This window comes from Terrapene carolina, unplaced genomic scaffold (assembly GCF_002925995.2).
Source record: "Terrapene carolina triunguis isolate 2854851 unplaced genomic scaffold, T_m_triunguis-2.0 Scaffold714, whole genome shotgun sequence".
NCBI lineage: Eukaryota > Metazoa > Chordata > Testudines > Emydidae > Terrapene > Terrapene triunguis.
Genome location: NW_020665065.1, coordinates 10,621,406 through 10,692,116, shown reverse-complemented (window position 1 = coordinate 10,692,116; position 70,711 = coordinate 10,621,406). Strand labels below are relative to the sequence as shown.

General features: G+C 41.4%; 4 protein-coding genes across 8 annotated transcripts in view; 2 read left to right on the top strand and 2 right to left on the bottom strand.

Moving 5' to 3' along the window:
* Positions 1-9,268: 9,268 nt before the first annotated feature.
* RBP7 (retinol binding protein 7) lies at positions 9,269-14,093 on the bottom strand. The gene is made up of 4 exons (XM_024210606.2): positions 13,890-14,093; positions 12,812-12,990; positions 12,380-12,481; positions 9,269-9,537 (listed from the first exon to the last, which is right to left on the bottom strand). The coding sequence occupies exons 1-4, from the start codon at positions 13,960-13,962 to the stop codon at positions 9,487-9,489; spliced, it is 405 nt and encodes a 134-aa protein (XP_024066374.1). The 5' UTR covers positions 13,963-14,093; the 3' UTR covers positions 9,269-9,486.
* A 6,708-nt stretch (positions 14,094-20,801) lies between these two features.
* Positions 20,802-41,748, bottom strand: NMNAT1 (nicotinamide nucleotide adenylyltransferase 1). 2 transcript variants are annotated; one of them, XM_024210589.2, is made up of 5 exons: positions 41,668-41,748; positions 25,962-26,135; positions 23,987-24,170; positions 23,107-23,252; positions 20,802-21,916 (listed from the first exon to the last, which is right to left on the bottom strand). In XM_024210589.2, exons 2-5 carry the CDS (start codon positions 26,077-26,079, stop codon positions 21,504-21,506), a joined length of 861 nt encoding a protein of 286 aa, XP_024066357.1. In that variant the 5' UTR covers positions 26,080-26,135; positions 41,668-41,748; the 3' UTR covers positions 20,802-21,503. The 2 variants fall into 2 exon arrangements, with proteins under 2 accessions (XP_024066357.1, XP_024066358.1); XM_024210590.2 differs by lacking the exon at positions 41,668-41,748 and adding an exon at positions 32,085-32,147.
* Positions 41,749-41,853: 105 nt separating this feature from the next.
* Positions 41,854-54,544, top strand: LZIC (leucine zipper and CTNNBIP1 domain containing). Of its 3 annotated transcripts, none has more exons than XM_024210591.2 (7): positions 41,854-41,937; positions 43,186-43,314; positions 46,242-46,377; positions 47,618-47,716; positions 48,446-48,541; positions 52,956-53,037; positions 54,148-54,544. In XM_024210591.2, exons 2-7 carry the CDS (start codon positions 43,214-43,216, stop codon positions 54,204-54,206), a joined length of 573 nt encoding a protein of 190 aa, XP_024066359.1. In that variant the 5' UTR covers positions 41,854-41,937; positions 43,186-43,213; the 3' UTR covers positions 54,207-54,544. The 3 variants fall into 3 exon arrangements, with proteins under 3 accessions (XP_024066359.1, XP_024066361.1, XP_024066360.1); XM_024210593.3 differs by lacking the exon at positions 41,854-41,937 and adding an exon at positions 42,001-42,063; XM_024210592.2 differs by lacking the exon at positions 41,854-41,937 and adding an exon at positions 42,032-42,097.
* Positions 54,545-67,217: 12,673 nt separating this feature from the next.
* Positions 67,218-70,711, top strand: part of CTNNBIP1 (catenin beta interacting protein 1) — a 55,002-nt gene continuing 51,508 nt past the window's right edge. Inside the window, exon 1 of one of the 2 annotated variants that reach the window (XM_024210611.3) lies at positions 67,218-67,391. The gene's annotated coding sequence lies outside the window, so the exon portion shown is untranslated. Of the gene's footprint in view, positions 67,392-70,560; positions 70,648-70,711 lie in introns of those variants that run through there. The other variant, XM_024210613.2, reaches the window with a different exon arrangement.

The window sequence follows — 70,711 nt, the reverse complement described above, 5'->3', positions numbered from 1 at the left end:
TTTTCCTTCTTAAATATGGGCTAGTCTACACTACAAGTGCTACATCAGTGCAGCTGCACCACTGTAGCACATCTGGTGAAGACGCTCTTTGCCAATGGGAGAGAGCTCTCCCATGAGCATAATAAATCCACCTCTGTGAAAGGCAGTAGCTATATGGGCGAGAGAAGCTGTGTCATAGCGCTGTCCACACCGGCGCTTATGTCGGTGTAACTTACGTCACTCAGGGGGATGGCTTATTCACATCCCTGAGCGACCTAAGTTAAACCAAAGTAAGTTGTAATGTAGACCTGGCCTGAATAGACCTTTCAGTGGCTGTCCCTGATCTTTTTCCCTTGTGTAAGAATAAAAATTTACATATTCTCATCTACTTGTAGCTAGTCTCTCCATTCAGTCCTTTAATGGGGCTTTTAGTATCACCATAGAAGACATCCCCATTTTCCCCAATCTTTTTTATTTTTCCTGGCTTTGTATTTGAATAATCATGCATTATAATGAGAACAAATCACTCAAGGTCTGTCTCTACACTGGGAGACTGTGTGTTCATTTTCAGCTCTCTAGCTAAGATCAGTCATTACTTTCCTAATCTATTTGGGTGGAAAAGAGGATTTAAAAAAGAAAAAAAGAAACCCAGCTCTTTTTGAAGAGGACAGAAGACAGGGAGTTTGTATCTTTGCGCTGACATTGTCTGCAGGTTGCACAGTCACTGTTACCAAGGCTCTTAATAGAAAGCTGCTTGTAGCAGCCTAGCCTGAGTCAACTGATGACAGAAGCTTATAAAAGGAGGACAACAGGAACCTCCTGAGACAAAAGCAAGTTGGGCTACATGGACATAAAATAGAATTTAGCAAGAGTGCATATTACATGAGCACTATAAATAAATTTCAAAACAATAAAAAGTTGCTGAAAATTGAAAGAAATCCTAGAATTTTTTTCAGATATCATGCCATCCCAATGCTGCACCTGCAGTCCAATTCCATCATTCCCTAACTTGACTTATTTTAAGAATGTTTAAGAAAGGTGTTTCTCCATGGAAACTGCTTTCTTTAGGAAATGCCTAGATCATCTTTTAAGAGCCACCACTGACAACCTGAAGACTAAACTCAGGAAGTCAGTCAAGGACTGCGTTACGGCAAAGCTACAGCTGGATCTCAGTCTCTAGTCTTTATGTATATAATCTGATTAGCTACTACATCATCATAATATCTAAGTGACATTTATTATCTTAATAACTTTATTATATAGATTGACATACCTTCTAGAGTTGGAACTTGCTTTTGCTATCCAGGGCTCTTAGTGGTTATGTTCAAGAGTGTATTACTAACTATGGTAGGAAAAGGGATGATGTATGCCAGTGGAAGTCAAGTGCTAATGCCCAATAGTGTAATACCAGGGGTTACCTTGAAATAGAGAACCTTACAGTTGTAAGGTTGGGTCTATAACTCAATGAGTATGTTGTATTATATCTCATTCAGAATTGGTTTATTGGTCTTCATTCAGCATTTTTTTTTTTTTAGAAAGGAATATCTATTGATTGCAGTGGGTCTCCAACTTTTTTACTGGCGACCCCTTTCACACAGCAAGCCTCTGCATACGACCCCCCCCCCCCCAATAAATTAAACACACTTTTTTATATATGTAACACCATTATACATGCTGAAGGCAAGCAGGGCTTGGGGTGGAGGTTGACAGCTCACGACTCCCCATGTAATAACCTTGGGATCCCCTGAGGGGTCCTGACCCCCAGTTTGAGAATCCCTGATTTACTGTATTTTCTGCTGCCCTTTTTGTGGGATCTTTGTGCCAATCATTATCTTCATGTAGTTATTGGTCATGGATGCTGCTTAATCCTATATCCCCTTTTCTCCTTTGGATTATGTTTTTCATGATGCCTTTTGTATTTTTCCTCCAGGAAAAATCTTAATCTTTCAAATTTTCCTTTTAGGGATGTTTTCTTGAAGAACTGCAGTCAGACCTCTAGTTGTTTTACCTGATTTCACTTGACAGTTTGTTCGTATGCTGGTCTGTAAAGCCACCTCAATGTTAGCAACATTTTACATAATAGTATGTAAAGCATGTTGGAAAATAAGTAAGGGGCAATGGATTATCCCATCTCTGCACAAATTTAACATTGCTGGTTGTACTTGTGATAGCTGTTTTTGAAGACACAGTAAGAATTAACCCAAAGGACACTCCTAAAAATGGCAGGGAAAAAAGTTACCTGTTCTTCTTTGGTTTGCTTGTATTAATATCACTTGAAGCAAACTGAGTCCAGTGAAGAAGACTTTCTACAGTTCTGTATGCCATGCTCAACATTGCTTCCTTTCTGCACCTCCTCATCCTAGGAAGGGTTTACAAAGTGTATGAACCCTAGCCCTCTGCACAGTGAAGTGTTAAATTACTGTCCCTTTGTTTTTAGATGGTCTGTTTTCATTGCAAGCTCTGATGGGCGGGGACCTTATCTTCACATATCCGTATGTGATTGGTGTATGTGGAAATCATACAGTGGTCAGATACGGCACTGGCTTAGAAGCTGTCTCTGTCTTGGGGCTGTTGTGAAAATTTTGTATCCGCTTTGCAATTATTTTTGAACGACTGCTGCAAAAAGAGAAAAATTTCATCACCAAAATGGCAGTCAGAAAATCTAAATGATCTACTGTGCCTACAAAAGAGACTTTTCTAATATTTTCACAATGGAGAGAAGGTAAATAGATTGTGTACTGCGACCTGTGCTGTTCAACATATTCATAAATGATCTGGAACAGAGGGTGAACAGTGAAGTGGCAAAATTTGCAGACTCTACAAAATTACTCAAAATAGTTAAATCCAAAGCTGACTGCAAAGAGTTACAAAGGGATCTCACAAAACTGGGTGACAAAATGGCAGATGAAATTCAGTGCTGAGTAATACACATTGGAAAAAATAATCTCAACTATACATACAAAATGATGGGTTCCAAATTAGCTGTTACAACTCAAGAAAGAGATGCTGGATAGTTCTCTGAAAATATTTGCTCAATGTCTAGCGGCAGTCAAAAAAGCTAACAGAATGTTAGGAACCATTAGGAAACGAATACATAAAACAGAAAATATCATTGTGCCATTATATAAACCCATACTACCCCCACAGCTTGAATAGTGCGTGCAGTTCTGGTTGCCCCATCTTAAAAAAGTATATTAGAATCAGAAAAGACACAGAGAGGGCAACAAAAATTAACGGCATGGAACAAATTCAGTATGAGGAGAGATGAAAAAGGTTGGGACTGTTCAGCTTAAAAAAGAGATGACTAAAGGGGGATATGATAGAGGTCTATAAAATAATTAATTGTGTGGAGAAAGTGAATAAGTAAGTGTTATTTACCCCTTCCCATAACATAAGAACAGGAATCACCCAATGATATCAATAGGCAGCAGATTTAAAACAAACATAAGAAAGTACTTCTTCACACAACGCACCGTCAACCTGTGGAACTCATTTACAGGGGATGTTGTGAAGGCCAAAAATATAACTAGGTTCAAAAGAAAATTAGAGAAGTTCATGGAGGATAGGTCCATCAATGGTTGTTAGCCAAGATAGTCAGGGATGCAAACCCATGCTCTGGGTGGCCCTTGAATTGTCAGAAACATCTGGCACTGTCCTTTGTCAGAGACAGGATATTGGGCTAGATGGACCATTGATCTGACCCAGTATGGTCGTTCTTATGTTCCCTTGGGATTTTTCTCCTGCCCTTGGCTCCTAGAGCTCAACAACACACCTCTCCCATTGCAAAGAAAACATGCAGGAACAGTGTAGACTAGTTTATAGTGTCCTAATTTATTTACAGTTTATCTCTTTCCTAGTCTGTTTGAGAGTAAAACTATTTCCTTTCTCTTTTCACATAGTGACTCAAGCTGCTGAATTTTGTATCTAAAGGCTCTTCAGTCAGCTGGCATGTTGCTGAAAAAGTACAATCTGGTTAGGCAGTTCTGTTTTTGTTGCTAACCAATAATTTCCTAATGTCTAGAATGTGCACGAGAGCTCTCAATCCTCTCATGAGTATCCCAGTTTGAGCTTCTGCACAGCAGCATATATCTGATTGCAACACTGGCTAAATAACATTTCTAAGAGAGCCTGTAGTAATGGGAGCGCCCCTAGCTGTCTTGGATGAGGGCTCTTTGGTATATTCAATAGTAACAGCTTCCCAACAATGGTGCTTCACCGCACAAGGCCTGATTCTGCCAATACGAACTTTCTGATAGTAGTACTTTGCCACCTGGGAATCTTACGGGGGTGAGGAGGTCTGTGCACCAAAAATATTCTCAAGAATGCAATATCAGAATCCTCTTACATAATGACTTTGAAGCTGACAGTCTGTGCGGTTTATTATTAGTATTGTGTTGCTTTAAAAAAAAAATCCTAATGCAAACCAAAGCCTTTTGAGGAAGATTCCGCATGTTGCAAAGATGCCACCTAGTGGAGTAGGGAATCCAGGGTGACTTGCAACCTCTTATTTCCATTCATATGAGTTGCTTACTGGATGTGACAGAGCTAGTTCACTGCTTTGAAGTTTAACCCACACTGAATTAGCGTAATGGTGACTTATCTTGACTTTGAATCAGTGTCTTTTTTAAATCAAATGAAAGCAATTGTAGCTCAGCAATAGGAAGATGTATCAGGTTTTGTCAGCTACATGGCAGGATTTTTATTATACTTGTTTTTCCGCTTGAGAGAGAGGTTTAGGCAGATCCTTTAGGGAAAACAAATGTACACTAAAGCTAATCACATCAACCTAACTAAAATGGGAAGGAGAGTTTTGTCTCATGTATCCAACACTATCAATAAAATCTCAGACTTCCTCCTACTCTATGCTGCATCAGTTGACTAATTTTGCTGTCTTTACCACATATTGAATAGTAGTGCACTTTTCCTTGTTTTGATTGCCAGTTGAAAAGGACCATCCTCAATGGGAAACAATTCCATGTAATTGTTTCTGTTTCAAACTACATCATATACACTGTAACAAACTTTTATTGTGTCTGTCACTGTAAAAAGGAAAGTCTCAAGGTCTTCAAGAAAAGTTTTGCCCACCACTCTTTGGCACACTCAGAGTGTAGATATTTGAAAAAGGTGACCAAGAAAATGGTTTTGTACCATGTATGTTCTCTCTCAAGGATGCCAGATCCTAAATTTGCTGATGTTATATGTAAACAATGTTTTTTTCTATCTACCCTACTCAACTTAGAGTGATAGTTCTTTTCTGCTTATGTGACAGCATAAGTAATAACTCTACCAACTAAATTATGTCTTAAGTGATGCCTCTGCAACCCATTTTTCCTGGTCCATCTGTAACCTAGGAAACAAGTTAGCCCTCCACTTATGATTTAGTTAACAATTCTGTTGATACATAAGCCAGAACACAATCAAGCTTACTCTGCAGTAGCTGTTCTGTCTCTGTGCCACTAAAAAGAAAGTCTTTTGTTAATATAGTGAGCTAAGAGACACGATGTGTCTGAAAACACATCAGGAGCAGAGCTGTTGAGTAAGAAAATGTCAAGTACAGTTCTAGCCTGAAAACTCTCTTTCAATTACTTTGCAAGCTGAAAACAGTTCGGATGTTCGTTGGACCCCTCTTCATAATAGCCATCAAAGTGGCTCACCTATTGTAAAAATCCTTTTCCAGTACCACCATTTGGAGAATGGAGAAACTATATTGCAAATATAGAATTTAATTCCCTGGACTGTAGGTTGGTTTAGTCTAAAGCTCCTTGTTCAGAGTTCTTAGTCATGCTGATCAAATAATCAGCTCCCTTGTAGAAAGATTGGGGTCTTTGGATAGGTCTGGATTCAGACAGGATGTCTTAACTATTTGAGTCACTAAAGTAATATAAGCAGAAATCCAGTGCAATATATGCTGTTGCTTTGTCACTTGTAATTATGTACACCCACCATTAGCTAGTTATAAATATTTACTAGGGCTGTCAAGCAATTAAAACAATGATGATTAATCATGCAATTAAATAGAATACCATTTCTTTAAACATTTTTAGATGTTTTCTACATTTTCAAATATATTGATTTTGATTACAACACAGAATACAAAGTGTACAGTGCTCACTTTATATTTATTTTTGATTACAAGTATTTGCACTGTAAAAAACCCCAAAAGAAAGTATTTTTCACTTCACCTAATACAAGTATTGTAGTGCAATCTCTTTATCATGAAAGTTGAACTTACAAATGTAGAATTATTTAAAAAAAAAAAAACTTCATTCAAAAATAAAGCAGTGTAAAATTTTAGAGCCTACAAGTCCACTCAGTCCTACTTCTTATTCAGCGAATCCCTCAGACAAACAAGTTTGTTTACATTTGCAGGAGATAACGCTGCCTGCTTCTTGTTTAAAATGTTACCTGAAAGTGAGAACAGGCATTCTCATGGCACTAACGTCACAAGATATTTACGTGCCAGATGCGCTAAAGATTCAGACGTCCCTTCATGCTTCAACCACCCTTCCAGGGGACATGCATCCAGGCTGATGACGGGTTCTGCTCGATAACAATCCATAACAGCGTGGACTGATGCATGTTCATTTTCATTATCTGAGTCAGATACCACCAGAAGAAGGTTGATTTTCTTTTTTGGTGGTTCAGGTTCTGTAATTTCCACATTGGAGCATTGCTCTTTTAAGATTTCTGAAAGCATGTTTCACACTTCATCCCTGTCAGATTTTGGAAGGCACTTCAGATTCTTAAACCCTGGATTGAGCGCTGTTGCGATCTTTACAAATCTCACATTAGTACCTTCTTTGCATTTTGTCAAATCTGCAGCGAATGTGTTCTTAAAATGAACAACATGTGTTGGTCATCATCTGAGACTGCTATAACATAATATATGGAAGAATGTGGATAAAACAGCAGGGAACATTGAACTTCTTGGGGGAGAATTGCATTTTTTTTTGGTTTTTGTTTTTTAAAAACAAGCATCATCAACATGGAAGCATGAAGGGGCATACAAATGTTTAGTATATCTGGCATGTAAATACGTTGCAATGCCAGCTACAAAAGTGCCACCATGCAAATGCCTGTTCTCACTGTTTGGTGACATTGTAAATAAGTAGAGGATAACATTATCTCCTGTAAATTTAAACAAACTTGTTTCTCTTAGTGATTGGTTGTAAAAGAAGTAGGACTGAGTGGACTTGTAGGCTTTGAAGTTTCATTGTTTTGTTTTTGAGTGCAGTTATGTGACAAAAAAAAAAATCTATATTTGTAAGTTGCACTTTCACAACAAAGATTGCACTACAGTATTGTATGAGGTGAATTCAAAAATATTTCTTTTGTTTCATTGTTACAGTGCAAATATTTGTAATAAACACACTGATTTCAATTAGAATACAATATATATGAAAAAGTAGAAAAACCACCAAAATATTCAATAGGTGTTCTACTGTTTAACAGTGTGATTAATTTTTAAATTAATTGTATAAGTTAACTGCAATTCATCACAGCCCAAATATTTACTTTAATCTTAGATCTTCTACATTAGTCAACTAGAACTAATACTCTTAAAATACTTATTCCTAATTAAGTCTCCATGTAGTCTGCAGCTATAAAATCCATCCCATCCCAGGGCAGCAGAATTTATGTTCTTGAAAATTATGTCTAACTTTAGTGGTTGTAAGGGCAACCCTTCAGGAACTGACTAATCTGTGCTGTATTTTCAGTCTCAGTCTGCCACTCATGTCTCCCCAGGTGGCAAATACCCCCACTGGTCTTCCTAATTGCCAAAACCTGCAGCTTTCCATTGCCAACAATATTTTTTTTTTTTAAACCACACAATGCAATGGTGTTTTCAGTATAAACAATTCAATATGGTAATTCTACTCCTGCAGTAGAATACCACCAATCTGATGATATAAATTTTTACTGGACTGATTGCATTGATTTGAACATGAAAGTGTTGTGATCCTCCTTTTAAAAATTTGCATTTAGGGATGCTGCAGAAACCCTGCAGTTCAAGGTTAACTAAAGCTTTGATCTTTACCACAGCTATTTTTGTTTCTAGTATTCAAATGAGATTTCAGAGTCCTGAATAGCTGTTAACACTACCTGCAATAAGTCCTGCCCTAGACTTATTAGCTGAATAAGTTATTTGACATCACAATTGTTGAGTGTGTCAGAAGAGGAAAGAGTTGGTTCTTAAGCCTATTTTTAATAGGCAAGTAAGAAACTAGAGTAAAGGAGCTTAAGTATTATAGCATCAATGTTGTAGGAGGTCCACGTGTTCCTGAAGAGTGCAAGTTGTAGTAGTAAGATAGCTTTGAGTTTTGGCTGTTAGTTTCTATATAATATTTAAACTATATTCATGTCTAAGAATACCTGAAAGGCAAATCACCTGCTGTCACTACCACATGATGCAAGCTCACTTATTTTTGTTGAGCAAGTCAAAGGGGAGGTTTGTCATCTCAGAGGGAAGGGGAAAAAAATCCTCATGTGCTAGTTTGTTTAAATAAAAGAGCTTCTGCTGCTTTTGATGAGAATGTAGATGAAGTAATTTATTGGACCAAATTCTATTGGCTAAAGAGATTCTGATATCTTGGGATCAACACAGCAAGTCAAAAGTAGTTAGTTCATTTGGATTCTGTTCCTCATTGTCTCAACTGGAAGGGTGCAATTGAAAACCTCCATGAATAGGCTATTATTGAGTCAAAACCTTGAGAATGAGATCCTATGTTACCTGTATGAAGGTATACTAATCCAGACATGGCTCTTCATCACTATAAGGACAGCTAGTAAGTAAAAGCGGAACCTAGTCCACTTCCTTTCATGTCAGTAGTTTAAGTCAAGACATTAGGTCTTTACTGATGTCTACAATATTCTATTCTGACTATTGTTTGATGTTTGAGTAGCCAAAATGAGGATTACTTTAGTCTACCACTCTTGCATACAATTAAGTAGTTTTGTTCCTTTCAGGTCATTGTTCAACCTCCTTTGAGGAGTGCAAGTACTTCTAGAGAAGTAACTGAAATGGCTGCCTCAATGACATGAGCTATTATCTGGACCCTCTGCACTGCCACAGGTGGTATAAGGCCATAGAAATTAGGCCTTCCTAATATAACTGGTGATTTGATATTATCTTGACCTTTTGAATTCATAGGAGACTCTTCTAGAGGGCTGTGGGGATGCTGGCATAGTTCTGAGGGTTAGATGGGGCTTGAGTTACCTGACAGTCTCCCTTTCTTACACCCCCAAATGACAGCAGTACAAGTCAGGATTGTTTTCAAGTGTTTATTAACAAGAGCAGAACTGCAACGCTAGTGCAAGCAGTTACATCTTCTCTTGATCAGAATACATACTGAGCAAGTACAAAAAGAGATAGACATGCCTGATCAAGAGATGCTTAGTGTTGACCTACAGATATCGTGTAGAAACCCATGTTCATGAAGAAATAAGTTCCATGAGGTCTGCTCTGTACAGATGTGTTTTTCAAGGGTCAGTCAAGGCTGGACTAAATCAAGCTCTCTTGTAAACCTGTTTGCATACTTGGTCCTCACAGCGGAGCTCCTAACAAGAAGGGAGAACAAATATGTTATTTAACTTGTGTAGCAACAGTCAACCTGACAGTTAGGTACTTGTGAAGTTGAATTGGCTTACAGCAAGTCCTTTACAATGGTGAGCGTCTTGTAGAGCTTGTGCCCTTGCTGCTAGTCTGCAACTAGTACCCACACAAGTTGTGGCTTACACTGTGCTCTACGGTGGGTTGTGGCAAGCGGGATTCCAGAACAAGAGTACACCAGCTACTTTTGAATTGCAGTGCAAGTGCAAGATGCCCCACATGCAGCTATTCATGCTCAGTGCTAGTCATCCCCACTTCATTCTGCCCCTTCACATGGAAGCCAGCGGGGGGCCATGCCATTGCTTCCGGGAGCTGTGTGGAGCGACCCCCATCCCTGCTCCCCAGCTGGAGCAGGATAAGCCCTAGACCCTGCTCACCAGTGGGAGCTTGAGGGCCAGATTAAAATGGCTGGCAGGCCAGATGTGGGCTGTAGTTTTCCCACCCCTGTACTAGGGCAAGTCCCCCAATGCATTTATGCTGCAGCTGCCTGGGGCTCTAGGGGTGTTACCTACTACAAATAAGACTAGAAATGGACTTTAAACAGGAGTGAAACTGACACGGTCTAGTCATTTTCATAGTATTGCCAACCAAGTTTAAAAAAAAAAAATGAATCAGCCTCACCAAAAATCATGATTGGCTTTAAGAAAAATGTAAAATAGATTTGGTGTTTTTATTTATATTCCGCTTTGAGCCTTTATAGTGCACTGGGGGTCACATTTTGAAGCTGTCTCCCACAGCCACAAGAGCTAGAAACTTAGCTTCTTTAAGAATGAAGGATGAAGTCATCACATAGCCACTTGACCCCAGGAGCTGGAGCTTTAAGGATAATAATCATGAGATTTGGCAACACTGCCTTCTGTTTAGAGGCTAGTTACTTTCCAGAAGGGTCTTAAACACTACAGTTCTTCAGTTGCAGTTTTCACAGGAGAATATTTAAAACCAAACACCAAGAAAACTCCACATTTTAAGTTGAGGGGGAAAAAAAATTGATACTTGAGGTCTCAGGGCCACTGCACACAGGAAAGGAAAACAGCACAGGAACGCTGGACAGCTCTTCCTCTTGAAAGAGTTGGAGGTCAAATCAAAAAACTATTGCCATCAGTGCCTCCACGCAGATATTAACATGACAGTGAACGTCAGGTCAACAACTGTACACTTCATACTTAAATATCTGAGCCGTCTTACCCAGAGTTACACATCATATATGTATTGGCTCAGGGATAATATTTTCCCTGCTAGGTGCCTTTGAAAATCTGGCCTTTAGTCTGTGTCCTAGGGTGACCAGACAGCAAGTCTGAAAAATTGGGACAGGGTGGAGGTTAATAGGCACCTATATAAGACAAAGCCCCAAATATCAGGATGGACCCTATAAAAATTGGGGCACCTGGACACTCTAGTGTGTTTCTCAGTGCCTCATCTGTACAATGGGAATAACAGCACTGCTTTACCTGACTGCAGGGCTGTGATGTGAGGCACTCCAATACCATGGTGATGGGGCCACATAAGTGCCACAGGTAGAGTAGGAATTTCTCACTATCACTGCTATCCCTTTCCTGGGTTTTGGCCCACTCTTTTCACCTACCCCCACAGCTCTTTTCTGAACGTAAACTTGGCTCAGAGGGCTTGGCTGTATTTCTTCTGAGTCCCCTGCATTCTCTTCAATGGCTGCCCCCCGCAGAGGGATTCCTGTTTTACAGGTTCATCTAATGCAGGGGTGGCCAACCTGTGGCTCTTCAGACATTAATACACGGCTCCTTATATAGGCACCCACTGAGGCTGGAGCTACAGGTGCCAGCTTTCCAATGTGCCAGGGGTGCTCACTGTTCAAGCCCTCCCCCCCCAAGCCTCCTGCATGCCACAAAACAGCTGATCAGGAGGTATGGGGAAGCACTGATTGGCAGGGCTGCTGTGGGTGGGAGGCACTAGGAATGGGGGGAAGCTGATTGGGGGCTACTGATTTATTACTCAAGTATCAGGGGGTAGCCGTGTTAGTCTGTATCTATGCATCCGAAGAAGTGAGGTTTTTACCCATGAAAGCTTATGCCCAAATAAATCTGTTAGTCTTTAAGGTGCCACCAGACTCCTTGTTGTTTTTGATTTATTACTGTGGCTCTTTGGCAATGTACATTGGTAAATTCTCAGGCTAAGGTTGGCCACCTCATGCCAGACAATTATCTTGCAGAGGTCACTCGGTCTTTTGGAGGAATGGGGGAGGGGGGGGAAGGGAGGGAAGGAGAAGAGAGAATACTACCCTGAGAACTAATGGAGCAAGTGAAGAGGGTGGAAGTTTACATACATTTCTCTTCCAAGGCTCATGTATCCTTCTTGCAATGCTTAAAGCAGGGAGTCTAGTAGCTTTTAATATTTAGTGTTATGTTCCAAGTAGTCTTTTGTCCCTGTTGCAATACCCAGAGAGAGACACTCAAACAATAGGGTGGAGAGACAAGAGTCCCAACTCTAGAGGAAGTTCAGGAATGCCAAGCCCAGGTACAAGATTGAGACAGAAAACAAGTCAGATATTTTGATACTGAAATGCTTCCAAGCCATTTCAGAAGTCTACTACAGGAGAAAAGTCTCTTCTCCCAAAGATAGAGTCCTTGCCCTCCGTACCAACCACACATATATAGATTCTTCCTTTCCTGGTCATGTTTATGTTAGTAGGCCCTAGCATCCACTGCACAGAGAATTGCATGGGAACATACCAGTTAACCCAAACCAAAGCAGTATAGAGCCCGATAACTTCATGACTCTGCATGATGGCTAATTCAAAATCGGAATACAACTGAATACCAGATATAGCTGATCTCCTTCAATCCAATGAGTCCAGCCCCTGTTGTTCTTGTCTCCAGTCTGGACACAAACAAGCTTGTCGTTGTCCCAGGTAACCACACTCTGCATGTGAGAGAGAGACACAGACACACACACTTAACTTTAGTCTTACATCACATTCTTGTAGCCCCTCTCCCTTACCAGGGTAAGTTGCTCCCCACAGTTAGTGCTTCTACATCATGCTCTGTAGAAAGTGGACTACCTTAAATCTCACATGTATGCCATGGAGTAAATAAGCAGTCCCTATCCCCACCTCCCAAGAAACTTGAGGGTTCCTTCTTTAAGAGTTTGAGGACAAAATTTAGGTCCTAACACTAACAATTCATCATTGATCAGTTGAAGCAGTTTGGTGGATTTTTGCCTGGTGATTTGAGCAGGTACAGCTTTTTTTACCTTGCATTTTCTATGATCTAGACCTTTATTGTCTTCCTCAAACTCCTCTCCAATTTTGAATTGGACAAAGTAACTTCTGAAAGTGCTGGTGGTTTGAATGGAGAATGAATCACCTTCCTGTTCAATCACCTTCTGTGGCTTCAGCATTTTTGCTATCTTGCGAGTTGCAAAGTCAATACCTTAGGAGAGAGATTAACATCATACATTTTTTTTGGTACTTGCCAGCCTACAAGACCCAGGCTACACTGTAATCAGTGCTGCCCACAAGAGTGCTTCCCAGAGCCAATCCAGGTTTGGGTGCTGCTAGTACCTCTGACATAGAGCCACACATGAAAGGCCCCCTTCTCTCAGGCAGTTTTCTTCAACAATGTTTCTACCTAGTATTTTACTCACAAGCATGGGACTGCAACTCCCAAGATAAGTTGCTGGGATTTGATTAGCCTGGTACAGGAGAGTCTCTCTCAACTAGATGGGTCACCTTACACTATTGGCCAGTCATAGTAGTGTGCCAGTGCTGGCACAGGTGTTTACTATATTGACTTCTGCTGTATTAGTACAACCTGATGGATGCTACTGCTGTGGTGGAAGTGAAGGTAAAGTTTGGCCTGTACTTAGTTATGCTGACCCAGATAAAGTTGACATCAGATGAGATATGCATGTGTAATAAAAAAAAAAAAAAAAAAATCAGAATTTGGTCTTAGAGCTTCCTAACTGTGGGGTACAGAGCTCTCCATGTTATTGGTGCACGCACACACACACACACACACACACACACCATGAGAAAGGCACCAACCAAGGACAGATATCAAACTTCACTACAGGGACCAAGGACTCCTGAAAGTAACAGCATACTAGTGATTAGTTACATTGTATCCCACACCATACACTGATCAGGCAGGCAAGTGAGGGAATAGTCCTTTTCTTGCCTATGGGGAGGAAAGAAGGGGGAAATCAGGTCCTCCTGTAAGGAGACAATAATTGCCCCCTCCCCCCCACCCCAAGAAGGAAAACTTCAACCACCCCTAGATTTTAGCAGAGTTCAAACCCCTAGGCATAGAATTCTATAATTTTCACCTACCCAAAGCCAGCATGTAACCTTCAAAGTTGTCACTGCTCATGAGGTTCCAGGTACCGCTGAAATCCACAGGCATGGCTAGGCTGCTACAGCAAAAACCCCAAAGGAAAGTGCACACTGACCAGACAGAAAGGACTGAGAGGGTATCTACCAGCTAGGCCCTATATGAGGGGAATTGTGGGAGGGGTTACAGCTGACAGCCTTGCTCGTGGGAATGTGCCACTGGCCAACCAAGAAGTGGAAGAGGGGGTGGAAGTACAATTAGCTTCAGCTGGGATTCACACTGTCTGAAATCTTTGTGTGGAGCAAATGTTACTGACCCATGAGTCACAGTGGGGAAACAAGTGAATAGTTTAACCTCTTCATGGTCACACAGTTAAAGAGGGGAATCAGGGACAGATTTCGTAGTTAGTAAGTGAGGGCCAGTGCAGGTGCATCAGACCCAGGCTCCTAGATTGGAAACCTGCATGAGTCTGGGGAAAGTTAATCTCCTTATTATAAATATGACGTGCTAACAGAGGCACAAAGGACTGATCCTAATGCTGTGCATGACCTTTTGTTGGGGAGGAAGGTGACCTCCATGCTACAGTATTAGAAACTACAGTGCACATTCATCTTGTTTCTGAATTATGACAGAAGAATTATATTAATTCCTTTCGTGGATGTCTGGATGGGAATAGAAGGCAGTATAGTGTAGTGGTTAGAGCAAAAAAACTGAAATCTGATTCTGATTCTTGGCTCTACAGTGAATGACCTTGATCATGTAACCTCTGTGTTTCTCAGTTTCCTCTTCTGTGTTCTGAGGTCTTTTTATGCTGTGAATTATGTCCAAGACAACCTGGAATCCAGCTGTGTTGCCAGAGTGCACAGTGATTGCAGTAGCTTTGATCGCCACTTTTCTTGCTCAAATCCTTCCCTGTCCTCAGTCTGGGAACATTGTCAGATGGGTAGTGGGTCTAGTAGTCAGAGCAAGAGACTGGGAGTTGAGAGACCTAGATTTAATTCACAACTCTGTCACTGAATTTCTTTGTAACCGTGCCTCAGTTTCCCCATATGTGAAATGTGAATAGTAATGTCCATATTTGAAAAACACTTTTAAACCCTCAGAAATAATAACAATAATTAATAATAAAAGTATAAAGTGCTGTCTTCTATATAGACAGAAGACATGACCTGCTAGTTCTTTAATACATACAAAGCCTGATCAAGTAAAGGGAATGCACATGGTAACATGGATATGTTGAACAATTCATCCCTGTGATGCTACATCAAATGCCACATATGGAGGCACAGAACATAAGGATCAGAGCAGAGGGTGATTTCAGTAGAGAATTTCCTGTCTTCAAGTGGAGGAAGAGGGGTAGAGTGCAAGGAATCCTTTATCCTTAGGTGGTGGGACTTTACCTTTTTCAGTAGCTAAAGTAATCAGTATTCTGCTAAGCAAGTCTTTCTGCATGGAAAGGGGAATGTGAGTCCAGGCATGTAGTAATTGACTGACCTTGGGAGAATGAAGATGACAGAAGCCCTTACCCCTTTTACATGTGGAATTGAGGTGATTCCAATATTTTGATTCCTTTATTTTTCTGTTGTGAAGTGACCTTTATCCATTGTGTATATAAATAAAAGCCAGGAGGCAGTATGGTCTAGCACAGTGTTTCTTTTCAGGTTATCAGCTTCTTATTCAAAGCAAAAAAATGTTCATGACCACCTTACATTTACTATGAGTATAAAACATATGAATTATAACAATAAGCCTATATTATTTGTGTGTGTTTGGAGACTGCTTGACCTTGAAGAATAGGGCTGTATAGGGAGCAAGATTTTCTTTACTTTAGATTTAAATTTTTATTACAACATCTTGCAACTCCTCCTACTTCCCCCTGAGGGTCGCAGCCTATTGGTTGAGAAACTCCAGTCTAGTAATCACTAGTGGATTAAGCATGAGGCTAGGAGCTCCAGAGTTCACCAAAGATGTGTGTATGGGAAAGTCAGATCATTTTAACTGTTCTGCCTCAGTTTCCTCATCTGTAAAATGGGGATAACAATATTTTCCCTATCTCAGAGATGTGTTCTGAGGATTAATTTAGTCACAGGTGTGAGGTATTCAGATGGTATAGTGATGAGCACCACAGAGGAACCTATAAATATCTGAAAGAAGAAAAATGATGTGGCTTTTAAACTTTAACCCAGACTGTGCTGCTGTTGTAGCAAAAAATAATGGTGAAATTGACATTTATATTAGTCAGAATCTTGAATGAGGAAACAGTCCCAACTACTATATTTATTTAGCTGCTGCTGAATCAATGAGTTCAGGTCAGGCTGAATTAAGAGCCAGGATTTCACAAACCTCGTTTCAAAACTCTGACCACATTTCTGGAGCTAACAATTGTGCCTACTTGACCCATGTGACCATGGAAGTAGAATACTGGGATGCCAAGCTATTCTTCCTCTTCTGAAAATGGTATTGTTCTCTAGCATATAGTGTAACAGGGAATGACCCAGACAAACAATTTGTAGTTTATAAAATAGCATTTCCCCCAGTCAAAGAGTTAAAATCTGCATATAATTTATTAAGTGGTCAATGTAGGAACCAAAAAGGGCTCTGTTCTTGCTTCTTAGAAAGATAAATGTTGCACAGATGAAAGGGTTATTTTGGCGTAATCCTTCCAGGCATCTCTCCCACAGTAAGGAGGGTTCAGCTGGGTCACTGCTTGGAAGGGCATAAGGCCCAGATCCGCGCTGGTATTTAGTCTCTTAGCCTCCATGGAAATCAATGGAAGTTAGGAGCCTAAATACCTTCAAGGATCTGGGCCTAAAATGTTATGCTGATGGGTGCTGCATAAGAACATAGACAGATAGGAAACTTCCAGAGAAAACTTACATAGTGTAGAAAGTTATGCTAATAGTTCAGTAGGTGGAGCTCTTCCCTTTAAATCAGTACCAAACTATAAGCCTAGGTATAGAGCAGGGGTAGGCAACCTATGGCACTTGTGCCAAAGGCGGCACGCGAGCTGATTTTCAGTGGCACTCACACTGCCCGGGTCCTGGCCTCCAGTCCGAAGGGGCTCTGCATTTTAATTTAATTTTAAATGAAGCTTCTTAAACATTTTAGAAACCTTATTTACTTTACATACAACAATAGTTTAGTTATATATTATAGACTTATAGAAAGAGACCTTCTAAAAATATTAAAATGTATTACTGGCACGCAAAACCTTAAATTAGAGTAAATAAATGAAGACTCGGCACACCACTTCTGAAAGGTTGCCGACCCCTGGTATAGAGGCTATACTGCTTGAATTGCCAGCTTTAAGATGAGACATAAAAAAGTATCCTTTACAATTGAGCTCATTTTGTAAGCATAGCCCAGAGTGCTTGCCAAATTCCAATATGAGTAATTTCATTCTGCCCCATAAATTCCCCTGTAGTTTCAAAGTTCTGTACTGTTGTGTAGTGTTGCTGTGCACAGCTAGGCAGCTGTTACATTCCACCATGGAGATGGTAGCATTTCAGTATTAGATAAAGTGATTCCAAGCAGACATATTGTTTGTAAAATATTTTAAGCTTCTTCTGGATGGATGAAATGTGTAGTATAAACATAATAGTCTCATAATACAGTACAGCTGAGCACAATGAATAATTCATCTGACAAATTTAGCCTTTTTATCCCACTTGCAGCACATCTGTGAACAGATTATAATTCCTGTAAATGTATTTGTTATTTGAATTTATTCAGTGAACTGGATTATTTGTGTGAATACTAGATTTTCAATATTTTTGGGGTCTTTTAGGGCTGGTCAGCATTTGAAAATTTTACTGATATAACTTTTTAGGTTGGGGTGTGATATTTTTATTAAAATTGTTATACTTGTATAACTCCATGTGGACACAGAATTATGTATAAAAGTGACTTATACTGGAGGAGTAGTTATTGCCCTGCCTGTACAGGAATAGCAAAATAGCTCTCAATTTGGCAACTCCTCGGAAAGATGACATCTTTAATAGTTCAACACAACAGTGTCACATTTTGTCTGATATCATGTTTTAATGTGGGATCATTTTGCCCAGAGGCAAGAACGCAACCCACTGACCCATACTCACTAGCTACATCTCTGTTATTGTGGGGAAGGTAGCTATTCCAAAAAGCCCTCATAGCTAGGAAATTAATTATAAAAATGCCGCATCCTAGTCTCATTGAAGTCAACAGGAGTTTTGCCATTGATTTTATTAGGACCAAGATTGGGTAATCAAAGTAGAAATTGATGCTGTGTTGGTTTGTGGGTTCTAGTGGTACAATAGAAAGGAATGATCAGTATTCACAATAGAACTATGACTCCAGTCCAGCAAGCTGCTCTGCATAGGCAGACTGTTTCACCCATGCAGAATCCCATTGCTATTGGTGATACTCTGTGCTGGGTTAAGGATTGTCCCTGTGGAAAAGCTTCTAAGATTTAGGCTATCAGACTTTGATTAATTTTATAAATGCTAAATAAATTAACACACTTGCTTATCACCAAAATTTTTATTGAAACACCTATTACACATAACTGCATGAAAGACCAGCAAAATATAACATGTGTAGACCAGGCCACTACAGAACATTCTGTTTAGTGCACAATGCTTCTCTTGAATTATATAAATAAAGTATAACAAAACACACCAGCATCATGATTTACAAAGTAAATCTCAGACTTAAAGTACAATTTTACTCTGAAAAGTAACTATATAAACAGCACTCTCACAGAAAAGATCTGTTCTGCTTGTGTATTCAGGGTCACATCAGATGACTTTAATGACTAAAATAAATCTTTATTGCTTTTTATTCCTGTCATCCCTGCAGAACCAACATAGCTAAAGGAGAGAGAGGTGAATTCTGTTCTTTCCTGGGCATTATCAGTAGAATTGTTTACTAAAGTTCCAATCTGTTAGCCCAGTTAAGGCAGTGGGACTGCCCAGATGTCACTGATTTGGACTACAGTATCTTTATTACCTATGATGATGCGTGATCTAGAAAGAACCTAGCTTGACTGTCAAAGTCCAAGGTGAGTTTGCATAGCTGCCAGTGAGAAAAAACATTTTTAATTATAAACAGATCACATTTGATCTGGAAATCACTGAGAAGAAATAAACATGGAACCTCTTAGTTCCAATTTCAGTCACTTTTCAAAGTCAGAAGTGCACTTTAAGGTAATGTGCTCACCTTATCACAAAGATTTTTTTTTAAATACAGTATAGATGCTCTGAAGAAACCAATGGTTGCAAACTGGAACTAGCAGCAGCATACAGAGGCTCTAAAGCATAAATTAATTCCAGCATTTTTGTGTACATGTGGAGATGCCATGCATTGCTCACCTTGTCCAGAGCACTGAGAATCTCATGTTCTGATAGCATATCTGATCTGGTCAGTATGACAGACCTCTGTTGTGGAGGATGCAGTTCAACAGTTTTCTCATACTATCTGAATAATAGCTCCTCAAGCCCTGGAACTTTTGATAAGGCACTTAATTCACACACAAAATGGAGAAAGAGGAGTGTAGAATTCACCAGCATGACATTTATAGTGTTGTTCTAACTTACACACCCAATTTGCTATGCTCACTTCAGAACCAGACTTCTAGGAAAGAAAAATGACGTGTAGATTACATTGGAGCCCTAGTCTCTCCTTACCCTTCCTCCCCTCCAGTTACAGAAATTCTGGCTCAGAAATCAAATGTCTTCCTCATTCCAAAGAAAGGGCCCAAACTCTTCTTAACGTTTAGCCATTAAACCATTCATTAAAATGAATCAGACTATTATATACTCCAGATTTTGGAGTATGCTATGCATCAGTGATAGGAGAAGAACTGTAACAATTGTGGTTTTTTTTCATTTTCATGAGCAGACATTCCCAGGCTTTCGGTTAAAACACGACAGTGGAAGAAAGTGTAACTTTGCCTTGAAATGACCTTGTCTTTTGTTATAACACAATGAAGTGTTCAAAACATTTGTGTTGTTTATCACTTTACAGGTCATTCAGTTTGAACAGCGAAACTAAACAGGTCAATTTTGCTTTCTGTTTCTAGTAAATTTCACTTTCTGGTTCTAATGCACTAGTGCCTGGCCTATAGGTACACTACAGCTTAAGCTGACATAAATTATGTCACTCGGGGGTCTGAATTAGCTACCCCTTGAGTGACATAACTTATGCCGACTTAAGCGCCGGTGTGGACAATGCTATGTCGATGGGAAAGCTACGGCTGCTCGTGGGGGCTAGAGTAATTAAGCCCGATGGAAGAACTCTCTCCCGTCAGCTTAGAGCAGCTACACTAGAGACCTTACAGCCGCACACCCCTGAACGACTAAAGTTTTAGTCAAGGATATCTGTAACATCAGAGTTTGTAAAACCCATTTTGTTTCATTTTATTATGCTCAGTTTTAGGTATCAAACTGTAGCACGTGATGCAGAATTGTAGGGCCTGCTTCTCCACTGTTTAGCATCTTTTGTTGCTGTTCATGTGCAAAGAGAGTGTAAAACAGCAGCACAGCTGAGTGGCAGCATTTTGCACCCACTTTACTCTCAATTTGCACAGCTGTAAATGACAAGGTAAAGGACAGTGGAGGAATCCAGTTCCTAAGGCCTTGTCTTCACTGCTAAAAAATGTCTATTCTTAAATTTCAGGATAATGAATGAGTGTCAGCTATCCTTGAGGTAAAAACACTGTGAAGACAAGTTACTTTAGGCCTTGTCTACACTGCCACTTACAGCGCTGAAACTTTCTTCGCTCGGGGGTGTGAAAAAACACACCCCTGAGCGATGCAAGTTTCAGCATTGTAAAGTGGCAGTGTACACAGTGCTAGAGTGCTGGGAGCTATTCCCCTTGCGGAGGTGGTTTTATTACAGCGCTGGGAAAACTCTCTCCCAGTGCTGCAGCCACAACTACACAGCCACATTAAAGCGCTGCCGCAGCAGCGCTTTAATGTCAGCTGTGTAGACATATTAGCTGTACTGTGAGGTAGACTTGGGCTGTGTCTACACTGCCACTTTCAGTGCTAAAACTTTAGTTGTTCAGGGGTGTGAAAAAACACCCTTCTGAGCAACAAAAGTTTTAGCGCTGAAAAGCGCCAGTATAGACAGCACTTTAATCGCCGGGAGATGTGCTTTGGGCGATAAAGCTACCACCGCTCATTCAGGGTGGGTTTTTTTATTTTTTTTAAATCGCCAGGAGAGCTCTCCCCCAGTGATAAAGTGTGACTACACTGGCCACGTCACAGCGCTGCCATGGCTGCGCTGTAACGTGGGCAGTGTAGACATACCCTTGGTGAGGTCAACAGAGCTGACCTTTCCTAGTTTATCTTATGGTAAAACTAAATGCCTTGTCCTCACTGTGTCTTTACCTCAGGATAGCTCATGCATGTTAGTTAACCTGAGGTAAAACATACTTTTTTTTTGTTTTTTGTTTTTTTAAAGACAAGGCCTGTGCTGTAAAAGCTCAATCCCCATACGCACAAAACTCCCATTGAATTCAATGGTACTTACATACATACAAGGGCTACAAAATCAGACCTGATTTACTGGAACAGATTAAACATCTTCCCACGTTAAAGCATAAGATTTTCACAGCATAACAATAGGCTAGATTACAGTGTCTGTTCCTGCTTACACCCCCTAGCATATTTCTGTAAAGGGGCCAGAATAACCTCAGCATTCCTGTCTTCACTTTCTGGACTATACAGGTTGTGTTTTTCAATGTAAGCCCGGACTGCATCAGGGACCAGGTAACGGACGCTCTGTCCTCTCCTCAGTGCTCTCCGGATCTTGGTGGAAGAGATGTCATTGGTGATCCACTCTTCTACCAGGTGAATGTTATTCTTGTGTTGCCAAAGCGTGTCAGATTCATAGATAAATTTCTGTGCATTGTTTCCAGCTCTGGTTATGCAGATAAGGCCATGGTTTGCCACAATTTCAGTGATGTCTTCCAGCTTCCACAAGTTGGGGATTCCAAAGGACTCCAGCATGTCAGCTCCACAGAGCAGCTTCAGCTGTGGGACACCTAAAAAAAGGGAATGGAAGAAGATTCAGTTTTAGCTACTGCTATTTGCTGACTCAGCAAGGATGTTACACTACCTCTCCATATCCTGGGTATACTGAGGTAATGGGATGAAATTGAGAAAAGCAACATTCGGACAGTGTATTAGAAAAAACATCCTAATAATAAGTTTTATTAGGCTATCCATAGAATAGTCTCCAAAGGGAGCAAAAAGCACTAGAAAATATATTCTAAGGAATGATCCTAACACTGGCCTTGTGACAAAGCAATCCACCATTGAAGATGAGAGAGCTCAAGGGGGGGAGCTACAAAAGGGTTAAATACAGAAGGACATCCTAATTTTATTAAAACCTTAGATGACATTCCAAAGGGATTCTCCTTAGAGAAAGAGAAACCAAATACAGAGCTGAAGAGGTCTGTGGACCTCAAAAGCTTGTCTCTTTCACCAACAGAAGTTTGTTTGGCTGGATAGTTTCTGCCCTTCATGCGTGGCTGGTGTTAGTAGGCTCTGGCCAGGGAAGACTAAGATGACAAATTATTTTTAAAGGATCAAAAAACCACATTGGAGAAAAAAAATCCATTGTGGAAAGTTGGAAGGGGCTTATTGGCTGAAACCAAAAGGGGTGGGTGGGCCCAAGATACTAAGAAACTGGCAAGTTTGTTAGATCTTAGTTCATGCAGGTGCTCAGGTTAAATAGAGATGAATAATAAAATTACATCTTTGTAAGAAGTAATAATCAATCTGGATGTTAGCTGGAATTTGTAAATCATGCTACTCCACTTTCATGGGGTTTTAAATTACACCTCTACCCCCATTTCTGGATATACAAGGGACTTCTGACTTATTGTCCTTCCTTTCCTCATTGAATAAAAAGAGCCTATGACTCACAATTCCTTAACTTCAGCTGTAGTGTGATAAATCTCAGTAAACTAAATGTTTTTTTTCCAGTTCAGATTTCTGTTATCCTAAGGATTATTGTAAAACCCGATTACTTCATCCTGATAGTCTACTATTATGAAGGAGACTACTGATTCACGCCATAAAATCTAGATGTTTTATTTTCTTTACATTGTTCAGTAGGGAGGTCAGAACTGAGATCTAATATCAGAAAAATGCTTCCCAATGGCAGATCACCATGGCCTGGAAATAAGTGTGTGTTGCTATGGGGATTTCTTTCGTAAACATACTAAACCTTTTGTTTCTGGACTCAGTTGATTCTTTTTAACAGGAATGTATCTATTTGCTTCCTGTTTTCTTTTTCGGCCTGGCTTTATTAGAGGTACAGCATTCTGCAGACTGTTAGCAGGATTAGAAGATGCAAGTTTCTGATGATGGTATCTACAAAATAAATAATTTTTTAAAGAGTATTAAAGTTGTGCAATAACATAGGGAAGAGAACCACCTACTGAATCATATTTCATCACTTCCTCCTGCAGCAGCACCCTGAGTTTTTCATAGAGGTCTCTTGAGAACTTCCTCAACCATGGGCTGTGAGATCTGAGTCCTGTGACTGCCAACGTGCTGGTGCTAGACGCATCAGCAATTAAGTTTATTTTTTCAAAGGAAGAAATTGGATGGAGTTAGTGTGACACAAACCATATGGAGAGGAAGGGCAGACACAGGAGCATCATGGGGGTGAAGGAAGATTGAAAAATAGGCATTCCTTTAAAGTTCTCACACTACTTTTAAAAGTACCGAAGAGCAGCATTGTGCATTAGCAGAGCTTTGTGAGGGAAGCTTGGGCAGCATGGGCCCACTCTACTCTCGGCTCTAGTCACCATTATGAATCCCTCACTTTCTTCAATGCTAAAAAGTCATCAAAAATAAGTATGTAAATGATATGCCCTTGGAAATGTTAAAGTGTTCATAGTCTCAGCATATATGCATGGGGGCCTAATCCCGCAACCCTTATTTATGTGAAAAACTCTTGCTCATATGAATAGTCCCTTTGACTTCCATGGGACTGTTCATGTGATTAAGAGTTGCAGAACTGACCCTTAGCCATTTAAACCATTCCTGTCCTGATCCTACTAAAGGCATACATGTCTTTTCAGTGTATGGCTATGCAATACCTTAGAACTTTGAGTGTCTCCAGCCACTCATTCTGGCTGCTTTCCCAGTCATCAACTTGCACCCAGTCTGAGCTTTCTGTAGCAAGCTTTGCCATGGTTACTCGGTGATTGGCACTGATCAAACTTTTCTTCTTATATGCATCACCCACTGGGGAAATGATTCCTTTGATTACGTTGTATTTTCCTGCGTGACAAACACACCCGCACAAAAACATAAAGAGTGACTGAGCAGATGTCAACTTCACTGTATTGTACATAAAGTACTTCATATGCATGGTCATTATGGTCTTTAAAAGAAGATGAATGCCATTTTCCCACAGAGCCCCGTTAGCCAATCCACTGGAACTGGAAAAGTGCTGTGCACTCTGGCCGATGTATGGAGCACAACTATGAAAGAGAATTTGAATCATGCTGCCAAGTGTGGGTGACACAGACTACAAAAAGCTGGTGTGATAGTCTCAGGGTTTGGGAAGAAGAGGCTGTGACAGATTGACAATATGTCTGTGTCAAACTGTGAACTCCTTTTTGTTTTGTGGACCCCATTTTGTTTCTGGGTCTTTAAAAAAAAACTTTATTTTGAAGTCTGATCTTCATGTTGTATTGCAGCCTTCTTTGTGGATTGGAGCATCCATTTTGTAGCAGGGGCTTGACACCTAGTGGAATAACTATGTCTGAGAAGCAATGACAGAGCAATCAAGGGCTATCAACATTGAATGACTCTTCCCTAGTAGAATAATGGTTTTTCTATCATTAGGGTCTTTGACTCTGAATGACAAGGGAGAAGCTGTAGTCCCAAAACTTACCCAGCGGAAGCACAAAGACTACAGGGAGACAGAGATTGTTTTAAAAGAGGGTTGCTTTTCTCCGCAATGGGCCAGGCCATTGGCACATGCAAAATGACCAGTCAAAAGAAGGCAGCAAAAGATGCATAGTTTAAGGATGCTGATCAAACCCAGGACTCACAGGAGGGATGAGATTTGACTTTGGGTTGCGGGGTGCATTCAGGATGTTGTTGTTTCTCAAAGATCTGTTACTCTTGAAAAGGCTAGAGAGTTAAGTGTCTGTGATTAAGAAATTGCTTTGCTAAGTCTGTGTTCCTTGACTATCTCCTGATTGACCCTGAAGGTTTTAATTAGAAACCAGGGCTACAACAGCCAGGTGGACTTGGGGGGAATGTATCTAAGCAACTGAGGGCTCAGGAAGGCTGAGGCATTGGTTCCAGAATGTGGGATCCTACTGACCAAGAAGGGTGTCAGACCCAGAGTCTACCTCTGGGAGCTTGTATGAAATACCCAGGGGTAGGAACAGTGACCAGTCACTACCCAGACCCAGGGAGGCTTAGAAACACATGGACCTAGGAGTTGGGGTTGCTTACAACAAACTGGTGCTGGTCCACAAGAGGGGACAAGAATACACTCTGACAGAGGCCACTGCCACAGATATGATCTATTACTATGCTAGATTCCCTGCAACTCTATAAATTCTTCTTTGTCTTACCAGTAATTATTATCATGCATACACTCATACCCATCTCTACATCTTGTTAATTGGAATCCGAATATAGACACTGTGGGTACGTCTATACTTACCTCTGGGTTTGGCGGTAAGCAATTGATCTTCTGGGATCGATTTATCGTGTCTTGTCTAGACGCGATAAATCGATCCCGGAAGTGCTCGCCGTCGACACCGGTACTCCTGCTCCGCGAGAGGAGTACGCGGAGTCGACGGGGGAGCCTGCCTGCCGCGTTTGGACCCGCGGTAAGTACCTTGTAGTTCGAACTAAGATACTTCGACTTCAGCTACGTTATTCACGTAGCTGAAGTTGCGTATCTTAGTTCGAACTGGGGGGTTAGTGTGGACCAGCCCTGTCATAGCAAAGCAATCCCAGATACTCACACATATGTACTCACCTAAACACACAACCACACACATCTCAGAGCTATACATTTTGAGTTAGCTAAGCTATTACTCCTACCTGTTTCATGCAAGTAGTCTTTAGCCAGTTCAAACAGCCTCAGATGCATGTTGGTGATTGGATTGAAAGAACCACAGGCCAGCAGAACGACCTGTGTCTTGTTATCTGGATTCTCCATAGGATTTCCCTGAAGCCACAGGTCCAAATGAAGAACTTCAGAGTCACAGCCACAAACTACAGTAAGGGGAGAGGACAAAAAAGTTGTTTTCTGCTCCTATAGAGTTACTGAATAAAGCAGAAGATGGTTTGATTAGAAGTGAACAACCCGTCATGCTAACATCAATGTTTGCTCTAGAATCTCTTACATGATGCTCCACCTTTGAAATTAGGAGGTTAACACCAGATGTAATTCTGTTACCTCCAGAAGGTGTAACAGAGAAAGTGCGACCAGAGAGACTGGATGGGGCAAAGGTGGCTATCTGCCACAAGAAAAATGAGGACTCTTGTGTGGGCCTTAAGTATGGGAAACATACAGTTGGGGCTACTCAGGGCTTCAAAGGATGTAGAAGGAAGAGAGCAGGGGGAGACAACACGAGATTTGTGTGTAATAGATAGCAATGTGACTGTACTAAGGGACAGCTCAGAGCTTTAGTAAAGAGTACTAAAGTGTAAAGTGTATATGGTGAATAATAGCAGCACTGCCATCCCAGCATTCAAAAAACATGAATCAGGCCCCTCAAAAATGATGAGATTTATCCTTTTGGAATGTTGCTCCTTTTATTTGCATTTGGCTTTCTGAGCCATTAGGGTGCAGTCAATTAATGTTTTCAATACACTTTTCTCCACAACCCCGAGGGCTAGAAAACATACTTTAAAACCCCCCCAAAAAGCTAAGATTTTCATGCAAGCTCTTGATTCCAGTAGCTGGGGCTTTAATTAAAATAAACAAACAAATAAATAAAAATCACAACACTCACAACAGAATTGTGAAAGTTGGCAACACTGCAAGTTATCCCAAACCTGTAAACTCCTATGTTCCTGTCTAAAGACATCAGCAAGTCTAAATTATTGTACCACCTCTCTACCAGCTGACAGTTAATGACAGAGGGAGACCCACTAACTTCCTCATTTCCCTCCCAGCATTAGCTTGCATCATAATCACTGTGAAGATAATACATTCTGTGGGTGGCTAAGGTTAAAAAAAACAGTGATGTATGGTATAATTAAGGTTTAAAGGTCCCAGTGCTTATTTTTTGGCAGACTTGCTAGTAAATATTAGTTTAATCAAGAAAAAAACAGAAGCACTGGGTGTTTTAAACACATTCATTAAATCCTGGCTTCAGTCCACAATTACCAATGTATAGTATTTTAAGCTGTAATTCTTTTCTATCAAAACTACTACTCTAATTTAGTACTCTCAAGAAACGTAGGGACAGATGCTTCACTCCATTACGCTGGTTTTACACCTATCGAACATAGTTCTGTCCAGGGTGATCCATTCATTAGTGATCTATGAACTAGATTATTGCAACTCATAGTTAGGAGTGGAACCACACATCCTGAAAAAAGCTCCTATTGGTATAAAATGCCAGTCTGCTTAGCTGCGCAAGCTGCCATGAATGCATCACTCCAGTGTTCACTTTCCCACTGTCTTCCCAATGAATACAGAAACTGCTTCAGATTGTGTCCTGATTTTCAAAATCCTCCATAGGACTGATCTAGGTACTGAGAGATCATGTCTCCCTCTGTGACTGTGACTTCCTACAACAGCTATATTCAGGTGAAACAATTAAACTATAGATCAACAGGAAGAGGTTCATGAGTCTCGGAAACAGAACTTTTGTAGGAATTGGACCTTGACTATGAATCCTTCTGCAAGAGATTAGAACAAACACATCCAGAACTAAATGCAAAATTCATTTCTTTAGGTTAGCTTTCCCCCCAAAAGTTATTCACACAGAAAGATACACAACACAGCACACATACAAACAGACAAACTATAAGCTATTATTCTCTTACACACTGTGAAGGAAGAGAGAGAGATTGTTATTTTAAAATATTTGGGAGGCATTCAGATACATGGGCCTCCATTACTGTAGTAAGTATGAAAATACCAAATCACCACGTTTAATATAGAAGGCAGCTCAAACATTACTACATTTGGACACAAAAATATAGCATCTAATGAACAATCCAATTTACCTGAACGTAGTGACAATTAGTTGTATCGTGAGGAACAAAATCTTTTCTAGTCACCTTTATCAGCTCTTCCTACCGAGACTGAGAGCACACAAAATTCCTTTGCTGGCAGCTTTGCGATTTGACCACAGGAAACAGAAGAGCTCCTCTTAGCTCTGAAGGTGAAGTTATCACCAGTTTACTTGTTCTCTTTGCTACTGTTCCCTTCAGACTGATCTATCAAAATTCTTTATATTACCATTCAGCTCCCTGCCTCTCATCTTCTATAATTTAAGCAATTTCCCTTTTTAAATTAAAAGAAAACAGAGAGAAAAAAATCACTGTTCCTGGAGCCTCATGAATAGTTCAAAGTATCTAGACTTACTATTTAACAGCAATATCAGAAAGTAAAAGAGGACAAACAAATTGAGTAAATATCCTTTCAAAATGAGGAAAAGAAGCTATAACATTAAGCCTAGTTTGCCACTAAAACTTAAATACATAATTCAAGATTCTTCAGTTTTTTTCCTTCAACACTGCTAGTGGTTCCAAATTAAAGGATACATCTTGAAGTTCTTATTCAGCTTTTACTCTACCCTTACTTGTGCAATACTTCCAATGATTTTGTTAACGTTTTGTCTGAATAAAGATTTCAGGATTTTGCCCAACTGAGGAGCCTGTTTTCCCTCAAAATTTTAATGGAAATCCCATGCACACAACAAACGAATATAAAAACTAAATATGAAAGACAAAGGATCTGCTCTTAGCCACAGTGGTGTAAATCTAGAGTAACTCCGTTGGTTTAAAAGGAACTGTTCCCTATTTACAAGTTTATAACCATGAGCAGAATCTGACCCACATAGACTGAGTCTGTTACAGGAACTTCCTCTACTGGAGCTGCTCGATCTTTGAGTGTGGTGTAGTGGTTTGGGTACAGCATGAAGAAGCTAGGGTTCCTGAGTGTGCCTCCAACTTGCTAGGTGGCCCTGGGCAAGTCTCTTGGCCAACTTTTTCAAAAGTGGGCTCTGATAGTGAGAGTCTGAGTTTTTGGTTGTCCCCGTGTATTTCCCAGGGGTAGCGTACAGCAGGGCAATCACTTGACCATGCTAGTGTCAGTGCCATCCCCGTGAAAGTGCAAGTCTCTTCCTTGCATCTCCTGTCTGGGAGCGTGTGAGCCGCTTGCACACACTAGCGTGACCAGGGACAGCTGCTGGTGAGCCTGCCCCAGTGGTTTCTCCGCTGTGCTTCCTGGCCCAGTCGCTGGCCATGGCCTGCTGGTCTCGCTTGTTGTGGCCAACTAGATGGTGGTGAAGGGCTCCCAGTGGTGCATGGTGCGCTTTGCAAGCTATGCGGATAACTCTCCATGCCTGGGGGCAGACACTGCCTGGCTGGGGTGAGCGGTGGCTGCAGGAGCAGCAGCGTTGGGCTCTCAGGGAGATCAAAGGGGATGGGGGGCATCATAGCCATGCAATTTGGGAGCTTAGGGGGCAGAGCACAGTGGAGGAAGGGGGGAGCCAGATTTAGGAGTGGCCCCCTTTTGCCTCCCCCTCCCAGCTGGAGCAACACACATGAAGCTCTAACTATGACTCACCCCACTAGCCCTGGGGAGGTAAATAAGGCGCCAAGAGCATAGGGGAGGTATAAGGTGCCCACCCATTGCAAAACTGCTACTGCTGATTGTAGTCGCCTGTATTTTTCCCAATAACTCCCTCAGAGCTGGAATCCTTATAGGGGCCACCTGGCGACAAGCTCCTGTTGCAGGCATGGGCACATGCCGAGCTAAATTCATCTCCACTGTAACTTACTTTACAGGATCATATTAGGAATGAATTTGGTCCAAGACATCCATAGTATGTGTGTGACAGCCACAGCCAGACAAGTGTCATGAGGTGAAGTAAGGCAGGATCCAGGAGCTAGGCTTTTTTTAATCTGAGGCTAGCAAATCACTGAGAAGCCATGTCTGACTTTCAGATGTGCTGAACACCTAAAGCTCCCCAAGACTCCCATTGTAGTTGTGGGTGCTCAGCACATTTGAAAAATCAGACATCAAGTGGGTATGTAAGAGATGGTGAACTGGTTGAGAAATGGAGTCCATTGCAAGAGAGTGAGGAAGACACTGTATGGAAGGCCAACTTGGGGAGCAAAATATTGGCCCATCTGGGCTTCATTTAGGTTTAACCCATCCTTGCTTCCATAGATACCACTGTAGTTAAACAGCTGGAGGAAAGCTCTAGTTTCTGTATTGAAATAACTCCTTTCTATCCCATAAACTTTTTTATCTAAGCTGTGTCTCCTCTCTTTCCCCCCCCCCCCCCAAGAGTAGTGGTGAAAGCACAGATATGGTTAGGATGTCAGTACAAGTTAAGATTTTTATTTTGTTCTTTTAAGGTGGGTTTTTAAATTTTTTTTTAACCTTTACTAAAATATTAAGAGGTGGTGGAGACTGGGGCATTATATTACCCCCAATTAAAAATTAGCTATTCTGCACTAATCCTGACAATTCTCATTACAATAAAGGGACTCTGTGCTTATGGTGACCTAAGGGAAGTAAGCTCCATTCAGGTGAATGCTGGGCTTTTGAACTCCAAGGGCAATTGATAGCAGAAATGAACTAGAGGGCATAGAATTCTGTCACTCTTACCAGCCATGTATTACTGGAATTAAAACCTCTCTTAAATGGCACTTCTCCCAGATTCTTGAACATCTGATCAGCCCAGCTATGATTCATTACTGCCTGACTCACATGGCCTACCACCTGAGCTAATGAGTGCCCAAACACCATCACAGTTTAGATTGTAAGCACAGTTTTGTTTTAGGGCTATTTAATAGGGGTGTGTGTATCCACGGCAGAAAACAGGGCAATAGTTTAGAATCTCTTAAGTCCAGTAAAGGAGCAAAAATAATTAAAGCCTGAATTCTTTATCAAAAGGGTGAAGAGTTGTGTACAGGGTAAGTTGAGATATTGTTTATTAGCTTTTAATTATTATTATTTCTGAAAGGTGAATTTAGTGCTTCTGAACTAATAAAACTAATGGCACTGACTATAGCCACACAATGCTCCTCAATCCCGACTCACAACATCCTTGTCTTCTGAGCAGAGACCTATAATAATGTGGTAGTTTTGTTAATGTGTTCAGATCCAGGTAGATTTCTAAAGACTAGAATGAGACCATTAAACTACTTTTACTTGTGAACCAAATTAAGATTCTAATCCAGTTCTCCAGAGGTGAAACTGCAATGTTTAATTCACTGAAACGCTTAGCCTCCATTGCCACTTAAAAGAGCTACTAATATTTAAAGGCAAATGTTGATTTTTACAAGATATACAGTAGTGCATACCATGTATCACAGGGTAGAATGGTGCTCTCAACATATATAATATAAAATACCTGTTTCCAGATACAGTAGCAAATTTGGCATAAACATCAATAGATATTGACTCTCTAGTGGGAAAGGAATAGAAGCTTGTGAAGAGAGGCCTACAAAATATAAAAATGGTCCAAATCAGGTTGGGACTAAAATACTGAAAAGCTTTGAAGGGAATATGCTCATAGGAGAGTACCTGGTAGGGTTAGACCATGCTTAGACAAACAGATGATGGAATCAAATTTTCTATTATAACATCACATTGTCAGGAGACAAAGGCCTTGTCTACATTGAGAGGATCTGGATGATACAGTGGTAAAACTTCATGCAGCAATATGCCCTTCTGCTTGCACCATTGCTTGCAAAAGTGGAGCTGTGTTGGTGCTACATGGCAATGGGAGAACTCCTTAAAATTTTCAGTGCAGTTAAGGCCTTTGTCTCCAGATTAAGGAGTTAAGGCCTTTGTCTCCAGATTAAGGTTTGCTGCTGCAACATCATGTAAAATACAAATTCAGTTCATCTGAGGCATCATCTAATAGTACCATGTCCCTTCCTATGAAAATGGTCCCCTCAGATCTTTTAATTTTGGACTTTCTAAGTTATTCCCAAACTGCTTGGGAATTGTTGGGTGCTCAGTACCTTTGAAATGTGGCTACAAGTCCTTTGCCAGCTTTAAATATGAGACCAAGAGTTGAATGCCTCAGGTAACCACGTAACAGAGTTGTGTATTGGTGGAATATTTTACTGTGTAGTAAGTAATGAATAATAATGTGACTCATGCCATTTTCTTCTCAGTCAGGTTATAGTGTTTGTTTTTGGAATCACTATTCCGCTCCTTCAGCTCTACATCCTACAGAGGTACAAAGAGGCTTAATTAGTAAAACTTGTAGAGGTTAATTTAATGCATGCATGATGAATTTTGAGAGGGAGAAATGAAGCAGGTGTCTTACCTAAAGAGCTGATTTGAGTATTCTGAGATGTTCTTGAGAAGAGCGAAATCATAGCCTGTCCCATAGTTTCTGTTCCCTTTTGACAAGGAGACTGGCAGCTGTTTTCACTCCCCTGAAGATCTGACAGCACAAACCTGAAGGACTGAAAACTCCAATAAAGGACGTGGCAGGAAAGGCCTGTTGAAGTTTTAACTAGGTGGTATCATTTTCAACTCCTGTTTCTATATCAGCAGCCTGCTCATTTAAAGTAAAGTAGTGATGGCAGGGTGGTCCTGCAGCCTGTATTTTGGAAATCAGCAGCAGTCCAGTGTCACCAAAAGTGCCTGATAAGTATCTCTATGATGGGAGGGTGACAACTGAGATAAGTCAGGTATAAATGGTACATGTAACAGGAGGAAGAACATCCTGCTATTTCTTTCAAGCACATCTTCTGTTAGCAAACTTCTACTGAAGTTTCTCTGTGTTGGTGTGACAGAGATCTTTCTATTGAATAAATATAGAAGGATGAGACGATGGATATAATTTGGTACAGTGAAATTTCTACTAAGGTCCTCCTGTCTGATAGATAACTCCTTGTATTAAGCCATTCAATTATCCCCAAGGTTTTCAATATGGTTTTGTTGAACTTGCAGTTAAAATAACCTCTGTTGACAATTGATTTTACTGGTCCATTGGGTGGCTACCTGAAGCAGCTTTCATTGTATATTTAAAAGTTGCTGGGAATAATACCATTCCAGGTTGAGCCTGGAGTTGCTACTCTAATGCTTCGCAGGCTTAAATCTAACATTCCTGCCATTCTTTGGTTTGTGTCAAAACCTTAATGCTATTTTAGAATAATGTTCTCTAACAAGAGACTAATGTATACATCTGAAATTTGCAAATACAGACATTTGGAAACGCAATATTAGCTTTGTCTAGTAAAATAAAAATTAAAAAAGGATATTCATTCACTGAATGTTTAACTGATTTCTTGGGGTTGCTTTTCAGACCGAGCTTGTCCCAGTACTGCAGCCAGCCACTTTTGAACAAGTTGGTGGTAGTATGTTTACTTTCTTCACCATTGTGAGTTCTGCAGGTGTCCGGGTTTTACAGTGAGATACGTGGGACAGCAAAGAAACAGGGCTTGATTCTCCTGTCACACTAGTGTAAATCAAGAGTGACTCCACTGAAGCAGGAGTGTGCGAAGGAATTTAAATTTGACCCTTTTTTTGGGGGTGGTGGCACAGAAGCTCGCTCTCCCCTCTCCTCACCTGGCCCCGGGAGGAGCTCACTTCCCGCCCCCCCCCCAGCACTGGGAGGAGCTCACTGCCCCCCCTCCCCACCCAGACCCTGGGGAGAGAGGACTCCCCCAGCTGCAGGGCTGCAGCTCTTTCCCTGCCATAGCCCTGGGGTAGGGGGAGTCCTCTCTCCCTGCTGCAGTCCCAGGGCAGGGGAGTACTGTGTCCCTCGCTGATTATTGGGGGTGCCCCTGCTTGCTGCCCCCTGCGCACGCCCCTGCACTGAAGTCAGTGGAGATATCAGTGTAAAGAAAATTGAGAGGAGAATCAGGCCTGTGATACTCCCCTGATTCTCTTACAGGCAGTATACTCAATTATGTAATTCAAGGGTCATGAAACAGCACTGAGATGCCAGGACTAAGAAGTAGGCTGAGAAAATCTACACCCATTGTCAAAAAGAGTTAATGTATCTGACTTATCTGTCATACAACAGCTATGTTTATTACCACTTCTGTCCTTCGACCCTTCACACATACTTGGATTACATCAGATATCTGGCTGTTTTGGATCCACAGGAACACACCAATTATCTGAGAGAGATGCGCTGGTGTTATGAAGATAGCTTAGGAAGAGAAAATGAGGGTGAACAATATGTGGTTGATTAACTTAGTGGCTTTGTAACTTTTCAACATATTTTAGGTAGTTAGTTCTGTGTGTCAAGTGTAGTGACAAAATAATTTGCCTCTCTCTAGCTATGCTTTTTAGAAGGCAAAGGTTGTATAGACTGGTTCTGCAACACAGTGGACAAGATAACAATTTCTCAAAAGAGGGAAGCTTATCTTCTTGAAGTTTCTCATTGGGAAGGAGTTTAAAGAAGTGTTATCTTGATCACTCTCCTATCTTTCCAGGGCTGGGTTTGGTGCTTACTCTTGTGGAGCCAATTCCGTAGGAGCTCAAGGTGATCTGTGTATTCAGGAGTATAGGATCCTTTACTGAAGGAGCCTGTACTGTTGTATTAATTGCCTTGACTACACAGTATGCATGTATTCAAGCCTTCATTCCACTTCTGATTTTAAGTTTTCTAAAGCAAAACTAATTTCTACTTAATTTTAATAGGACCCTTTGGTTTCTAACAGCTCTTAAATGAAGGGACCTGAGTATTTTAACAAACTCCTAGTCTCAGCAGTGCCATAATAAAAATGTTGTTATAGTTACAACTGGTATACTTAGTTGAATAATTTTGTTTCACTATTATCTTTTATAATTAATTGCAGGCTCTCTGCATTTTTCAGTTAGAGGATGGATTGCTGGGCATATAAAATGGAACAGAATAATCAAAAACTAGGAAAATATTAGCCTAATTTTGAAATTAGAGAATTGGATTAAAAATGGTGGAAGCATGTTTTCTGCACCTTCAGACTTCTTCTAGTCATAATGTCAGAAAGAAGTATTGCTACTCCTTTCATTTATCAATTTAAAACACGGACAAACATTGCTACAATGATAACAAGAAGTCTCTCTCACAGTTGCTTTCTTACACAGGCCAAAACTAGCCCAAACTTTAGGATCTGTCTCTGATGCTGTCAGTGAGCACTGTGATTTCAGCAGGTACTTTTAAAGTTTCTTTAAATGAGAAATTAAACCTTTTCCTCCTTCATAGAATCAGGGCTGGCTCTAGGTTTTTTGCCGTCCCAAGCAAAAAAAAAAAAAACAAACAAACCTCCAGGAGCACAACTGCCGAAGCAAAACAAAAAAAAAGGTGGCCGGAATGCTGCCCCTGAAATTGTGCAGCCCCAAGCATGTGCTTGGTTTGGTGGTGCTTAGAGCTGGCCCTGCATAGAATTAGTTTTACACATTTCCCTGAAATACTGATCTACCTGACAATTTAAAGATATGGGTATCTAAATTAATTAAAGGGCACTGTCAAGCAGTTAGCCCAACATTTAGATTTTGTTTAAGTGAAACCTAAAAAGAATATGTTCTATTACATTCCTTTAAAATGTAAATGAAATGTTTATTTAAGTATTCTACTGAAGTCCTGGAAACCTAAACAGGGCAGCATGGTGTTAGCATGTAAGAGGAAAAGCTGATTATAATTACAAGTAAAAATGACCAATCTATTTTTGTTGTGGAAGCTTAATTAAGTGAAAATAATAAATCAATAGCACTGATGAAGAGTGATTCAGATTTCTTAAATGTTCAGTTTTAATCCAAGGTGTGGTGGGTAAAACAAGTAACTAATTTTCTTTTTGTAAGTGCTAGAAATAATGTCATGTATTTGCACTGCCTCCATTTGGAGTCTGGCTTTTGTGACTAAGTACTTAATAGGGTGGGTGAAATTGAAAGAAACTATGAATGACCATAAATGCAGAGTAAATCCTTTTCTACTACTAATTCAATTTCTTTTCACTTGTCTTCCCATCCTTTCCTCACCCTAAATATGTCTTAGTGTTCTTTGTGGCAATCTGACTTGCCAGTATGGCTTCTCCTGGACTGATTCTGAACAGACTAAAACTGGAATATGTTATGAGCTAGTCTCCTGTTGTAGTTGTCTGTGTCCTCTATGCAAAGTACTGAATATTCCGTCATTGTTCCCACAGCAACATCCCTGCCTGGAAAATTCTCACAAGGCCACTCTTCAGTAGGAAGGGGGTGAAGAAATTAGAAATGTATTGATCCTTGTAACAGTCACAGTGAGGAGAATTTCAAAATGAGAGAGATTCATAGCAAAGTCTTTAACTATCAATATACACAAAAATCAGGGGGCTCTTGAATGGAAACTGCAGGGCTTTGGTGTCCTGATGAGGTTCACTCTGTGTCAGTACTTTTCAGTGCTTTCAAGAGTTTTTACACAGAATTTTTCAAATCCTCTTCCTTATTAGCACAAAACAGTTAGCAGGCAAGGACATGAAGGGTTTGGTGCCACTTTGAGTGCAGTGCTTGCACTGGCATCAGCTGGAAGAGTTACTATGGAAACAGCTATGGAACAGGAGAAGGAAGGAGCTGGACTTGCCTTTGTAATGGATAAAGCTCCAATTTCAAAGAAGAAAGTGACTCAGACTGCAGACCTGAATAGGGTAGATTTCCTGCTCCTAAAAAAAGGGGGAAAATAATCAGAAACTTAAGGATGAAAATATAGGGTGCCTTTTTCGGCAATGGGATCAAATGACCTTTTGCATCATGGCAGCTAATTTTACAGTCTAGAAAATCAGGCAGCTATTAAACTGCATCATAAACTTGCCTTCTAACTCGTGTCTCTTTACAAATTGAGGTATTTATAGGCAAGATCTGATTATTCACACATACTCTCAATTCCTGCTGACATCTGCAGTTTAGCAACACTTCCTCAGGAAACCTGTGTGTGCTGGCATAGAGAGCAGAAGGACTGAAATCTAATACCATTGTGTAATACGCATTTTCTGATCCTGTAATTTTTAAAACTAGTGGCACTTTCAGAACTGGGGTCCACTTAGTATGAAATGACCCTCACCTTTATATTCCAGCAACATTCTGATCTACTTTGTTGAAAAGTGGTGCTTTCTACAAAGGGAAATGAATTAGCTTTTCCTAGCAGAGAACAGTAATGTGGGACTCCAGTAATTCTTACAGCCCATCTACTGTCAGATTGTCACATTCAACTGTTCACTCTAAGTTGAAACTATTTAAGAAATTAATGTGTTGTTGAATTATGGACTTCTTATTCCTTAAGCTTTTTAGAGAAATCAACAAAAAGGATACAAGTTATTCACTGGTGTAACTCCATTGGCCTCAGGGTTGAATTTGGCCCAAAGGCTTTTTAAAAAGTCATTCTTATAAAGAGAAGTTTAAAAATTTCAGAAATTCCTGTGCTAACTAATGTAAATTATTTAATTTCAGACAACTTTTAGAGTACCTCACAGTTACTCTCATTCATCACAATTGTACATGTCTTTCCTCTAACTATGAAGAACTGCTCACTGCCCTGGAATAATCAGGAACAACTCAATTAATTTCAGTGTTCTTTTACAAAAAGGACTTATTTGAAGCCTTTACTGTTGCAGATTTCAAAGCCCCTTACTTCTACTACAAATCTGTGGAAATTATATTGCCTAATTTAGATTGGGTAGGGATTCAGGGTGACACTTAAAATGTAACTTGAGATCAATATGTCTTATGTCTTGGAAAAAAATGCTCCTAAAAACTTGTTAAAGGAAGCTAGCTAATACCTACACCTATCTTGTTTACATAAGTAAATCTCAAATGTGTACTGTTTTGTAACTCTCCAGAAAACTTGTGCTGGTTGAGGAGATAACTTTTATAGAATATTGGTTTATGTATTGTAAGAATAATCTTTTGAATCTGTCGCACAAAAACATTAATCCATTTCTCCTGATGTTTACTTTAACTGTTTTCATACTAGGGTTGCCTTAAGAAAATTTGGATAAAACTCTATGTTGTGTTTTTAGGGACAGTTGATAATTAAAGAAATAAATTGTATGATTCTGTCCCAGAACATGCTAAACAACGTCTTCAGTATTTCTCTAGCTGTGATTTAATCTTTTTGACTCCAACATTAAGTGGGCCAGTCCTGTTCAGTAACTAACAGCTCATCCTTAAAGGAAGACACTGAGATTTTTAAAACTTATTCTATACTATTTCTAAATAGTAAAGAAGCAGTGCCTGGCACTTAGATCAGGCAACTGTATATGAAGACTCCTTGATGCTATTGTCAGTTCTTACTTGCTTTATGACCTTGGACAACTCACTTAAACTTCCTTTACCTCAAGTTTAGTCATCTGTCAAATGGAGATAGCAATACTTACTGAACTCAGAGGGGTTGTGAGGCTTCATTAGTGCATGAGCACCATGTGAGGGACACGTGGAAGACGCTATAGCAGTGCAAAGTATCATCAAGAGACTAACGCAGGCCTGTACTTATTCACTGATTTATTGTGCCCCTCTTGTAAATCCTTATAACACTCAAGAAACTTGCCTCTCAAAGAAGTTGTTAAAATGATTAAAGATAACTAATGAAATTTAGTATCATGTAGAGCCAGCTTACAGTGCTTTCTGAGGAGGGACCAGTGACACCAAGAACAACAGTATAGATGCACATAACCATTAATTATTCACTCTGAACTACTGTACAGTATATTAAGCTTCTTTTTCTCTTGGGAGGGATGAGGAGAGAAGCTGCTGTCTCCATTCTTCAAAGTCCACCCTGTCTTCCTGGACATGAAATATGTACATTGCTACCTTTGGAGCCTAGTAAAGCCACTCCTGGGTCATCCAGAGTGATAAAACATGCTTTCCTCTTTCAAGGGCTGCATATGCCGCCTCTGAGCAGTCCCAAATAAAGTTACACCTCTACCCCGATATAACAGTGTCCTCGGGAGCCAAAAAATCTTACCGCGTTATAGGTGAAACTGCATTATATCGAACTTGCTTTGATCCGCTGGAGCGCACTGCCCCGCCCCCCCCGGAGCACTGCTTTACCACGTTATATCCGAATTTGTGTTATATCGGGTCGCGTTATATCGGGGTAGAGGTGTACTTTTTAAACTATGTCTTGAACTATTTTACACTCAGGGATGAAAGGACAGGTATATGACCTGATTGTTTTCACTTTCCCCATTCATTTTAGTTTGTTTGCACTGGAGCCAAAAACTGAATATTTGTTCAGTTAAATGCAATTTAAGGGATTACTTATTGGAACCCCTGAAAATACAGTAACCTGATGTAGCTGCAGACTGTCTGGGTAACAGAGCATAAATTCCACTCAGTTATTTTTACCCCATTTTTCTCTGTCAGGTTAAATAATATGAAGTATCTCTTTAATGAACTAGCAGAAGTGGCTTGCCCAGCAGCAGAAGTCTAAAAGTCTAATAAAATGGTACTGGCTATCCTGGGGATAGTTTATAGCAGCCTCTTAAACCAGGGAATTTCCTATGGGCTGGTCTTCATTATATTATATTTCATAGTAAGTGACCCCCATTTTGGCCCAAAAAGTCAGTCTCTTCTCTATAAACAAGAATTCCAATAAATTCTCCAGGTTTTTTTGGTCTATGTGAAAGAGTGAAATCATCACTAAAAAGTGTGTGAATCTTCCCCAAAATGACAAATACTCCTCCACTCCACCAAGATGGCCCACTACTTGGATTAAATCAGCTCAGGGTTGAAGAACAGCTGTTTAAAGCTGGAGCTGAGCAAGATGGAGCAGAGGAAAGCACTATGGGAGTCTGCAGTCTCCTTTAGTTGGAGGAACGCACCCACAATTGGTCAGTTTGATCTGTAGTTTAGGATTCCTCCCTAACTCGTAAACTCTCACAGTACTATGATAAACAATGTTGTCTACCATCTCTGGTTGCCGATAAGACTCCATTTCATCCAGACCAGATGATATGACCTGCATGCCTTTATCACCTATTTGCTGGATTGCAGCAATACAATATATCTGGGCATAAAACTCTTGGACTATAGGAAACTTCATATGGGTAGACATACATGCACTAGCTTTGCTTGAGCTAGTGTTCTAAAAAATAGCACTGTGGTCATGGCGGCACAGACAGCAGGTCAGGCTAGCCGCCCCAATACAATCTTGCTTGACCCCCCACTCAGTAGGTACATGGACTGCTAGCCCAAGCTGCTACCCTTGCCACACTGCTATTTTTAGGTGCCAGCTTGAGCATAACTAACATCTACGTCTACCCAAGCTGGGAATTGCACCACCCAACTGCTGAGTAAATGTGCCTGCAATTTCTTCCATGGGAAGAAGATGAGAGAGAAAATAAACTACATGTGACAAATGTTAATCACATAATCTAATGCAATACTAGAAGGCAGTCAGATGCTACGGTGATGAGGGTGCTACAAGAACCTCTATAGAATAAGAGAGCCTCCTGCTCTGAATGTCCTTAGAAAGGTTAATCGTACCAACTCAAGTAATTTTTTTCCTCATAATAAAGTTTTGTTAAATTATATATTATCATTTAGGACTGTTAGGTACTGAATTAACACTATCAAAATTATTCCAATGTGACCACAAACAATATTTAAACACTCATACCAGTAAACAATAGTTCTTTGTTTTTTATCCACTTTCTCTCATTCACGTCCCCAAAAGCCAAATCCTTGGCATGTACTGATGAAAAAGGTTCTTATGCATTTGTATGTACTTAGTTTAACAAAGTTGAGGTGAGTTACACAACATCCAACTATTTTCATGCCCACTACTAAATAAGACATTGAAAATCTCTCTCTAAGGATATCTGAGAAGGATAAACAAAATGACTTAAATAATATTAGTTCCCATGGGGATTCTTTGTAAATTGACATTGTTAAGGTAGATGTTCAAAAATTCATTGGGGCAAGCAATAAAAACATCTATAGAATACATTCTGCTTTTACTAAAAACCTTGTTTTGCTAATACCAACAAAAACTTGTTTTTGTTGCCACTTTCTTTTACCAAGGATTTTGTATTTGGTTTCAGTAGGAGAAATTGACACAAAATATACGGTACACATGCATGCTATATAGGTGACATTTTCAGTAAGTGCAACCCAGACTGGTAAAAGTCCAGGACTGTTGTATTGTGATGCTATGCGTTGTTAAACAGCTACCACCTTCCATCCCAGAGGTGGAGTATTTCAGCGTGGGACGAAGTGATACTGAGAACAGCCAGGCTAATTTAGGGCCCAGTCCCACAAACCTTATTCCTGCATGTAGTCTTTGCTCATGCAAGCAGTTCACTGATGGGATTTACTTGTGTGAGTAAGGATTGCAGGAGTAACATACAGTCATTTGTAAATGCCTTTGGCAAAACAGGCTGTGTTTCACTATCCCGTGGCAGCGCTTGTTTTCATTTTAGTCATACAGAGGTAAGGGAAACGGACTGAAAAATTGGCAGCGCGCTGAGAGGGAAGTCCCTTGCCAGCTACAAGGCCACCGGAAGGGGTTGAGGCCCTTTCTGTAGCCAGAGTTCCCCAGGTGGCGCCCTGCTCCCTTCCCCACACAGGGTAACCCAGGCGCGGCCCCTAGGCTCCTCGCCCCACCGAGGCACCCCTCAAGCTGCTTACCCGGCTGACAGGCGCCGCCACAGCTCCGCGGGGAACGGCCGAAGGGCCGGACCCACTGTGACCCGGGATGCCAGGCGCAGATGGGACCGCCCGGTACAGCGCACAAGGAGGGCTTCGATTGGCTACTCGGCGACGGAAGTGGATATAGGTCCGTGCCTGGAGCTGTCCCCTTTTCCGGAAGTGGGTGTGGTTGGGTCTCCCTGCCGCCCTGCAGGCTGAGGGACGGGTATGGAGTGAGGGAGCCCTCCCCCCCCCCCAGCACGTCGTGAGGTGAGGCCGGTCCACGTCTCCCGCGGAAGGGATGCGTGTGAGGAAGGGGCTGGGGGCTCGTGAGCGGTGGTCATCTCTTGTCACTCCAAAACAATAGTCAAGATGCAGTTTATCACTTCACTATGAGTAAGGGGCTGGGGCCTACCCCTTGAGTGCTGGGGTAGGGGTGCGTCTGTGTGAGGGTTGCAAGTAAAAGGCTAGGGTAAACTTGTGGGTCTTGTGGAGGTGTGGGGGGTAGGGCAGCCCAAGGGTGCATAGGGACTAAGGGTGAGTGGTATGAGTGGAGTCTGTGGCGGGAAGTAGATAGGAGAATAGGGACAGTCATAGAGCTGGTATTGGCTTTTACTGTGTTTAGCATAGTTGTGGTTATTTGGTGGTGTTTGCTGTTTCTTTACCAGTTAGTGAAAAGGGAGTGGGTAGGAGCTAGATAAAAATATATTTGCTCACATCCATTTGAAGGGGGTTAGTTTTCTTCTCTCCCCTAACATTTAAAGCTCCCCTCTCCCCATCCAAAATACTTCCCTTTCACACACACACACACCCTGTTGCTTTTAGTGTTTAATAATTTTCTAGCTAGTGCCTGGGATATTTTTCAGTTTCTTGTTAAGTATATCACAAAGGGCTATTGACTTCAGTTCAAAGTGTTAAGACCTCTGTTTTTGTTTTTGGGCCTAAACTGTATTTCAATCAACAAGTTATCCAAGAACACAAGTGTTTTTTATAACCCAGATAACTTATTAGAGAAGTGGAGGTTTGATTGGGAACACCACAAGTTTTTAAGGTTGATAGTTGTAATAATGTTGTGGGGAAGCCTCAGGCATCCAAGCCTAGGCTTTCTCTAGCTTATCTAATTCCCAAAAGAATATGTCAAGAATGCATTCCATTCCATAATGTAGGGACTAAAGATTTTAGTAATTGCTTCTTGGTTTCAGTCATGTTTCCATTTTGATATGCTGTGGCTGTTCAACTTCTTCACTCTACTGACCACTTTAAGGGAAAAGTTATCCCATAGAGCACCTGTTCCTGCCCAGCCTACCAAATCCGCCACTGCTAGGGTCTCCAAATGTTTTTATTCCAGTATTCTCAGGCAAGATACTGCAGATCACAGGTAGTTCATGGGTCATCTCTTAAGAAACACTTCTAGGGCACATTGATCTTTATGTAGTGTAGAGTCCCTGCTTGCCAGGACACCTTTTAAATTCAGTTGGTACATATCTGGATATCAATAAAATGTGCTCTGTTTTATAGGTGTGCACTTTCCATATAAAGATTTAAAATGGCTTCAAGAGGAGCAATAGAGACCAGTAAACTAAAACAGAACTTGGAAGAGCAGTTGGACAGGTTAATGCAGCAGCTGCAAGACTTGGAGGAGTGCAGGTATGAAAAGGCAGGGTCTCCCTTTTAAATGTAAATATTTTCCCAGCAACAGCTGGCAGAAGAAAATGCCGCACCTTTCAGTATTCCTGTCACAGTTCTTTGAGGCTTTGTTTTTAAATCAGCATAAGGATGCTTGGATTGAGCAGTGCAGGACAAATTCAAATGAACTTTTTCTACTCTTTCCATGTTTAAGAATGGCCCCTACAGGAAAAAACAGAATTCAGGAAAACTTGTTGCACTTGGAGATTTGAAATTCTTAGGTGGAGTGTGACATTCTACTACTTTTGTGAACAATGGAATCATCACCTGTTCACAGAATTCAAAATTCGTTGTTCACTATCTTTTAAACAAATGCTATTCTTGATGTTTGTCCCTATTTTTCATTATAGTTATTTTGTTTTTGTGTGTAGCTTGGAAAACACAATCAAATGGTTCAGTGATGTCCTTGCATATTAACTCTTAAGGGATTAATAAAAAACAAAGATGGAAAACACTTTTAGCCCACCTCCATGCCACTGCAGAAATGTTCTCTACAGTGAATTTTCTGATGTCTTTGTCCAACCTAGTTTTAAAAGTTCCTACCAATAGGGCTTTACCACTTGCTTTCATGAATCATTCCACAAACTAATACAGCTCACTGTCATAAGGTTCCTTCTGGTAAAATTTTCCTTTTCTTCATTTCATCCCATTGCTCTTAATGTAATATTCCATTCTGTCACCCTAAGCAGTTGCCTCCCACCTTCGTGTTTACAATTTTTATATAGCTGTAGATGGCGACCTTGTCTAGCCTTCCTTAACTATTGCTTAGTCAACCTACACATAGTATTTGTTCTTTCCTCATCAGTGAATTATCCCAACCTCCAAAGCATTTTTGTTCCTTTTCGGAACTCACTCAAATTTGTCAGTCACGTTCTGGTAATGAGGCACCCAGAACTGCATGCAGTGTTTTAGATGTGGTCTCAGCAGAATTCTATAGAGTGGGACTACCCTGCTCCATACTACTGTATTTTTAACAAAGCTGCACAAAATTCTAAGCCTTCTGGTAATCTAGAGGCCATTTCCACATAGGTATCCAAGGTCAGAACTTGGTCCTGAATTTCCAGCTTGGCAGGAGGTAGAAACCTTCCAAGCCATTGTACTTTTCACCTGAGGCAGTACAGTAGAATCTCAAAGATACGACCACCAGAGTTATGGACTTGCCAGTCAACCGGACACCCTCTGGAACCTGAAGTAATGTAGCAGCAGCGGAGATGCACACACACAAATACTTTACTCCCTTGGGGCTTTAGTCCTGGGGCTCAGGGCTTCAGCATGGTTGTGTGGGGGTGCAGCTGCAGGGTGAGGGGGGTCAGGGCTTCTGACTCTCAGGAGCACCGGTGCTCAGGGCTTCTGCTTTGCGGGGTGTGCTGGGGCTCAGGGCTTCAGCCCTGTGACTCTGTTCCCGGCTTCAGCCCTGTGGGGGGCGCTAGGGCTTTAGCTACAAGGGGAGCACTGGTCTCAACCCCAGCGCTCCCCCTGTAGCTAAAGCCCTGAGGTCTGGCGCTCCCCAGCCCCAGGCTGAAATTGGGAACGGAACTGCGGGGCTGAAGCCTGGAGACCCAGTGCTCCCCACCCCCAACCCTCCACGGCTGCAGCCCCTCCCCGTGGCAGAAGTCCATAACGTCTTGTTCAGAGTTAGACGTTTGAGTATGGACAACCTCCATCCTGAGGTGTTCTTAATTCTGAGGTTCTACTGTATGTTTCAAGTTGCTCCTCTAGTGCCTCTTTGGGCAACTCAAGAAACCACACTGTCTGGCCATAGGCCTTGAGGAAGTGTTCAGCCCTCTTGAGCTCAGAGAGAAGGTTACTGTAACTGAGTATGAGAAGAGGAAGTACGAGTGTAGATAATGGGGCAAACTTTGGGGTCAGGAGTACAACTCTTTTGGGAAAGGGAAATAAATAATTTGTAGTACACCTCTACCTCGATATAACGCTGTCCTCGAGAGCCAAAAAATCTTACCGCGTTATAGGTGAAACTGCATTATATTGAACTTGCTTTGATCCACCGGAGTGCGCAGCCCAGCCCCCCGGGAGTACTGCTTTACCGCGTTATATCCAAATTCGTGTTATATGGGGTTGCGTTATATCGAGGTAGCGATGTATCATCCTCTGGAGTCCCCAGCTAAGATTATGGCCCATTGTGTTAGGCATTGCACATATACATACTAAGTGAGTCCCTTCTCCAAACAGCTTATAATCTAAATAGACAAATGGTGGGAGAAAGGAATGATTATTATTAAGAAAGTATGATTGTAAACAAGCTACTTCTTTGAGGATGCTGCTATTCCATGTTCATTCTTGAAATAAGCCTCTGGTATGACTGACCTTCAGGTATGTTTTAGAAAAGTAGTTCCCATTGGAACTGCACAAATGTTCCCTCGTGGTACCAAGATTCAAAGCCTCAGCTCCATCCTTACCATAGCTAGCTATGGGTGTGGGGACCTTTACTCCACACATAGGTATTACTTTACTTTTATTTTTAATTTTACCCTGTATTACCTCATCTAGCACAATATTAAGGTTAAAAAATGTTCTTGTGGAAAGTGAAGAATTCTTAGTTTTTCAGCAGTGAAGTATTGAGACTCCTTTGTGAGGAGGCTAGAACTTCCTAGGCCACCCTTGAGAGAGTGAAATGTTGGACAATCATTATTCTCCTATTTCATTGTCTTCTGAGAGCAGTTGTTTCATTAACTACACTGAGTCCTAATGATGATCGCAATAGTTTTCATTCTTAATCCAACTAATGGACTAGGAGCTATACAAGAGTCCTGGTACAAGCACACTAGTGTAGGTAGTGTCTATACTTTAGATATTTGTTAATAGATAATTAAATGTGTGTTTCTGGGTTTAATCCTGAGAGTTGATGTGGCTTGTTGAATTTCCTTTAGAGAGGAACTGGATGCAGATGAGTATGAAGAAACCAAAAAAGAAACTCTAGAACAGTTAAGTGAGTTCAATGACTCACTGAAGAAGATCATGTCTGGAAATATGACTTTGATAGATGAACTCAGTGGGATGCAGCTGGTAAGGATGATTCATACTTGGAAGTCTCCTCTGTGGTATCTTTCTAAAGATAGCATATGTCATACTTATAGTTTGTGAAAAAGAAGGTGAAAATACATACTGGTGTGTGTGTGTGTGTGTGTGTCTATGTATGTGTATATATATATATATATGTGTGTGTGTGTATATACAGACTGTGTACATGTATTTACACCTTTTTATTTGTCTGTTCTACACACACAAACTCATATAACATATGAATATTCCACATTAATCGAGTATATGTTGATTTAATCTGTAGTCTTTCAAATTAAAGCTATATGTAAGTATCAGGGTAATTAAATATGTAGAAATAGAGTTGTGTATCTCCAGGGCAGGGCTTAAATATAGTGGACACCTTATTAAGTGGAGTCTGATATGAAAGTTGGTGGGGAAGACCCCACCAACTAGGTTTAGGGCAACACATTGTGAGAAGTTCCTACCCCATCTGCTGGGTGGCATAGGAAGGCTCTAGGGGACGCTGGTGCAAGAATAGATTAGGGACCCCTTCCTGATTCCAAAATCTGCCCTTCTCCAGCTCCCCCATAACCCTAGTCCAGCGCCCCTCCCCCCCTTCACCTAGCTCCTCTCCAGCCCCCCGATGTTCCAGCCCCCAGTTCCTGCCTGGCTCCCTCACAGTCCCAATACAGACCTCTGTTCCCTAGCTCCTTTCTCTCTCTCTCTCTCTCTTCCCCCCCCCTTCCCCCCAGCTCTGCCATAGTGCCAATCCAGCCCTCCTGTCCCAGTTTCTTCCTAGCTTTAAATGATTTAAATGGAGTTTCAGGATGAAGGGGAGAAAAGAATTTTAAATTGAAATGCTAAGTTAGTTATGCAAATAAGATGAAAGTGTTACAGAAACAGAAGAGACACTTTTACTATGCCTCCTAATCCCATAAGGGGAGTAGAATAAGTAATAAAGCAAAAAAGCCCAAAAGTCAAGGAGGAATGTTTAGAAAGTGTAGTGTTTGTTTGTTCCCATCCCCAATATATGGTTTGAAACTTATGCCGGCAAGACGTATGTCACTCAGGGGTATGTGTTTTTCACACCCTTGAGCGACACAAGTTTTGCCGACATAAGTGATATTGTAGACATGGCCTGAATGTCTCTTATCTACTGAGGCAGAGAGTGCTGTTCAGCATTTGTGAATCTGGTGTAATGTGGCTGTATTTCATGTTTGCTATTAGGTGTGCTCATTCTTTTAGCTTATTCTTTTTCTTCCAGGCTATACAAGCAGCCATCAGCCAGGCTTTTAAAACTCCAGAAGTCATTAGAATGTTTGCAAAGAAACAGCCAGGGCAGTTACGGACAAGGTTGGCAGAGGTAAAGATTCCTGTAGACAGAATCTAACTCTAATAGATTTATTTCAACTGGCCTGATTTTTGTCCTTCCAATCTCCACAAATTAAGGGTCTGTGTGAATTTTGTGGTGACAGAGAATCTTCTGACGCCTTTCAGAATCTGATCAGCGTCAAATAGCTATCTCACTGTTGGGCATGGGGGCTGAAAATGTTACTTGTGTTTCCTCCTTCACCCCTCATTTTCCTAATACAGCCAAAAAAAATCTGGTAACCAATAGTAAACTGAGCACCAGAAATACTTCCATTATCACAAATATAAATTCAGAAGAAGAGCCATGATCCTGGAACTCAGATTGAGGGACTGGCTGGGTGCACTAGCCTTTCATCTCCAGAGATTTGGATTCAGATTCTGGATAGGATACAAGTGAAATGACGTGTGGTGGCGTTATCCTAGTGGATGTTTGTCCTCAGAATATTACCACACAACTTGACATAAATAGCAACCTCTGTTCAGAACTGGTCAAAGATTGGAATAGCCAAACATGCTGAAGTTAGGATTAAAAGGCACTGGCAGAGCTGTTGGGGGGCTTTTTCACAGCTCTTACCACACACTTTCACAATTGTCATATTCATTCACAGGATTTTTTTAAAAGGAATCTAAATGTAGGCTCTTGGGGTGGTCAGGTTGTTAATTTTCCACTAGTGTCATGTGAAATTTTCCACATTTGAAAAAAATATTCTTTCTTGTTCAGATGGACCGAGATCTGATGGTTGGGAAACTGGGACGGGACCTATACACGCAGCAGAAGGGGGAAATCCTAACTGCCCTAAGGAAGCTTGGAGAGAAGGTAACAATATGAGCATTGATATCTGTCATTCATTGAGCTATGATTATGATCGTCCCTTCTGACCTTAAAGTCTATGAGAAGGGAATTGAAGTTCTTTCTTGCTAAACACTTGTTTTGTTTTTGTGTGCATTAAATATGTATAGAGAAAATGCAGTTACATTGTGTAATGCAGAAGCATCCTTATGGCTGCATCTACACTATGAGCTAGGGGATGTCAATCCCCTGCTTGTGTACACATACTTGCACTAGCTCTCCTTGAGCTGGCAAGAGCATAAATAGCAATGTAGCTGCCCATAGCACAGGCAGTGGCAGCACAGTTGAGCTGTGCCAAATGCAAACCCTGCTGAAACCCAACTGTGCCTCTATTGCCTGTGCTACCGTGGCTATGTTGCTGTTTATACTTGTGCTAGCTTGATGAGAGCTGGGGAATCAGACTTCTAATTCATAGTTTAGACATAACCTAAATTTCAGTGCCACTCAGTCTCCTTGAAGAGTGTGCTATGGAGAGTATAGAGAACAATACTGAGCAGTTGTATAAACCCTTTCATGGATGGTTGATCATGACCTTAATTTAAAGTGGACTCATTGATTGTCATCTGAGTGCATGACATATAACTAACATCAATTAGTACCTGCTTAAAACAAGCTGCAATACTACTAGTTCCCTAATTAACCACCCAGCCATGGAAAGAAAATATCAAAGGCTTACAATAATACACTGTCTTACTTCACCCTTGAAAGGTAGGTATTATCCCCATTATGCAGGTGAGTAAACTGAATTAGGGACGTTAAGTGACTTGCTGCATGTATGGAATTACTGGGAATAGAACCCAGGAATCCTGACTCTTAATTCTTGTCTCTAACCACTAGAGGGATGAGGGGAACAGTTATATTTTCCTATTGCCAGTCTGTGAAGGAAATGGTCCCCATGTATGTTAGCTTTAAAAAGGAAGCAGTTTCCATTGAGGAAGATGCCTGTTCTTGTGATGTCAGATTCACATTAGCTTTCCAGTGTCTTGGTATGTGTTTTGCTGCGAGTTACTTGAGTAATATTCCATTAGTTGTTTTCTTTTGATAGTGCCTGGGGTTTGGATATTTCGTGTGGAAGACATGACTTGTATTTTATGCACCTGTGTCCCAGTTATAGTATTCATTTTAATCAATACCTTCCTCCAAAAGATTTTTATTCCTGGTCTAAGATGCTGATGCTTAAAATGGCTTGGAAGAAATAATTGCAAAAAGTTACTTAAGATCTTAAATCATTAACAAACTACTTGGATAGACTTAGTTAACTATAGTTTAAATGGAAGACTTTTTTTAAGCTGCCAAAGTCTGAGTTCAAGTATCTGTGTTTCTCTTGTGAGAGTTAATAATGTCACTAACTACTAAAGCAAGGCAAGGAGCTGCACTCCTTACAATATTTTTGATATTGGGCCCCATCTATGCTGTAAATACAACTCTAACCAGTAATGCAGCTGTGTCCATAAAGTTGTGAGAAAAGCTGCACAATCCTTTGTCAGCTTTTTTGTGTGTACATCTGCCGCACCTCCCATCTTGTTTATATGAATTGATTAAGAGAAAGTAATCAGCTGTCATTTACTGTCTTAGACATTCCCAGTAGACACGTGAGGTAGAACATTGTTCCAGGTACAGAAACTGGGAGGGAGGAACCAGTTACATACTAAGTACAGATAGGGAAGGTATCTGTGTATACTGCAGAAAGTGTTACTCCTAGGGGAATTCTGCGCCACTGCGCAATGCAGAATTTTGAAGAAATTAACGTTGTGTGCGTAGAATTTCCCTTCTCCTCAGACATGGACTGCAATGCTGCTGGCTGCCACTGGACCCGGCAGAGCACAGCTCGCACATAGAAGACACTGCTGGGGGAAGGAGAGGAAGCTAGAGGGTTCCTGATAGCTGCAGTTCCCCGCCCGCCCTGAGGGAAGGAGAGGGCAGGATAGGAAACTCTGTGCAAGCCTGGGACTGAGTATCAGACTGTTTCTCCCTCTGGATCCATGGGCTCTGTGCGGGGAGAGAGGGCAGGTGTCTGAGCTCTGAGGGAAGGGGATGTGGTTGTCTGGGCTCAGGGTGGGAGGGGATGGGGGTATCTGATCTAGGGGGGCCCTGTGGCTGTGCTCTGGGGGGGAAGGGGTTTGGGTGTATTGGCTCAGAGGGGCGCTGCAGTTGGACTCGGAGAAAGGGGTTGTGGGTGTCTAGCCCTCTGGCTTGGCTCGGGGGAGGGAAGGGGGCAGAGAAAGAGGACCTGGGTTGTCACAGGGGTTTCTTTAACTCTCTACTCCTGGGGGAATTTTAGTGTGTGTCTGTATTGTTAGACATACTGGCTGACAGGTATTTTGAAATAAATTACCAAAATAATTGAAACTGGCGTGATTATGTAGTGACATTTTGACAAATAAAATTTGCTGAATTTTTAAATACTGTCTGCAGAATTTTTAATTTCTTGGTGCAGAATGCCCCCAGAAGTAAAAGTGTGCTGAACATATGGCTGATTTTCAAAGTGCTAGCCATATATTACCATGTTTTCTGTGGGCTCAAACCATGCTGAGTTGGCTCTAAGAGGCTAATTGGTTACAGTACTGATTTAAGTTACAGTGTAGACAGGACCTCTGATTTCATCAGGTCTTAAAGGAAATGCACAAAAACTTGAACTGGGATTTGGGTGGTTGAGAAGGATGAAGGAGGACATGATTTTCAAATACTTTGGTTTAAAAGGCATTTATTTGTAATTTAAGTGTTTCCATCCAATCTGTTGTTAATTTAGGATGTTGTGTTGAAATGCATTTCAGGACCTCTTTAAGTGTACAGCACTTTCCATGAGAGGCTGTGTGGCATAGTATATTGGACAGGAAGATAAGGGTCAGGGACTCTTGGGTTCTAATCCTAACTGGTACTCTGTATTTTGAGCATGATCTTTCACCTGTATTTCTTATTTTTAAAATTAAGATTAACCTACCTCACAGAATTGTGAAGATTAATTTGATGTCTGTACAACACGTTGAAGTGATAAAATGCTATATAAGGGCTAAAGATCATGAGATGGTCTTCAAAGCAACAGGTTGCTAAATGAGTAATTATGCAGCAGAGCTAAGTTATGTAATTTATTTATAATAATTTTTCTCCAATTTTATAGTTATTTTACAGTGTTGATATCCTTTACCTGATGGCTGTAGTATATCTTATATTTTCAAGAACTAAAGCCTGGAAAGGAGTCTATAATGTTTAAAGGGAACTCATGCTCTCCATTATTCTGATGTGTATTCAGTTCTTTCCTTCATCTAAATAATTATTTCACAAGTGTTCAATTTTTCCATTGGTACAGTGCAGTAAACTAGCCTTATCAGTATGTTAGAGCTACACTGTTTTTGTCTTTTGAAAGATTTTTTTTTTTTTTTTTAAATAGGCTATTTCCAGAATAGCATAGTTATAAGGGCTCATTTTCTAGGTGCAAACTCCCACTCCATTAGTAGCTGGGAGTGCTTCAAAGACAGGGCACCCAAACCCTGGGAAAGGAATCTAGGCGAGTTGGGTCCTTGAAGATGGTGGGTGTGAGGTGACAAAACAGGGAGGATGCTCAGGGCTCCTAAAGGAATGCAGCAGGCTTCACCTGTGGGAATTTGCCATATTGCTGACGCCAACAGTTTGGAAGGCTCGTATCAGACACATCAATTTCTGTCTTGCTTTAATAATCAGAATACAGTCTTGATGAGTTCCTAAATAAGAAGTTGATCTTACCTCTGAATTTCCTGGCACTTCCAACTTTGTGATGCTAATTCGTTATTGTATATTCATACAAATGTCACTTGTCACAAAGCATTGGAGTGCCACACAATAAAAACCAAAATGTGCACGTGACCAGATGGTTCAGGGTTGTAATGAAACAGACTGTCATCTCTAAGTCATTGCTTTAATATGGCCATGGCAGGTAGTGGCTGAAAGCTGTTAGTCTGTTCATTGGCCTGTGTGAAATAAGTTTGGACTGGTATCCAGTTCCTCATGGCTAGGTGTCCAAATCACAAAAACACCATTGTGGCTCGCATCCTTGTTGACAGCCTCAGCACAAAGATGAAGGGTGACCTCCTCTCCTAAAGGTAGTCTCTGCAGTTTGGCATTGAGGTTCATTGATACAATTGGCTGAAGCTTGCAGCAACGCTGCTTGTGCTCTCCCTTTCTGTTGATTGACAGAAAGAATTTTTGTCTATCTGGCACCTTTCTCTAGTGCTTACTTCGCATTCACACCAGTCAGATAATGCCATCACTTTAAAAGCATATCCGATTCACAGGTCCTACAGGATGAAATATTTCATATATACACAGATACATATCCTTACAAAGTGAAAAAGATTATGCAATTAAGGTGTCCAGTTCATATATATATATGGTTTTTCTGGTTCAGCTGACTCCAGATGATGAGACTTTCCTGTCAGCAAATGCAGGTGCAGCCCTCAGCCAGTTTGAGAGAGTCTCTAGTGACCTTGGTAAGTTTCTTGATACCCCTAACATCAAAGCTTCTCAGCATCCCCGTGTACTAGTGGAAAGAAATGGCTACATGACTCGGGATCTAAAAGGGAAAATCTGACCAAAAATATCCATGCCACTTAAAAATATATGTCCTAGTATAATGCTGGTGAAATTTAGATATACTGCTCTATGGAAGAATAAGTACAATGTGGAAGAAACCTAATGTGGAAGAAACCATTAAGTGTTCCACGTAATGGGGCGGCCTTGGGAGTTATACCTAGTAAATAGGGACAACATTTTTAGGGATAAACATGATTTCTGCTCAAATTCCTTGTCCTCTTCCAGTACTCCTGGGGAAAAAAAGCCTTTTCCCTTCTTGGCCCTGAGAGCCCTGCAGTTTCTTGCCATAGCAACAAATAGTACAGGGGTGAAACACATCTTCTCTCACCACTGTCATAACCAGACACCCCCCCCCACCCCCCAAAAGTGGCAAGACTGAACGTGCATTCAGTATGCAATTAATTTTGCATATCAACACATTCCAATATTAAATCTAGATTCTTCTGGGCCAGATTTCAGTCCAGTTGCTTCTCAAACTGGGGAGAAAGCAGTGCTTCTGTGAGCCTCTATTCTGACTACTCCTCTTTGCCACGTGAATGCTTCCAGTGAAGCAGGGGTAATCGTTGTGGGATAGGCTTGTGAAGGGCCAGTCCAGGGTGTGAACTTGCTGAACTTGGGGCCTTACCCTGGAATGCATCTTCTCATGGCTCTAGCTTAAAGGTCCTGGGAAGCTTGGATCTTGTTAGGTTTAGAAGTGGGTTAGAATTGGGTGGATGCCATCAGCCTTGCAGCTACTTTCCTGGCCACCGCTTTTCAGGCATGCACATAATATAGCTGAAGCCAGAATATGGCCCCATTTTTTAACAAGTTATACCTGAAATGTTTTTGTTTTCAAAATGTAGGTTTGACTTCTTGCCCCAAAAGTACTCTTGTGTTATTTTGTCTGATTTAAGGTATCAAAAATGAACCCCTCCAAAACACAGTCCCTGCTAATAACTTACTGTTTCTCTAATCTGGGATGGTGGTGATGGGATAAAGACCATTTTTATTTGTTTTTCCCTCCATAGGATCTGGAGACAAAGTCTTTGCTCTGGCCAGTGTTGAAGTAGAAAAATCAAAGCAATGAAGAGGTGTGTGGGGCTAGAGTTTCTCCTGTTGTCAGCACCATTGGACTTCTATCATATTGTAACTGGGTTTTTTTGCTCATTTGATTTTTTTGTAAACTGTTGTGGGGGTGGGGGAGGACTTCAATCTTAGTCACAAGACAACGTAAAGTGAACAGTCTTAAAGTGCACTTTGGGACCTCAGTGTCTGTACCCCATAGCAATGTATGCTCTGAGGCTAAACACTAAGTGGTATTTCAAAAGCTGACTATGATTGTCTTCTTTGAAAGGGATCAACTATTTTCCACTTTTCTGAATGTGTATTTCTCCAACTATTAAAATGTCATCTTTTTCAGTGTGATGACAGTGAGTAGATCTTTTCAGAAACACATTGAGTCCCAGCAAATGGGTCAGTTTTCAGAGCTATTCCTTAGCTTGCCTGTAAAATTCAGTCTTGTCTGGAGTTAGTCCCTACTGAATAGCTTAAGTATAAAAACACATTGTAACTTTAAAAAAAAAAAAAAAAAAAAAGACTGTTTGTAGAAAGACAGGATTTCAGACAAACTGTTCCCAAAAAATCCAAAATGAGAGTACACATACCAACATTCGCTGCCTGCGTGTTTGCTCTGGACATGAATGAATGCCATTGTATCTCTGAGTGTTGGTTGGCAAACAATGGAAGCCCTGTTGGGAGTCTTCTGGAGTAATTTAACCTCGTGTATTGAAAAGACAGGGAAGCACTAGGAAATGGCAGTGAGAGGCCCACTCTGTGACCTCTTGCTGTTGCCCAGGATGTATCGACTACAAGCTACCATTATTTCCCCACATTTCTGGGGCAGCATGAAATAGGTTGTAAGTAGAAACAAACAGCCCCAATCATAATCCTGGTCTATGCTATAACTAAATCAGAGGCGTCAGTTGCAATGCTGTTTTCTCATGACCTGCTTACCACATGGTTAACAGCTGTAGTGCAAATGGGGCCTGTGTGGCCAGAATTAGGTTAAAACCCAGGACAAACTCAGAGTTTAGGTGGAGCAAAATAAAACCTCATACTGTCCAGGTCTTAGCCTGGTTCTGGAAGACAATTTGGTCCTGTGCGCACTACAGCTTTTTACTGTGTGACAATCAGGCCTCTGACTCAGTTGGTATAGACTAAATAGGGCTTACAGCATTTGCTTTTGTAGATGGGTAGTGGTTGCTTCTTAGTCCAAATGGAAGAACTGTACTTGGTGCTTTAGATGTGTGTTCCATTCATTGTTCTTGTAACTGTAAAATATCTGTGCACACTGGTTCTGTACATTCAATAGTGGGGATCATTCAAACAGTTACAATACAGGCAGTATTACTTTCTAGCTCAGTATCTGTAAATACTTCATGCCAATTTGAGCAGGAAATCTTTTTTCACTGGTGAGTTTTGCTTGACTACTTATTGAAGGCGTATGTGCCAGGTCTTCCTCTCAGTTTAAATTTGGATGTTGACCTAATGATACCAGAAGCTGTAGATGTTTCTCTAACAGCCTTTCATGCAATCTTCCTTCTCCTTTTAGCGCTGCTTATATCTGAACCTTTTCTCCAGCCATAAGAACATTTCTCAGATGCACATTTTAAAGCTCTGTATCAGCTAGGATTTATTTTCCTTTCTATAGAAGAAAATAAGCTTGTCCAATTCCTTATCAGGTTCAGTCTGTCCTGCACCTGGATGCCAGAATCCTAAGGTTCCTTATCGCAGTACATCTGGAGAGATTGTGTTTCCACTGATACAGTTTTATTACTTCTAGCTCATACAGAGAATTAATTTCACTTTAATCCTGTACAACTTAGATTCCGACATTTGATGAAGATTGTTATATTTTTTTTCCTTTTGACTAGCTGTTTTAGATACAAACTATCCCTTCCTTTCTCCCCCCCCCCTTTTTTTAAAAGCTTTAAATGTGGAGGAAGTATATGAAATATCATTGGCAAATGGAACAGCTGGCTGAGAGAGCGACATACTATTATTATACAGTACCCCACAGAGAAAGCGTGACTTTGGAAATCTGATGTGTTCATGAGTCACAGACGCAGTCAGTCCCCATTCTAACAAGCTTTTGATAGAGACAGAAATCTGGTAAGAGAAGAAATCTACCCTTTATTTCTTAGAAATTCTATGTATTCTGAAATTATTTTTCTGATAAAAATTAGTTCCTTTATTAAATAAATGAAAGCTATTTACAGAATGGAATGATTAAATGCAGGGATTTGTTAGCATTGTAGTAGGGTAAATTATAAAGTAAGAAGGAATAAAGATTTTCAACTGTATAGTTAAGGAGGTGAGTGTGTGTCTCCAAGAGCTTTTAGCACCAGATAATATTCTGATCTTCCTAGGAGGTGGTACTTCATTTTTTGTTGACTCTTCAAACTGTTTGTTACTATAGAAGCAGTTTCCTCTGTGTGTTCAAAGTTGTTGCTGTGTGAGTGAAAGCAACTTTCTAAAAGCTTAACATCTTTAATTTTAGTTAGTTACTGCGGCCTCATGGGAAATCTTGACAACTTGCGAGTTTTCCTGAACATTGTTTATCTCCTTGCTCCTTACCTGAAATATTTGATTTCTATAGCAACCAGTTTTGCTGTCAAAGAGAGAGTGGTGACTTAAGATGGGCAAAGATCAGACAGAATTTAAAGAAAAATAGATCCTGTTTTCATGTAACTGCCCCTAATTATAAAAATTAAGAAGGGCAAATACTGAAAAAAGATAATATTTAGAATTGTTTCTAAACTAATAATGGTTCATGAATATCAGATGCTTTCAATCCAGAGTATGAGATTATGAAACTTTGGGACAAATTAATTTAAAGTAAAAGCAGGTATAATTCTGTTGACATCAGTAGAGTTGTGCCTGCTTCAACGAGCACTGAAATTGAACCCACAGTTTTCAGGACATCCTTCTCTGATGCACTCTGTGGAACATTAGAGTTTTACTTTTAAAAAGGGGATGATATTTTAGTAGGTTTCTACCAAACTATAGATTTGGTAGAAAATCAAACAATAGTTTTTTCAATTTAATGAAGTGTTTTTCTTATCTAAATTTACACAAATAATCCACTACAGTGTTGAAAACCCAAATGCTATACACTGCAGCTATCTAATGAGACTAGACAGTGATGTTGACTATAAATAGTAAGTAAAACTGGACCAGTCCAGTTTGTTTGGATAGTGTATAAAGTGTAATAAATAAATCCTAAACAAACATCGTGAAGGATGAAAAGGTAAATGAGGCTTTGACTAATTTCTTTAGTTGTAAACTAAGGTTGTAATAAATAGCCAGGAAGGGATTTCAAAAATAAAATGTTTATTTTGATAGACATGTTTCTAAAAGCCACTACCTTAATGAAAAAAACACATAAATCAATAGAGGCAAAACAATCCTCTTTTTTTAGGTGAGATCCTTAGTCCATAATATCACAACTTTTTGTTTTGGTGTCTGGGACAGTATTATCTTCACTCATACAAAGGCTGCTGTAGCTTCACAGCTGAGAAAGCAGCTTATTAAAGGGCATTATGGACAGTCTAAAATTATTGAAAACAAAACAGTCCATGGGGACTTTAACCTTCCTCTCCTCTGTCTTTTACTCTGCTCATTACTGGTGCTAAATAACTCTCCGCTTCCCCTCCCGAAATGCTTACAGCATTAATATGTAAATGAAATCTTTCAGAGTTCCCACAGATCCCAGTGAGCTTACTGTATGGCAACATGGAAATCGCTTCCCTTCTCTCCAGTACTAGAAAGGAGGTGTTAATTGCTAAAAGAAATGCTATTTTATATTTTAATTGATTTGCAAATACTTGTGGGTTTCTTAAAGCCTCCATTCTACAGGAAGGTGCAAGATTGCTATCAAAATGGCTCCCTTACTCCGTATATTTGTGTGTTAGGTATGTGGGAGCAAGAGTGGATTTTTAATAAACACTAGTCATAGACTATCTTTTATAATTCAAGAGAGGTTCCCTACGGTGATGTTCAGTGCACTTAGTGATGAAATGTTCCAAACATGATTAGGAAGGACATGAACATTGAATTTGTCGAGTGGAAGCTTCCTCTCTTGTGTTTTTGTCTCAAAGCATTCTGAATTCTCTGTTTGGGGGGGAGGGGGAGACTTTTCCCACTCCCCAAACAATAAAATATGAATTGCTGCAACAGAATTATTTACTGTGCTGAAAGGTAGAGAAGGATGTAGATGGGTCTACCTTTTGTTTTTTTTCCCCCCCAGAAGTTCCCTGATTTAGGAAGGTAAAGGTGAGATGGGACGCATACCAAAAGAGACTTCAAGATTAACTGTCAAAATCGTTGCAGGATACTGTGGGCTAAGCAGACATGCCTGGTCACAGTTTGGGTGGGGTCAAAAATGTGTATCTTAACCCTTGGGTTGGGGCCTTCCCACAGAATGCCTTAGCCATTGATGTAATTTACAAAGGAAGACAATGACACTATGTGCTACTTACATGTTGGCTACACAAACTATTTCTCTAAGACAGGGCCAGCTTTAGCAGGTGCGGGGCCCCACGCTGGGATGCAAATTGTCTCGCGCCGCCCCCTCTCTGCCCCATTGGATCCCTCCCCAAATCCCTGCCCTGGCCCTGCCCCCCAGCCGCGCCCCATCACTGCCCCATTGGATCCCTCCCCAAATCCCCGCCCTGGCCCTGCATCTTCCCCAAGCATGCTGCATTCCTTCTCCTCACCCCTCCCTCCCAGACTTGCGCTGATCAGCTGTATGGCGGCGCAAGCGCTGGAGGGAGGGGGGAGAAGCAGGACGCGGCTTTTTTTTTTCCCCCGCTCCGCCGGCAGCCCCGGACGTTGCGGGGCCCTCTTAGGCACGGGGCCCCATTCCGGGGAATCGGCTTAAAGCCGGCCCTACTCTAAGATATCCACTTTTTAAATGGCTACAGTAATATCAGAGAGACATCACAAAGTAATCATGTTACTTAGAAGTGTGCTATATTAAACATTGTCCCTAATGATCTTGGTATCATGACTCCACCAGTATCCTATCCCTGATGCTTCTGTAGGTGGTGAAGATAAACACTTTGTCAAGAGTTTGCCAAAGCCTGGTGCCCCATAGAGCAGGCTTATCTCAGGTTTTACTGAAAACAAATTAACATTGAACTAAGACTAGCTAGCTAGGCATTAAAGTCCACAACAGAAACAGTAGTCCTTCATAGAGGTACAACACATACACTGTCCTGGGTAGGCCTTGACCATGCCAGATCACTTGGGTTATGGTAGACACAACCTTGTTTCACCCAGAACTGGCCCCTAGTAGAACCAGCCAACTGTTTTCATCTGAGCTGCTGGGCCCTGATTGGCCGTTGCCGGCTCTTGGCCCTTCTAGGTGTGGGAGGACCAAGTCTCACTCGTTTTTCCTGTGGCTGATCATGTGAGGCCTCTCTAGGCAACCTGGGGGGCTGGAGGATGGTCCGAATTCACTACTCTTCCTTTTTCAGCATTACTACTACTTTAGGTGGGGCGTGCCACAGTAGAAGGGCCTCCAGTAGGGGGCAGCAAGTGCCTGGAATGCCCCCTCACATCCATGTTCCAATATTATGGTAATCATTTGCTCAGCTAGGAAAGCATTAGACTGAACATCTAAACGTTTTTCTTCAATCCTGCGTTTTAGCAAGTGTTTCCTCTTCACATCATCATCTTTTAATAAAAAACAACGTCTGGAGGCAAGGATGGTCTTGTAGTTAATAATTCACAGGCCTTGGACTCAGGAAATCTGGGTTCTGTTCCTGGCTCTGCAGTAGACTGTGTGTGACCTCCAGGCAAATCACTCATTCTCTGTCTCCTTTTTCCCCATCTGTAAAATGTGGATTTTAATACTTACATGCTTCATGGTGTGAGGTTAAATCATTGTTTGTTAAGTGCTTTGAAGATTAAAAGCATTATATATGTTTATCATTTTTCTTCTAAAGCTAGAATTATAAAATGCAAACAGCTGTAAACCTGGCAGTTCAGCTGCCCAAAGTTCATTTTGGTCATATATAATTTTTCATTTTTAAATCTTTTTTCTTTGTAGGGCTAGTGTGGTGGTTGTAGGATCAGAAAGAAAAGGGACAGGGAAAAAATTGCTTCTATGAATACTCTTGTGTGTGTCTTCCTTCCCTTCCTCTCCCTGTTGTTTTCCTCTTGTTCATGGGTGATCTTGAATGGAAAAGTAACAAATTGTCATTTGTATTACCATTAAAGGAAAAATATAAAATTCATCGAAGAGATCTCTTAAGAACCCATCATGTTATCTCAGATGAGGAAAATCTATTTCAGTTGGGTAGGGAATTGTGTTAGTGTTACGGCCTTTTTAGCTGCTGCTTTAGTAGGGTGTCATTAGTGGTAGAAATAGTAGGCAAATTAAAACTTATCCCTTTATCTTTTTCAGTCACTGTGCAAACCCTTTACCACACTGATTTTATGTTTCTCCCCATCCTGTCCAGAGAAAAATAATTGCCTATTGAAAATTAAAAAAGCTGTAAATGTCACCTAGATGCTGTTCCCTACTTTCCCGCCTTCCCTCTCTTCTCTGTCTCTCTCCCTCATCCAGTCCTAGAGAAAGCCTCTCTGCTTATTAGGGAATAAATGCCCCTTTCTGTTTTGTGTCTACTTAGCCACCAATTATTAAGATAAGTAAGAGTGCTCCCATGCTGAGCTCTTTAGTAGGATCCATGGAAGAAGCTGACATTTTGCTTTGGTACAAGATGCTCAAGCTCCCCTCTGTCCTAGAAGTCCTCAACACAGTTGGTCTAGTCGTGCCTGGGGTCTGCAACTGTTTCATCATTATAGCTCATTATAGCAAGTTCTGAGCAGTGCTAGGGCCTTTTGGTTAGAGGAGTGAATATCTTCTTGTGAATCCAACTAGCCCGCATCTTCCACACCCTTCCTTTCTCCTCTGGCAGACCCTGCCCCTTTCCATAAATATGGACATCATAAAAGGTCACAGGGAGCAATGAATTTGTTTAAGTAATTTCTTTGTGATGACTTTTTTGTTTCTTGAGATATTACCAGTTCCATGTCCTGTCTGAGATAGCAGTAGGCCTCCTTGGCTAGAAACAAGATCTGTTCTCAGTGGAGAGGGAATTCTAGTAGTCTTGATATGTTAGGAAGCAAAGTCAATCCAAAACATAAGTAAATTGGGAATTCCCTTCTCCCCTTATCCTCTTCCAAAACTAACAGCCTGATACACAGAAAACTGTACAGGCAGTTGTCTGGCTCTATGTTGCCTCAGATCTCTCTTTTCTAAGAAGCTTTATGCCATAATTATTTAAGACTTTAAAGAGAGAACCAAGGAAATGTTGGCCTGGATCACAGCAACCTTAGGAGAAACAAATTTGTTATTAACAAATAACAGCCAAAGCAGAGAATGACAGTCGATTCACCACTGGAGTGGTAAGAAAACTGTCTCATTAACTCAAGTAAAAACTTCCAGAGCTGCTACTGTCTCATGCAAGGGAATGTCTAAGTATTATAATACATTGCATAGCTATGCCTTCTTCCCTGGGAGGATCTCAAAGTATAAGCATTTAATTATAATTGTGGTAGGTAAGATCAGGAAACAGGCACAGAGAATGAAAGTGACTTGCCCATAACTGCTTGGTGACTCAGGTACATAGGTGGGAACAGAAGCCAAGATGCCTCATTCGGTGCTCTAACCACTAGATTTTACTACCTATATAAATTCAACATTTGACATCTGTTATAAATGAACTTACTATCAAAGACTGTAGAAATCTTATTAGTCCTCATGAGAGGCTCCTTCTGGCCTCCGCAGGAGGAAGGCTTTACCACAGTGCACCAAAAATGCCTAGCTTGAGTCAAATGCTGTAATCACATAGGCTTTAGCTTAGCCAATTTAGCACATATATTCTGCCTTGTCTGCCCTAGACTTTTACAACATGTTAGTTAGAATAAGTAAGCCAATGTTCTAACATACCTTTAAATCCTAGTATAGACAAAACCCTTGATAGGTGATTATATTTTCCTATTTCATGAAAATTTCCTTCAATGTAAAACACAACCTTACACCAACAAGGTCACATTTTTCAAGAGGGGACCCATAATTTTTGGTGCCTGAGTTTTTGTGTTTCCAATTTGACACATTTTGGACCTGATTTTCAGAAGCACTAAGCACCTAAAACTCCCAACTGCAGTCCCAAGGTGTCTCATGTTGGATATCAAAAATGTGAGCATCCAAAACAATATGCTACTTTTGAAAATATAGCTACAAATAAGTAGGTTTGGAAATGGAGATTTAAGGCCAAGAGGTATAGTAACATACATGGTATACAATATCATGTGCTTAGCTGAAATCCCTATGCTATGCTGGAACCATGGGGTAAATTAAGGATAGAGTTTTAATCAGCTCAGAATTTCTTGATTTTGTGAGTTTTTTCTAGTCATGGAAATTTCTTTCCATCATTCAGAAGACTGGTTTAACCTCTTTACTAATAAAACAAAATATTCAATACCCACTTTTCAACAGGCCTCCAAAAATGGGTCTATAATGATTGCAAGTGCTTTGTTCTGCCTGGGGTTTTCCCCTTGCAAATTTTGTTGGCACACAGTCCTTAATATAGAAGTAATAAAGCTTTTCTTCTGATTGTCAAACTGGCATCCTAACAAGATGGAGACCATTTGCAGTGCCTGATGTTAAATCCCTGTGCCGTTGGTAAGTCAGTATCTAGCAAGATAATGACTACAGTCAGGAGGGTTGTAAATACAAAATTTTATCTGGAAACAACATTTTATTTTAGAATACAATTAACAGATGAGACTGAGGGGAAAAGAGGATTCTCAGCATCTGAACTTTAAGCACAGATTTCATAACAAATTGGGATTTTAAGCCCTACCCTTGTACTAAACAGCCAGTGGTGCATGTCTTTTTTTGCCCACCTCATATAATCTTTCTGGGAATTTCTAGTGCACCCATCACAGTGGAATCTAAGCACTAAGTAGTGCAGCAAAGGCTGCTGAATTATTTAATTTGAGATATTAAATATTGTTCTGACATAGTATAGAGGCAATGCCAGAACTCTGCTAGCCACTAGTAATGAAAAATTCTGAGATCACTCTTGATCCCAGCTTGGCTACAATAATGTCCCCAAAGACGGAAATTAATAATACCTTGGGTGGCTCCTGAAAGTGGCCAGCACATCCCTTGGGGGGGGGGGGTGGCAGGGGGTCTCCACGCGTTGCCCCTGCCCGCAGACACTGCCCCCGCAGCTCCTATTGGCCACAGTTTCTGGCAAATGGGAGCTGCAGGGGCAGGGCATGGAGACCCCCTGACCTCTCCCAGGGGCTGCAGGGACATGCTGGCCGCTTCCAGGAGCGGCGCAGAGCAGGTAGGAAGCCTGCCTTAGCCCCACTGCATCAGACCTTTTGCACCTAAAATCTCCCGGTTTGGCACTGGGAGGTGGGGAAGAGTTGAGGGAGGGGGAGGAGTTGGTCAGCGGGGCCTGCGGACACCTTAGAGTACCCTCAGGGATCCCCAGGGGTCTTCGGACCCCAGTTTGAGAAATGCTGCTTTAGAGAATTAAGCATCACAACATCCTTTCAATATTGATAAACTTTATTATCCCCATTTTGTGGATGGAGAAACCCAGGCATGATAGAGACTGGTTTTCAGAGGCACAGAGCATCCATATCTTCCATAGCCCAGGTGGAGTTGTAGGTGCTTAGCACTTCTGAAAATCAGGCCCTAAATGACTTGCTCAAGTGAGTGGCAGAGCTGGCAAGAGAAGCCTGGTCTCCTGATTGTCTGTCTTGTGCTTTATAAATAATAGGATGGCAAATTGGCAAGTTGCCTAGTAGCAAAAGGTCTGTAAGATCTTAAAACCTGTAAAACTCAGTGATCCCAAAACTCAGAATTGTTGTTGGAGATAGTAGGGGAGAAGGGAGCGAATTGTTTTGAACCCATCATTTTAAGAAGAGGACCTTGAGAATTCCCAAAAGGTCCCCAAAACACTACAGATCCGTCACTAAAAAGCTTTCTAGAGGTATGCATTTCAACCTGGGTGCTACACTGATACTATATAAAATTGCTATAGGATATGTTACACAACCAAGCAATCAAATGAGGATAGGAGAGCTAGAGCCTGTACAGTATTTTATTTTTAAATTACACTTTGTCCATAAATGCCTTCAGAAGCAAATCCATCCCATTACAAATGAGAAAATTGTTTCATTGTGGAGCTGCCAACTCCTCACTACCATAAAGTACTTTTGGATCTTTCCCTCAGACTCATGTACTGTGCTAATTAACATTATTCTAACTGGAGGATCCCAGAGCGATGCTTCCGCATTTTTCTTTCCAGTTTTTGTTGGTGCTCTCATGTTCTTTTCTTAAATAATTAATAATCATTACTGCCTGCTGTGCAGTGTGTATGTGCTGGTAATAATCTCAGAACCCATCATGTTTGCACCATTTCTGTTCCTGTCTGCAGCTTGGGTTTGCTCTTTGGAAGGGCTTTCATGTTAAGACCTTCATTAACTGGCAGTGGGGTACAGATTTCAGTGTCATTAAGCTTTGATGTCATTAAATAAACTGTCAAAGGACAGGCCACTCATTTAATTGCTCTGACTATTTTTATGTACTTGAGATAAAATATAAAATAGAATAAAGATATATTTACTAAGTAACACTTATAACCCTTTTCATCTAAATAATTTTATAAATGCTTAGACCCAGATCCTCAAAGGCATTTAGGCACTGAACTCCGAATGGTTTAAATGGGAATTGGGCACCTAAATACCTTTGAGCCTTAACTCAGTGTTCCCCCAACTCCTATGTGTGGAAGGTAAGTAAGCAACTTAACCACAAAAGAAATCAGTGTCAGAGCGAGTCTCAGGGTATCAGAACTGAGATTTTTGTCTTCCAGTTTTCTGTTAACTTCTCTCATCAAAATCTCCATCCTACTTTTACTGAAAAAATATCAGTTAACAATTTTCATTAAACTATGCATCCCAGTGATTGACACTTTTTGTAGTGCTACAGGATTCAGTCATTCTGGCTGCATTAACAGTTGGACATGAACTCCTACAGTAGTCTGTTAGTAGTTTACGCTTGTGCCATATTTATTTGGAAACATAATTTCCCCAAGGCATGAGATTTGACTTCTGACTTTATATCGTAGCTACTTCAGAATGGCTCAATGGCCATGTGACTTCCTCCTAAAATTATAGGAGTTGAAGGTTGTGGCATCTGTGCTCAGAAAAGCAATTTCTCATAGATTTGCAAAAAAAGACCTATTACTTGAATGTCACAATAATTTGGGCATTCTTAATATATCCGTTTCTTGGCAGGGTTAGAACATAGCTGGTTATGGTGTCTGTATTTTAGTCTTAGTGAAATGTGTTTTAATACTGGGCTGAAGATACTGTAATAGCTAGGGCCCTACCAAATTCATGGCCATGAAAAACGCATCATGGACCATGAAATCTGGTCTTCTGTGTGCTTTTATCCTATATTATACAGATTTGATGGGGGAGACCAGCATTTCTCAAATTGGGGGTCCTGACCCAAAAGGGAGTTGCAGGGGGGTGTCAAGGTTATTTTAAGGGGGTCACGGTATTGCCACCCTTACTTCTGCACTGCCTTTAGAGCTGGGTGGCTGGAGAGCGGTGACTGTTGGCCAGGCGCCCAGCTCTGAAGGCAACGCCCCACCCATAGCAGCACAGAAGTAAGCGTGGCAATACCATACCATGCTACTCTTACTGTTGCGCTGCTGCCTTCAGAGCTGGGTGGCCGGAGAGTCGTGGCTGCTGACTGAGGGCCCAGCTCTTGAGGCAGCAGCACAGAAGTAAAGGTGGCCAAACCATACCATGTCATCCTTACTTCTGTGCTGCTGCTGGCGGCAGAGCTGGCTCCTGGCCATAAGCCACTGCTTTCCAGCTGTCCAGCTCTGAAGGCAATACCGCCAGCAGCAGCAGCACTGCAGAAGTAAGGGTAGCAGTACCACAACACCCCCTACAATAACCTCGTGACACCACTTTCCCCCCTCCCCCCACAACTCCTTTTTGGGTCAGGACTCCTATAATTATAACACTGTGAAATGTCAGATTTAAATAGCTGAAATAATGAAATTTACCATTTTAAAAATCCTCTGACAGTGAAATTGACCAAAATGGACTGTGAATTTGGTAGGGCCCTAGTAATAGCACAACCACATCCGGCTAAGTAGGATGGTTAGAGGGAAGGTGAGGATGAATCCACAACATCGCCTGGCACTGCTTTATAATGTCAGAGTCTGATTTATAATATCTGTCCTAACAAGGTGGGTGTCTAACTTCATACCAGGACGTGGACTTAGAGCCAACTCTGCTAACAGTACTAACCTTTCAGCAAGAAGCTTAAATGATAGTATCAGTGGATTCCTGCCTGTACTAGCAACCTTGCAATGAGCCTGTGTTTAGTCCACTCTTGTTCTTCCTTCCCTAAACTCCAGTTCTTACCATCTCCTCCCCACTACTTTTGCCTCCCTCCCCTTTCTCAGACTGACTCCTCCCTTAGGTGTGTTGTCCACACCCCTTTCTCACTGGCTCCTCCTGCTGAATCATTGACCACACCCTTTCTTCTAGTTCTAACCCCCACCCCCTTCCCAGCCAGCCATCCCCCTACATTTTAACTCCTCCCACTGGTTATTTGGCCACTTTCACCCCACTCCTTTAAATTCTGCCCTCTCTTCTTAGGTTTAATCCCATTCCTAGTCCTCTGGCTATTCCCTATGCTGGGCTCCCCCCTTCCCCTGGGTTTAAACTCATTTCCCTCCTCCCTCCCCCCGTTAATTGGTCCCGCCCCTTGCCTCTAGCTCCACCCCAAACGTGGCCACACCCCTTTCCACCTCTCTGGCCCCTCCCTTCCCTATGGCTCTAACTCCTCCTCCTTCGCCACGATGGCCCCACCCCCGGGTTCTGAGGCCGCCCTTTGCCCCTCCCCCCTCGGGTTCTGCCTGAGGCGCCGCCGCTGCCCTGGGCGCTGGGACGCGGCGGGTCCCTCCCCCGGAGCCGCCCAGGCGCCTCCCTCCCTGGGCCGCCGCGGTGAGTCACGACGGAGGAGGCGGCCGCTCTCGCTCGCTTTCGCTCTGCCGCGGCTCCGGATCAGGCCCCCGCTCCTGCTGTCGCCGCCGCCCGTCCCGCCGGGATCCAGCCGCCCGTTCGCCTGCCCCGGGCGGTCTGGCCCCGCACCCAGGTGAGCACCGCCTGCCTGCGGGCCCGGGACTCCGCACCCGCCCGCCCTTTGTTCCCGGGGCTCGGGCTGCTGTAACAAAGGGAGCTGGGCCGGGCCGGGAGCCGCTTGGTGCGAGGGAGCCTGGGGGCCAGCCCCCCACTGCCCCTGTCCCGGGCCCCTCTGCCAGACCCGTCACCCCCCGCCCGGGTCCCGCTCCGCCTGGCCTCCTCAGCTCCAGCCCCCCGCACCCCCTTCTCCCCTTCCTGGGGCCTTCCCTCCACCCCAGGGCTGCCCTCCTGGGGCTGCCCCGCTCCGCTCCTCACCCAGGGCGCCTCTCCGCTTCCCCGTTCGCTGCCTCCGTCCTCTAGGGCTCCCCCAGGTCCCTCCACCCCTTTCTCGGGGCTCCCTGCTAGGCTCCAGGCCCTCCCCAGGGGGGCCCCGAATCCCCCCTGCGCTCTGCTCTCGGGGCACCCGGACCTGCCCTTCTCGAGGCTGGTCTCAGCGCCCCTCCCAGGACATTCCTCTGCAGAGTCCCCCGTCCGCTTGGTCCTCCCTTACCTGCACTGAATCCCTGCCCTCCTCCATCCTCCCCGATCCCCTCACCTCGCTACTCTGCCCCACGCAACCTTCCCCACTGAGGAGGCTGATTTCAGACTGACTGGTTCCGCCCCAGCCAGAGCTGCCTGGCGAGATAGTCACAGGCGTAAACTGACTGATGAAGATGACACTTCGCTTTCGGTCAGGTCGTATAGCCGATAGCTACTGTCGCCAACGTGCTCAGCAGCCTTTTACTCTCCCTTCTCTCTCCTTCTGCTGGTGGTGCAAAAAATCTTAACAACTGCTGCTGTGGAAGGTTGGGTAATAGCATGTGATTTCTGTCTGCTTTGAGTCCAAGTGGTTTTAGGCATTCATGGCTTTTAAACCCCAACTAGTAATGGATACTTAGTCACCACAGTCTTTTAAAATAGATATGGTATTTTGCTTTACTTCCTGACTGCTATATAGTGTTTCTGTGCACTATTAAACAGCTGTTATGTCCTACCCCAGAAGTGACTGCATTTCTGTGGCAGGTGAGGTAATTCCCACATAAAGCTGATTAATGTGCTTTAAAATCTTCAGAATGACAGGTGGGGAATAAAATTTTAATAAACTGAGCACTTAAGCTTACAGCAGTGTATTCCATGCAATCTGTTCATGTGTATAGTATGCCTTATAAAAGTTACACCCAGCGTCATAGCTGTCTAGCTGGTAGAGACAAATACGGTAATTTAGATTGAATGGCATACAGGTAGAAGAAATTTGAAGAGCTTCATTGTGAGGCTCCAGGAAGTATTTAATAGAGATTGAGATGGAATTTAGTTGCAGATAATCTCTGTATAACCTTGAATGTTAATAGATGTGCTCTTGATCATTTCTGTTAAAGTAACATATCATTGCAGGGTGCACAAGGTTATGGTAGCCTTAGGCCTGAGCCAGTGATGCAGTTGCAGTAGGGTTCTGTGCTTCCAGGGGTCTGTTCCTGTACCACATGCATGCAACTGGACTCCCAGCACCATCTATTCTGCTTCCACTCTTCTGACTTTGGTAGGCTTCAGTAGAGACTTCATTCCCCAGCTTCCTGCTCCCCAGTTGAATATTGAGGATAAAGGTGGACATCTGTTGGCTCACAATATATTTTTTTCTTCACTTTGATGGTAGACAGCTGCTTGTGACAGGGACAATGAATGATACTCCGTAGAGCAAATAATTGTCAGAGGCCAGGGAGAGAGGTATGTCAGTAGCTGAAATACTGTTTCTGCTCTGGGAAATGGATAAGAAATTAGTTTGGGCTCTGCTTGCCATCTAAATGTACTTTATAAACACATTTCTGGTACACTCTGAGGAAAAGTAAAAGCCACGTCATTTTGTGGACTGTATAGATACTCTGTTGTGGGACAGAAGAATAGAATAGTTTGCTCTTTTGTGGAGGGTCTTTTTGAGGATTTCTGAGCTCTTGACAAACTAATTAAATAAGCTTTATAATGCTCATATGAGGCGAGGTAAGGTATCCCTTTCTTACAAATGGGGCAAGTGTGCAAAAACTGAGACACAAAGAAGTTAGGTGATTTGCTTAGTCTTTTGAGCTAATCAGGCTACATCATAGTTTTCAAAAATCTGCAGGATTACTGGCTTTGAATCAAGTACTGTAGAAAGTTAGACAGCTACTGTCCTGTTATACCTAAACAGCTATCTTTTCTGATAAATATTGAGGGGAGCACAGTTTAGTGTATATAAAGTAAAAATTACCTTTTAGGTAGCCCACTAAACTATTATGTTGTGCATTAATTTCTCTAGCTTTGGTATTTTATTGCCAGTGTCTGACATGAAGTGTGTATTGATGGATAGCCAGTAAATTCATGGATTCGACGTGCATCACTGTAATTTAGTGTAAATCCACTTACTTTGAAAATAGAAATATTGAGGTGTGTGTATGTATAAAACTTTTTCATACTATACCTTTATATAAACAGACTTATCAACCACAAAGCTAGTGCCCTATTCTCATCCTTCCTTTTGCCTCTGCCAAATTGGCATAGATGGAACACAGTAACGGATGTGCTGTAGAAACCCTGAAGTGGCTTCATGATGCTATAAGCTTGAAAAAGTGTTTGTTCTTTGATATTATTTGCAGCATTTTTGTAAAAATTAGTAGATTCCAGAGTATAACTGTAGCATTTGTATGTGTGGATTTGTGCACTCTTTCAGTTGATGTAAGCACATGTTAATTGGATAAATCTAAGCAGCGGCTTCTAGAATTAAAAAATAAATCATAAAGTGGCAATGAGAGAGAGGGAGACTTAAGTGAGTTAACTGAATATATATAAGCTGGCCATTTGAAGTGCTTGGATCCTCATAAAAACTATTCTGAAATAAACTACTTAAAAATGTAGCGTCATTAAAATACAGATTTCAGCAAAATCCTGAAAACACCTCAAAGTGGGCAGAGATTGAGATTTCCAGTGGAAACCCATTCAATATTCTGGGGATGGCACCCACAGTATTTACATGAATCATGTTTGTCATCTTCCTGGACACACAATTATTTATTTATTTGTTATTGCAGTAGCACCTAGGTCCCCTAGTCATGAACCAGGAATCCATTGTGCTAGGAGCTGTACAAACACAGAATAAAAAATACAGTCCCTGCCGCCAAAAAGGAGAATGGAGCAATTCTGCCTGATAGTGATGCATGTGCTTTAGGACCTCATTCAGAAGGGAGAGGAGTATTTTTTTAAATGTAAGTGTCTGGAGTTTCTGCCGATGTTGAATGTTCATTACAAGAAATAATTGGTTAATGACTG

What these genes read in the sequence shown, in the direction of transcription:
- RBP7 (XM_024210606.2), bottom strand. Translation starts at nt 13,962, where the DNA reads ATGCCTGTGGATTTCAGCGGTACCTGGAACCTCATGAGCAGTGACAAC. An exon ending in AGGTTACATGCTGGCTTTGG is followed by an intron (nt 12,991 to 13,889) that starts GTAGGTGAAAAT and finishes CTCTCTCCTAAG; the next exon opens with GTATTGACTTTGCAACTCGC. An exon ending in TAGATCATAGAAAATGCAAG is followed by an intron (nt 12,482 to 12,811) that starts GTAAAAAAAGCT and finishes TCTCACATGCAG; the next exon opens with AGTGTGGTTACCTGGGACAA.
- NMNAT1 (XM_024210589.2), bottom strand. Translation starts at nt 26,079, where the DNA reads ATGGAGAATCCAGATAACAAGACACAGGTCGTTCTGCTGGCCTGTGGT. An exon ending in AGACTACTTGCATGAAACAG is followed by an intron (nt 24,171 to 25,961) that starts GTAGGAGTAATA and finishes TTTGTCACGCAG; the next exon opens with GAAAATACAACGTAATCAAA. An exon ending in ACTGAGTCCAGAAACAAAAG is followed by an intron (nt 21,917 to 23,106) that starts GTTTAGTATGTT and finishes CCCTTTTTTTAG; the next exon opens with GTGTCCCACAGCTGAAGCTG.
- LZIC (XM_024210591.2), top strand. Translation starts at nt 43,214, where the DNA reads ATGGCTTCAAGAGGAGCAATAGAGACCAGTAAACTAAAACAGAACTTG. An exon ending in CAAGACTTGGAGGAGTGCAG is followed by an intron (nt 43,315 to 46,241) that starts GTATGAAAAGGC and finishes AATTTCCTTTAG; the next exon opens with AGAGGAACTGGATGCAGATG. An exon ending in AACTCAGTGGGATGCAGCTG is followed by an intron (nt 46,378 to 47,617) that starts GTAAGGATGATT and finishes TTTTTCTTCCAG; the next exon opens with GCTATACAAGCAGCCATCAG.